Raw genomic sequence first — 72,089 nt, forward strand, 5'->3', positions numbered from 1 at the left:
TTTTCCACTAATAGTTCGTGGCTTCTCACAAGAAGGAAATGTCGCGAATTGATTCGTGACAAAGGGGTTGAAAAAGACAGTAGTAGTAGTAGTAGCTGCTCCCTAGGCAGTCTGGCAGAACAGCCCAGGACCCTAAGGAAGGCCATGGCCGTGGATGTGATTGTGGTGTGGAGATGGACAGGATTGAAGAGCCGGGGAATATAGCTAAGAACAGAAAACTTATGGCGTGTAGCTGGACGAGCGTGGAGCATAGGTAGAGCGTTAGGTGAGGGAGTTACGAGCACAAGCAGTTAGAGGAAAAACAGATGCTTAGCCCATGCAGCACCATGACTAATGTTGGTGGATTCGCACGTGTTTCATCAGTTATGGAAAATCCTTTCAAACCAAAGGGGCTACGGAAAGTTATGCGACTATGTAACCTCGCCAGCTCGAAATCTCTTCTCAGTTGAATAAACTTATCTTTAGGTATTCGTTGCAAAGGGATTAATAGATGGATGATGTGAGTGGGGTGAGAGGTATGAGAGAGACAACGAAAAGACTATGAGTGAGGGGGAGTGGTGGGGATGAGGGTTTTGGGGAAATGACGGATACAGTCAAGATGATTGTGGATAAACAGAGGTGTAAAAGATGCTTCAGCAAGGATTTGGGAGATGAGGGGGGGGGGGGCGAGGGTGAGTGGGGGTTGGATGGGCTGAGGGAAGCAGCCAGGAACACCAAGATTGTAGCATGGGGTTAGGTGGAAAGGGTAAAAACTGTGGGCTGAGATGTGATGGACAGGGAGATGAGATAGCATGGGACGGGGCTATTCAACTGGCTGCCTGCGGAATAAATCTGGCCAATGAGCCTTTATTAATTAGCCCTTTGACAGACTCAGAAGAATGAAATTAAACGAATGAACAAACTTCATGTTGTTCCAATATTCTGTTCACAAGAAATATCTGGCGACTGAAGCAGTGTTGCAGTTTAGCATCTTCCCTTAAATCTAGAAAATTTAAAGCCAATCTAGAGGAAAAAGCTTTAGATTAATATTCGATGTCTGGCGTTTTTAAAGTCATGCCTGGCGGGTCTTTTGCCTAATTTCCATTAGTCTGTTTAGCGGATAAACAATGGAGGTAAAATAAATGTATGGCCCTTCTAATAACTTGAGTTTCATAATGTAGTCCTACCCCTAAAATAAAAAAATAGCCCGGGCCTAGGGCACTATAGAATGTGGGTGGGGGGTTTGAAATGAATTACATGGAGGGACTGATAGGTTAGGAGGTTGAGGGAGACGGTGAGGATCATAAAGGTTGTGACATTGGGTTGGGTGGGTTAGATGGGTTAGGTATGGAGAGGCAGGGGTTCAGGGAGAAAACTTGTGGATGGATGTTGAGAGAGATTACGGTGTTCTGGAGGGAGATAGACAGATTGGGGAGCTTGTGTAAAGTTGGGGTGCTGAGGGCTTGATTGTGTCGGCTGAGGGAGACGGAGTGAAGTATTAAGGTTGTGGGGGCCGGAGGGGAAGGAATGGGTGGATGGTAAGATGAATCAATACGTGGAGCCTGTGAGAACATGCTGACCCATTGAAGCTACCAGGAGTGGAGACAATAAGGAATACCGCACGCTGCCCCAATCACCACACCGTAAAGAAAAACAAACTTACCTTGAAATCGCTTGGCGGCAGCGAGATTATAATTCCAATTGAACCCGTAGCTTGATTAGACCTTTACATATTATGGAGCTTAGACCGCTAAAAAAAAAAAAAAGTATGACGTTAACGGGAATAACATCGCAATGGCGTCCATAGTTTGATTAGGCGTGTGCAACCTGGACGCTAAAATGCAAACATATACGCCATGGAATATATATAGATTTAGATCAGAACACTTTGTAGTAGCCTTCAGCCCGATGACGCATTTTTTATTTTGTCCCAGCTGGTGCCAGACAGATCCATTATTCTTGGGAGGGAAATTTTGACCTATGCTGTTTTTATTTTAATCTGGTATAAAATTGTCATCTTTTCAAATCGAATGCTGAGTCGCAACAAAAGCCTAACAGTAGAATATGATGCTTGTCACGTAAAAGTGCAATGGAAAGGATGAAGAGTCTTACTGTTGTATTATGCTGCCATTGCGCTACGTGGATATAAATCGGAAAAAGGACGAAAATCTGGGCAAAGTTAAAGTGAAAAGGTTACACTGAGACTTGAGTCAGTCTTCAACCAATATCGTGCCCTTAGTTTTCTCATCTTCGTTTTTCTAAAGTGAATGATGAGAACGCGGATTTATTGGCCATTTCACTGGACACAGACGATAGTTCTCCAAAGCTGTTTTTTATCCTTTGCCTGCTACTGTAAACAATCCACCCTATTTTGAAGTGGAAAACGGAATAAGAATGACAACAGTGTTTGATTCTTTCCCGGACACCCAACAACAGAGCATTTGCATACACACATCCCAGGCTCAGCAGTTCAAGAGCGACGCAGCGTACAAATCCGTACGGGGGAGGGGAGATGGCGGAGTGGGGGGACACGTGTGAAGTAACAGAGGGTGGGGGTTGAGGATGGAGTAAGAGTGGGGGTTCGAGTGTGGAGTGGCAGGAGTGGAAGGTATGCGTAGAGTGGTCGGGGAGTGGGATAGGTGGGAGGCAGGTGTGGAGTGGCGGGGAAAGGGGCAGGTGTGGAGTGGAGGGGGATGGGGCAGGTGTGGAATGGCAGGGGAGAGGGTCAGTGTGGAGTGTCAGGACAAGAGGCGGGTGTGAAGTGGCAGGGGGTGGGGGACAGGTGTGGAATGGCATGGGATGGGAGTCAAGGGTGAATTCTCGGGGGTTGGGGCGGGTGTGGAATGCCAGGGGTTGGGGCGGATGTAGAGTGGCAGGAAGTAGGGATGGGTGTGGAGTGGCAGAGGGTGGGGGGCGAGTGTGGAGTTGCAGGGGATGAGGGGCGAGTGTGGAGTGGTAGGGAGAGGTGACCAATGCCTACTGGTAACTTTAATGGCTTCATTTCCGTCCGTTGTGTTTGTGTGGCCCAATAATTAAATTGTAATGACTTGCTGTGGTGCAGTGTGTGAAACAATGCCTTCCCCACGGCACACACTTTGTCAGCCTTACGGAGTTATTATCGCCGTGCCTCATACGTTTGTGTGGCAGTAGTTACAGCCCCAGGATCAGCTGAATGTGAACCCAGTAGACTGCAGGCCCAAGTTGCTCCTCTCCTGCAGTCCACCATATTCATTTCCAGCACAGGGAAGTAAATGAAAGATGTTTGTGCAACAAGATAGTCGATGCCCTGGTTATATGAGTGCCACCACATGAAGGCGTCCCTCTCAGCATCCAGACGTCTGTGTATTGCTGATTACTAGGTGGTGCTAGATACGGACGCCTTCACATGATGGCATTGGTATGATTGAGTGGCCCGAACGCCTGATTGTGCAGTCGTCCCTGAATTCTCTCCCTCTTCCCTCAAAAGGTGGACAGTGGAGTGAAGGAGAAGGGTAACTTCAGCGTGCAGTCCACTGTATATACATTCAGACATTGCAACCCTAGACGTAGTTTACGAGTTAAAAGCCTAATATTTATCCCACAAATATTTGAACTTGTTTACGGTTATATTCTTAATACCTTCTGAACTGTCTGCTTGCATCCCTCCTCCATTATGGCTGGCTCGTGGCACCCGTCTGGCAGCGAACTCTCATCTCTTTTCTGTCCAACTCTAATGCAGGGGCTAACCGACAGTCTCAGTCCTTCATGTATGTCACAAATATTACCTCCAGTCCTTTAAAGCCAATGTGTGCAGGCATCTGGAAATGAACGGATCTTGAATTTGACTCTCGTTTGTTTTTTCTTGGAGGGAACAGAATTGCGGGCTTCCGGCCTTTGATTCCTTCTCTGCATTATACATATACCACTTTAGAGAAGAACTCTTTTAATAAAAGGGTTTCTATCTCCGAAACTCCCTGTATCTCGTCTGCTTTTAAACATTAATTTTACCAGTTAAGACGATTTCATTCTCACAGTAAAGGATAAGAGCATTTACATCAGACGTATTAAATATGGATTTTTTTTTTCATTCTCTACTAACTAATTATTCAGACATTTAAGAGAGAACTGTCAAGGAAAAGGGCGAATACAAATCACTCCTCCAAGGGATCCGAGCCCTTTATCTCCATAACTTGTACCGCTTGGGAAGTGACCCAAGGAAATTGTATTTGTGATCACGACGGCCAGAACAGTTTGGTAACTGAACACCGTGCGCTGTTTTTGCTTCCCAGGAGGATTGCCTTATGGCACCGGTAACCTTAACCCAACCCCAAATCACCAACTTGATCTGACCCGATCCAACCTAACCAAAACTGGTCTAACCCCTAAAGACTGTCCTGACCTAGCCGTGCCCTAACAAAGTCATTATTATCATCATCATCATCATCATCATCATCATCATCATCACTGCAATCATCAACGACAGCTAAGCAATCTAGTGCAAGACTCATACCTCTCCCATTATTGTTCACTCTCACTTTTGGCTAATAGCCTGTTCCATTCAGTCCCAGCACACCGAATTTCATCTCCCTGTCTTCTGGTCATCTCTCCCTCTCACTCGCACACCTGGGATGGCCCTTCAATCCTCTGTTTTAGGTTCTACACAAGAAGTAACCATACCACCTTTGTCTTTTGTCAGTACTGATCATCTTGCAAATAAGCCTGTTTCCTTATCCAGGAGGTTCTCGTTTTATTAGTCAATGAGACATCCAATAGCATCCTTTCAAACCTTCTTAGCTCTTCCAAGTGTTAGTTTTAATACCTTTCTTACACTACAGGATTCCGATCCCTAAGTCAGAAGAGGAAAGGCGCACCGATTATATAACAGTGTCTCTTTCGACAAAGATGCTTAGTCCAGTCTTTAATGTGGTTACCTTGTTAACCCAATTCCTTCAGCAACAATGATATTCTCAGCTTGACTTTGTAGTCATGAACAACAACTCTCTGAATTTCATTCCTCAAGTATACTTATCTAATACATTCTAGTTCTTCATTTACGGCATTAAAACCATTCAGAGGCAGCAGTCCTTCAAGACATACCAGCATGTTTCCTTGTTTGGGGTGACCCACATTACTAGTTGCTAGGTTTGGTTCGTTAGGTTATGTGTTAGGTTAGGTTGGGTTAATTATTTGGGTTTGCTCTACTCGGGCAAAAATGGTAAGCACGCTTAATGTGTATGATTTACCCAATAATTAATAACTTGCTGAATCCCAGACCATATTATTGATGTCGGAGTAACCCATCACAGTCAAAGGGTTAATGAATTGGAGCAGAATGTACCCACTATGCCCACTTTCTGCAACGTACGTAGATTCATGGTAGCATTTTTAATTTTGAGGTTCCTAACGTCTTATGTTCATTTATTATTGATTTTTCCTAATGTAAAATTGTGGTAGATTTAGTAGTAGTAGTAGCAGCAGCAGCAGTAGTAGTAGTAGTAGTAGAAGTAGTAGTGGAGAATTAGTGGTGATGGTGGTGATAGTGATGGTACCTGTAACCCCAGGCTCATTTGAGCATAAACTCGGCGGACTGCAACCTGAAACTGCTCTCCTCCTACAGTTTACTGTCCCTTTAGGGAATACGGAAGGTGATGTACAGTAGAATGTATGTGTAATCGGGCAGCTGAGCCGACCGCTTGAATCGGTGCCACCGCGAGAACACGTTCCTGTCCAGCACCGAAAGAAAAAAAAAAAAGTACAAAGCTGATTCAGTATAACAGCAGAGTGGATCAGGAAGCTTAAGTTAAAAAGTCATAAGTTTTCCAGATATTCAGATCTGATATAGAAATATCAGAAAACAATTCCAACTGACCTTTACACATTACAGATTGAATGGCCATAATATAAAACGTAAATTTATGCTTGAGTTATGTTAATTATTTAACGAGATATGAACAACGACTCAGTCTGCAATAAAAGTTTAGTCTGTGGCAGCTTACTTATTCTGATTGCTTGTTATTGCAGCGATCAAAGAACAGTTAAAAATGTGTTATGAATCTGTTTTACCAGGCATTTTTCTGAACTTCACAACTATTGAAAATTGACTGAAATTCTTGATGTGTATTTTAATTACTGCAGTTACGTGACGAAAAACCCACACGTCAGTTTCCTCTAGCGTGACTAATTATCTCGAGGGAGAAAACCGAGCCACTCTGTAAAAATTAAAGCGGTACACGTAGGACTTACAGGTATAAACGCAACAGATATTTCATCAAGTGTGGGAAGAAGTACTGTAATCGCTGATCTAAAAAAAAAAAAAAATGCATCTGACTGATTACTTGATCACCTGACAGTTACAAATATCACAGCCAATTCATGCTGCGAGTTTAATTTAATAATAATAATAATAATAATAATAATAATAATAATTATTATTATTATTATTATTATTATTATTAATGTATTCTTTGCCTGACGCCTTCCTCCGTAAGGGGTGGTCACAAACAAATCTCCTCCATGTCGCCCTTTCCCCTCCATTTCGCTGCTCTCCCCCCGGCCCACACCCCCTTTCTCATATACCTCTCCACTTCATCCCTACTCCTCATCCTTGGCCTCCCCATTCTCCTTCTACCTCACTCATATACACTCTCCTTGTTAGTCGCAAGCTCTCCATCCTCTCCACATGGCCAAACCACCTCAGTGTATTTCTCCTAACTCCTCCTATCACATACACATCCACACCACAACGCTTCTTCACTTATATTAATAATAATAATAATATTATTATTATTAATAATAATAATGGTAATAATAATAATAATAATAATAATAATAATAATAATGATAATAGTAGTAGTAGTAGTAGTAGTAGTAGTAGTAGAAGTGGTAGTAGTAGTAGTAATAATAATAATAATAATAATAATAATGATAATAATAATAATAATAATAATAATTATTATTATTATTATTATTATTATTATTATTATTATAAAAATGATAATCTATATTTTAATGATCCGATTTTTGTATATGTGTTACCGTAACACAGCAAAAACGGCGCAACGTAGCCCAATTTCTGTTAGGGCAAGGTATCGTTAAAATAATCTAACTTGGATAAAACAATTTCCAGTTCAATCGGGCCACGGGATCCCGAATTATTACTCATTTCTGACTAAAGATAGGAAGTGACGACATCGAGCGAACGCCGCTGAAGGCGGCCTTTAAGCGAATATTATTATGGTCAATGTATAGTATCGGTCCCACGACGATTTTTTTATCCAACCAGGGTGTTTCCAATGGTTTTTGGTGTGATTCGTTGGAATTTGACCTTCATTTCTATCGGCAATCAATAGTTTATGAGATGTGACCCATTTTTTGTCATCATAGAAACTACCGGTTTTTGACAAATTTAAATCAAAATTATCAATAATCACACCAAAAACCATTGGAAACACCCATGTTGGATGTCGTTTCAATACTGAAGCCCTGGAAAGACGGCAAGGTTTGCAGTAGGTAAAATAATCCTAACCTAACCTAAACAACCTTACCTAACCTAACCTAAACAACCTAACCTAACCTAACCTAATCTAACCTAACCTAACCACCCAAACCTAACCTCACCAACCTAACCTAACCAGAACCCCCCACAACAAGGTCTAACCTACCTTACTGTGGAGATGGTGGCCCTGGTAGGTCAGACTCCTCCCTCTCCTCATACACTGGGCAAATCCTCCTCCGGTCTGACTGCTGAGGGTAGAGACAAGACGAGCAGCCTCGATGACGAAACGATGGAAGCGTTCTTTTCTGAAGTTCTTGATAAAGAGGTAACGGGCAATGTACTGTTTGAAATATTCCCCCTTAATACCAGAGCACATCCAATGCACGGGAGAGACATGGCTGGAATGACTTTTGAATCAGGCGGGGTGCGGGAAACTTCACTCATTGGCGGAAAGAAATTAAATGTGACTCGTTGATGGTGAGTGAGGGATAGCTGTGATAGTGATTGGCTTTCATAAGTCACGTGATTCTAACTCTGTCAAGTTGGTGTAAAACATCATAAAATACATATATAACGGTTTAAAATGTATATAAAAAACTGACAACAATGTAAGAGGGACTGCTGCCTGTGCTGTTGGTAAACATGGCTGCAAGGCGGCACCGTTCAGGCTCTTGCTGTACTGAAGGAAAAAATCAGTAATCTCGTAAACAGTTCATTTCCGAGAGCAACGACACATCCTGGTGGGTACAGCACAATGAGGTGAATATGCTGATAGGTGGAATAAGTTCGAGTTTTCTGTGGGACCGATACTATAGCTTGACCATTATTATTATTATTATTATTGTTGTTGTTGTTATTATTATTATAGCAGCAGCAGCAGCAACAACAAGTGGAGGGACTGTAAGAAAATGTTCTGGAGAGAAATGAAAAGAGTAAGACAGGGTGGAAGTGAAGTTAGCAGGGGAGTGAAAGATAAAAATGGTAGATTACTAGTGGAGAAGGGAGAAAAAGTGAACAGATGGAGAGAACACTTTAAGGAATTGTTGAACGTAGAGGATGGAAGTAATGCGAGTATAAGTGGCTGGGGAATGGCTGGGAGAAGGAGGGAGGTGAGAAGACAGGAAGAAATCAGTAGGATAGAAGTTGTGGAAGCAATGAAGAAAGTTAAATCGGGGAAAGCCCCAGGAATTGATGGAGTGTGTGGTGAAATGCTGAAGCATGGGGGAGAGATAGTAGTAGAATGGATGTGGAAGATGTGCAGATTGGCCTGGGAGGAAGGTAGAGTCCCGGAGGATTGGAAGTCAGGTATAATTATTCCCTTGTACAAAGGAAAAGGGGAAAAAGAAGTGTGTGGTAATCATAGGGGCATTTGACTTCTTAGTATAATAGGAAAAGTGTATGGTAGGATACTTATAGACAGAGTTAGAGAAAGAACAGAGAAATTAGTTGGAGAAGAACAGGGAGGCTTTAGGAAGGGAAGAGGTTGTGCAGATCAGATATTCATTCTTAGATCTTTAGTGGAAAAGTTTCTAGAGAAGGGAAAGAAGTTGTATGCGGCTTTCATGGATTTGGAGAAAGCATATGACAGGGTGGATAGACAAGGATTGTGGAAAGTGTTAAAAATATATGGAGTAGATGGGAAGTTGTTGAATGCTGTGAAGAGTATGTACGATGGTGCGAAGGCTGCAGTGCGTGTGGATGGTGAACTAAGTGAATTTTTCTCTTTGAAAGTTGGTTTGAAACAGGGATGTGTCATGTCTCCATGGATGTTCAATCTGTACATGGATGGGGTAATAAAAGAGGTACAAGGTAGGGTAGTGGATGTTGGATGGCCCTGGTGAGAGAGGATAGTGTTTGGAAACTCCCTGTACTGTTGTTTGCAGATGATACTGTATTGTTGAGTGAAGACGAAGGGGAGCTGCAAGGCTTGGTGGATGAGTTTGAGAGAGTGTGTAAGAAACGGAATCTAAAGGTGAATGTAGGGAAAAGTAAAGTGATGGTCTTTGAGAGAGGTGAAGTTAGTGAATGTACAGCGAGGTTAGATGGTGAGGAATTGGAAAATGTGAGTACGTTTAAGTACTTGGGTAGTGTGATGAGTAAGAATGGAGGTTTGGAGGGTGAAGTGCTTGAAAGGGTACAGCAGGGAAGAAAGGTTGCTGGTTCTTTGAAAGCAGTGATAAGAAACAGGGAAGTGAGCATGGAAGTGAAAAAGTTACTTCATGACAGTATTGTGATACCAACTCTAACGTACGGAAGTGAAACTTGGACATTGTTGGAAGGACACAAGTCAGGAGTGAGAGGAGTGGAAATGAGTTATTTAAGAGGAGCCTGTGGAGTCACGTGGAGAGACAGGCTGACGAATGAGGATATAAAGGAGCGTTGTGGTGTGGATGAGGATGTGATAGGAAGCGTTATGAGGAACACACTGAGGTGGTTTGGCCATGTGGAGAGGATGGAGGGTGAAAGACTGACGAAGAGAGTGTATGTGAGTGAGGTGGAGGGGGGAAGAGGGAGGGGGAGGCCGAGGATGAGATGGAGGGATGGGGTGGAGAGGTATATGAGAGAGAGGGGTGTGAGTTGGGAGCAGGGCAGTGAAATGGCGGGGGACAGGGCGACTTGGAGGCGATTTGTTTGTGGCCACCCCAAACGGGATTGAGGCGTCTGGCATTAGATAGATAATAATAATAATAATAATAATAATAATAATAATAATGCGTTTCAGTATATTCAAAAAACATTTTACAGTTCGAAATGCATTTTCTCGTTGTTTTCTGTTAATTGGCACACTAATTACAGAGTTTGGTCGTTACATGGACAACCACTGTTTTACGCCGATGTGTAGCGTTCCGAAACATCACTGGATTGTTCTGATGTGATATTTTAAAATACGGTTGCATGTCTAGGAGCATCTCTGCCCGCCTGTCGCTCACTAACGTTTTTCGGAAACGTGGAGGGTTACCCTCATAGACAGCGACTGTAGTGCGAAGCGAAACCACAACACAACAACACAGTACCATGCCACGCCACTCCACACCACACCACATCGCAACACAAACACAACAAATGTCCAAAGGGCCCTGAAGTTGCTGCATCAAGCATGTACCGTATGTGCTTGTTCATAATTTCGAGCTGATGCGTAGGAAGAAAAAATATGCACACAGGAACGACATACCAAACGTATTTCGAAAAACGGCAAACAAACACGACACCTTACAGCCTTAACGGACACACATTTCACTTGACATCGATAGTGTTCCCCGCCAGAGAACAACTCCAGTGGTGGATGAAAATACGTTCATTTTTTATTTAAACTTCACACACAGAATCCTCAGTGAGTCAAACCTCCTACAATATACCAAGAAAAAAATAAATCCATAATTTATATACGTTGAGTTTGATTTTTTTTTTTTCCAAAGTAACATTAAGTTGAAGTAACAGATTAATTGTTGAAAGCCTCAATATAACTCTTGATAACTCTTGATGCTGAATACCTCTACATGAATGACATGGTAGCAAGGCATGAAGCTGATTTAGTGAGGTTACTAGTTGCTGTGTGCCATATGCATCTCCTTATCGTAAACTGCCTACTTAATGGCAAATACTGGGTGTCTTGTGTATGTTCTAAGCAAATCTAAATAAATAATATAATAAATACTGTTCAAACTTATGTCAGTTCCATCTGCAAGTGTCAATTCCTACAATAACTGTTCAGCCACCGTGATAGCAAGGCCCAGTTTTGTTCTGTGGGTCTTGTGTGATAGACCATCAGATCTAGCCACCGCGTGTCACAACAAATTTCACTTCATCTGCCTCAACTGCTGGAGTGACAGTTCTTAAATTTAGAGTTTGTCTGTGCTGAGTCCACATAGTTATCCAAGTGAATATTGTCAGTATCTGAACGGAGAGCTAAGAGAAAAGTTAAATTTTGTGCTAATACTTATTTGTCAAGGGGTACGTAACGTTAGACCAGGGTAGGAAAGGTCACAGTTTGGTGTGATTTAATTTGGTTTGGCAAGTTGAAGCTTGATTAGATTAGGTTAGAGAAGGTGAAGCTTAATTAGGATTTATTAGCTTTGGTTTAGCTTGGAGTGTTAGCTTCTTGGTTGATTAGAATGGTCGTGTAGACATATTTTAGCCTCTGAGCCAAAAATGTACATGTAAGTGACTGATATATTTACGGATTAAAAAAACTATTTGTCAGATTGAAGGACACACACACACACACACACACACACACACACACACACACACACACACACACGGATGATTATGCAACACTTAGCTAAGGAAAGCTCCGCGTCTTTTTGTTCGGCAAAAATTTCCAAGGCTAAAATTCATATGAGTTGCGTGCATTTAAGTCCAGGGGTCGGTGTACGGCACGAAGAGAGTGGCGACAAGGTGCCTGCACTGGGGCAATCTCAGGGATGTTCTGCAGTGATTCGTTGCTTCTGATAATATGTACAGTCTTTGGTGGAAGCAGTTTTTATAGAGTGGAGAGTTTTCATTCATATGCTTTATTTTATTATTTTAGTATATTTATGTATGTACTGTACGTAGCGACGACTATCAGGCAATTTTCTCAGTAATTTATTTATGATCCCATACAGGAGTATTTTAATATTTTAGCTAAGTCTTCTCATAAAAAGCATGCAGAGCTATCTAAAGCTCATTTTACACTGTTGAAACCATTTCGAGGTGCGTGTTGGCCGAGGATGAGAGGGATGGAGTGGAGAGGTATCACGGCAATTTTCATCACTCATCATCATTCATCACTCAGTATCAATCATTACTCAGCATCATTCATCACTCAGCATCATTCATCACTCACCATCATTCATCACCCAGCATCAATCATCACTCAGCATCATTCATCACTCAGCATCATTCATCACTCAGCATCATTCATCACTCAGCATCACTGATCAGCAGGTTTTGGTTCAGAGGTGCATTTCAGGCTGTTGCTTTCATCCGTACAACAAAGCAGTCTCTCTCTCTCTCTCTCTCTCTCTCTCTCTCTCTCTCTCTCTCTCTCACACACACACACACACACACACACACACACACACACACACACACACACACACGACTGAAATTGCGTGAGTTAAAATACATTTCACATATACGACTCCTTTCATGACCACTTTTCACCAACACATTCCATCCAGCATCGTATCGTTAACACGTCAATACCTTCTTGTCACGAGCTATTCCCAACGAATACATTCCTCGTGACGGTGAGCAACACATACATTTATCGAGCTTACATTTTTCATGTTAATAATTTAGTACGTACACTGTCATCATTATTGTCTTAACTTTTTCCCCAGTTACGAAAAGGGTAAAACAGGATCCAGAAAACAAGCTTGAACACAATACCAGTCTTGAAGATCTATAAACAGCATGGCTGCCACGACAGTCCTGTTTACCCCTTCAGACCCAAGACATTTTACTCATTTTATTATTACCACCACACAATGATTTTATTCAGTTTACATTCTTTTTAATAGCAGTTCTTGGGTGTAGCACTTAATCTCGCCACTCCCAAGGAGCTTTCATAGGCCGAAGAAATAATTGTTTGATATTAGTTAGAACAGAGTGAAAATAACATCCACGGTAAGGAGCTAACATTTTTTATGTCCATATATATATATATATATATATATATATATATATATATATATATATATATATATATATATAATATTATGCAAAACTGTGTGTGTGTCTGTCTGTACGTTTCTTTTCTATCACGAGAACATAATAGATATCGACCTAATTCTTTTAGCATTAGGTCGGGGTAAGTCCATGGAGTCAAGAAGATACCAAACAAAAATTTTGGTAATCGCGCGCTACGAGACGGAGCGAAATTGTCGGAGATCGTGACGCGAAAATTTACACGAAGAAAACTTTTTTCAACATTTTGGTCAGGATATGTCACTGTGAGTTCAATAATGGTATGGAAGCAAAGATAATGGTATCTGCAAACATTTTGTGATGAATATGCTATTTGGAAGTGTATATATATCTACCTATCTATCTGTCTATCTATCTATCTATATACAAAATTCACTGGATATATATATATATATATATATATATATATATATATATATATATTAGTCACTGCAAGTCCGATTAATGATGTGTTGGGGTGTGCTGAAGTGATCACGGTAAGTGCACTTACTGGCTTACTCCACCTGTGCTTGACGAGAATTATGATTTTCATCGCTGAGATCGCGGTGTGTGTGTGTGTGTGTGTGTGTGTGTGTGTGTGTGTGTGTGTGTGTGTGTGTGTGTGTGTGTGTTACTAGTGAGAAGGGGGGAAGGGAGACTAATAGATGAGTGTGAAATAATCAAGTTTTTTTAGAAGCCAGGTAATAACCTAACCATGGGTGTGTGTGAGGTACCGTCAATCCTAACATTAACTCCTTCACTATCATCACGCCTTGGTCTTGTATTATGGTTACCTCTCCACCATAAACTAGTGGAATGTAAACTTTCCCTCTCACTGTGGCGTTAACCCCTGTCATTATTTTTGGAACGTGCCCGATTAACACCAGATGTTTTTATTTATTTCAAGATGAGCGTCGCAAGATTACCAGCCTATTTGTATTGCGATTCGTTTGCCCTAGGTTTACTATGCGACCCCAGTATGTGGTGGGCGTTATGAGTGTGAGTGTTGGTAGCATGCCTTCTCTTATGTTTGCATATGTTTGTACCTTTCACGTCTACTGATGTCATATAGTCTCTAACACAAAAAAATAACCATTAAAACACTACCAGGTACGAATATTACTTACCTCACTTTGCTTCAGGCACTTTCTTTGCATTCTACTTCGCTAGCATGGGGAAGAGTTGTGATGTCATTCTGAAAATCCGATCCTGCAATGAACATTATATGGGCTACTACAGAAAGAGATACTGATACTTTACCCTGCTTTGAGCTATAGTGAAATACTCGTACGTCATCGGATTGAAGTGGGAAATTTTATCGTCAGCTGGAGACTCCACATTTACTGCAAAAGACACTACTTCAAACTACATCTGTTCTCCATTCCGACCTAAATTAGGTTTTGCATTGGGGCAGGAGGAATTTGTGTGGCTTTAGAACTCGTTATTTGTGAAGCCTTTTCACAAACTTTTTCACCAGCTGCGGAGTCGGGTAAATCGCCGGGGAGTTGGGTGCGTCGTTGTCCTCGTCGTCGCTAGCATCAGCGGTGTCACTATCATCATGCTCATTATAACCATCATCGTTGTTATTGTCACTATTATCATTTCCATCATCATCATCATCATTCTCACCTTCATATCCATCTCCCTCATCATGATCATGATGATCATCATCATCATAATCCTGTTTCTGCATTCATACTTATTATAGAATACCTGTCAACTAGAGGACGTTATTGAAATTTTGTTCTTCCCACCATCCATCGATTTCTTTCTCCTTAAGCCAAACCTTCTCCCGTACTGAGGGACTTAATGGAGGTTGGTTATAAGCCATGCAGTCAGGGAGGACCTTCATGACGCAACGTTATCTGGAAGTATTCGGAACAAACTATAAATCAGCAGCGTCCTTGACTTGAAAGAACTAAGGATATCCGGAAGAAGACCTTTTTTTTTTTTTTTCAAACGTAAAGCACTGGAATGTGTTTCTTAACTTTTTATATGACCAGAATCCCGTCCTAAGCCGAAGGAAAGAGTCTGTCGGCAGCAAGAACACAGTCGTTAAGGTTTCATATGTCCTGAAAGTGTTAAGGGAAACAAGACGCCCTTGATACAAGTTGCGCGTCTCACATCAAGGGGGGGCTGGTGCTCCTAGTAACAATACTATCGTTGATTTGTTTTTACCTGACGGAACTGGCACATTCTCACCACTCGATACTAAATTGTGGTTTCATCAAATTCGACGAATTGTAGTCTTGATATAGGGGTCTCAGTGGTTTTTAGTCAAATCGACCTTCCAGTCTTATATACACTTACCCATCACCCAACTTCTGAACCACCAAATGGAGGAAATTATATATATATATATATATATATATATATATATATATATATATATATATATATATATATATATATATATATATATAAATATATATAAATATATATATATATATATATATATATATATATATATATATATATATATATATATATATTATAGATAGATAGATGTAGATATAGATATGATATCGCACCCAGACCAATTGTAACTTTGTTAAAGTTTATTGGCTTCCTGTAATTGACTGATTCAGCGCCAGAGAAACCCCTGGGACTGAATGGGTTACAACCTGTCACGATAAATGCCATTAGTCTGGTCAAAAAAGCTGTTTACTTAAGCTTCAACAAAACTGTTTTGCTCAGTTAATGTAGAGTAACCTATGGCTGTCAGTGGGTTACAGATAAGGAGATCCAGTAAGGTTCTTTGTTTATAACTGTCAGCTTATGACTCACAACGGTTGTCACTGTTTTACTGCAGCCACCATCAGACGATATTATCCCAGTAACTTAAATATCACTCCACTGTTCTAACAATACTTCATTCCCCCTCTGCCATTCCCATTAATTCCATTTGTCCGTCACTAATGTCTTATTAACCCCCATTCCACCCGCTGCCATTCTCATAAAAACCATTTCCCCCTCTGCCATTCCCACCAATTCTTATTCCCCCTTCTGCCATTCCCACAAACACCAGTTCCCACTCTCCCACTCCCACAAACACCATTTCCTTCTCTCAACCTACTAAGCCCACTTTCCCGTCCGTTCTGTCTGAATTTATTTCTCCCCCTCTGCTGTGCACACTGAATCCTTTTCCTCCTGTGTTCTTCCCATCAAATTCATTTCTCCCTCTGCTATGCCCAATTACTCCAGACCCCCTTTTGCCCATGTCACTAACTCCAATTTCGCTTTTGGCATTACCTGTAACTTCCTTTCCATCATGACCAATCAGTATAACTCCTTGTCTCCCTCAGCTGCCTCTCTAGTTCCAAATGCTCTAATAGTTAACTGCGTTCCCTCCTTTCAAACTCTGTCTCTCCATTTCCTTCTCTCCAGTTCCCATTACACCAGTTAACACTCCCCCTTTCCCCTTATTCCACATGCCCCAAATCCCCTGCTCTTCCACCAACAGTACTTCTCCCTCTGTAATTTTTCCCCGAACCCCATTTCCCTCTTTGACCATCCCACAACCATTATATTCCACTCTGCATTGCCCATTAGCCCCATCTTTCCCTCTAACGTCCACATCAACTCCAGTCCCCCTCTTCCATTCCCAGTAAATCCATTTCTCATTCCGTAGTTCCAACTAAATCTTTTTCCACCTCTGCTGTTCCCACCAGTTCTATTTCCCCATCAGTTATTTCCAGCAACTCCCATTCTTTCTATGTCATTCACGCTAATTCATTTTTCCCCTTCGGCTATTTCCGCTGGCTCTGATTACCGCTTTGCTATTCCCACTAGCTCCATTCTCCCCAGTGCCATTCTCAGCAACAGCATTTCCTCCTTTGCTTTTCCCACTGACTCCATTTCCCCCTCTTCTATTCCTAGTAACTCCTCCTCTATTCTCAGTAACTCCATTTCCCACTCTGCTATGCTCACTCCCTCCATTTCCTACTCTGCTCCTCCACTAAGTCCATTGCCCATCTCTTCTTCCACTGATTCCCTCTCAGCCCATTCCCACTCTGCCAGCTCCCCTATCACCATTTTCGCCACTCTCTTCATTTTCTTTTTTGTATATATATCATTAACTATTATTTCCTGTGTGATATTTAACAAACTTCATTTCCTCCTGTGATATTCCTACTTCATTTTCCCCTCCCATTAAATCCTTTACTGTCAGGAAGAAGCTGATGATCATTGATATTGCATAGCTATATACCCCTGTGGCGGGGGGGACACAACCTGGCCGCACTATGGGGTGGTACTACTACTCTGCGGCCAGGTTGTGTTAGGAAGAATACTGCCACCGTATTCCCTGCGTGTCGTAAAAGGCGACTAAAAGGGGCGGGGTGAGGGGACTAGGGACCCCCTCCTCTGTTTTGTAGTTCCTAAAAAGAGACAGGCCAGAGAAAGGGATGGGGGATGGAGTTATCCTCGTACCCTGAAGATTGGGTCTATGAATGTGCGTGGATGTAGTACGATTGAGGCTAAAGAGGAGGAGAATGTTTGTGAGAAGAAAGTTGGATGTGTTAGCTTTGAGTGAAACGAAGATGAAAGGGAAGGGGGAATCTATGTTTGGAAGTGTGAATGGAAGATTGTCAGGTGTTGATAGAGGAAGGGCAAGAGAAGGTGTGGCCTTGTTAGTGAGTCCGGAAGTTCAGCAATGTGTGATTGAATGGAAGGAGGTGTCATCGAGACTGATGTGGGTGAAAGCGAAATTTGAACGTGAGTTGTGGGTGTTTGTGAGTGCATATGGGCCTGGTAGTGAAAGGGATGAACAAGAGAGGGAGTCTTTCTGGAATGATGTTGATGAGTGTCTGCAGAGTTTTGAAGCGAATGTGAATGTGGTAATGATGGGAGATCTGAATGCTAGAGTGGGAAATGTAGCAGTTGAAGGTGTAGTTGGTATGCATGGTGTGCCTGGAAGAAATGAAAATGGGGAACGAATGATAGCGATGTGTGTTGAGCGAGAGATGGTGATTGGGAATACGCTGTTTGAGAAGAAAGATATTTATAAGTATACATGGGTGAGACAGGAGGGTGGAAGGGTTGTTGATAGAGCCTTGATGGACTATGTGGTTGTGTCTAGGAATGTAATAGGAAGATTGTTGGATGTGAGAGTTCTGAGAGGGGAGGGTGGAGGTATGTCTGACCACTACCTGGTGGAGGGAAAGTTAAGAGTAGGTAAGAGATGGATGAGAGCTAGGAGGGTTAGGTGTGGCAGGGAGGTTTTGAAAGTGAGTGAGTTGGATAAAAGAGAGAAAAAGATAGAGTATCAGGAGAAATTGAAAGATGAGTGGAACGCAGTGAAAGATCAGGAAAATGGCAGCGTGGAGGAGGAATGGCAGTTGTTTAAGAGTGCTGTGGTGGGGCATGCAGAAGAGGTGTGTGGTGTGAGACGTGTGGGTGGTGGTGTAAGAAAAGGAAGTGAATGGTGGTGCGAGGAAGTAAGTATGGCTGTGGCTGAGAAGAGACGTGCATATGAAGTGTGGCTGCAGAGGAAGGATGAGATGTCATATGAAAGGTATAAGGAGAAGAGGAATAGAGCGAGAAGGGCTGTGCGTGATGCTAAAGTGGCAGCAGATGAGAGGTGGGGTAGGCGGCTGACAGAGAATTTTCAGCAGAATAAGAAAATGTTTTGGAAGGAGGTGAAAAGGGTGCGAAAGGGAGAGTCTGGGAAGGAAGAACGAGTAAAATCAGAGGATGGAAGGATGTTAATTGAGATGGATGCAGTATGGAAGAGATGGGCAGAGTATTTTGAAAGATTGTTAAATGTAGAGGAGGAAAGGGTGGCTGAGATTGTGGCGGATGGAAGGGTGCAAGGAATAAATGTGTTGGGAGAGTTGAATGATTCTTTGATCACGAAGGAGGAAGTGGAGAAGGCAGTAAAGGAGATGAAAACAGGGAAAGCTGCAGGTATGGATGGGTGTGCTGTGGAATGCCTGAAGGGTGGTGGAGTGACTATTGTTGACTGGTTAGTAAGATTGTTGAATGTGTGTTTTGAGAAAGGTATGGTGCCAATTGACTGGGCAAGTGCTTGTGTGGTCCCGTTGTATAAAGGCAAGGGTGATAAGTATGAATGTACTAGCTTTAGGGGTATAAGTCTGTTGAGTGTTGTAGGTAAGGTGTATGGTAGAGTGTTAATTATGAGAGTTAGAGAGGGTACAGAGGGAGTGATTAGTGATGAGCAGTGTGGCTTTAGGAGAGGGAGGGGATGCGTTGATCAGGTGTTTGCTGTGAGACAAGTGTGTGAAAAGTATTTAGCGAAAGGCAAGGATGTGTTTTGGGCATTTATGGATTTAGAGAAAGCGTATGATAGAATTGATAGGGAGGCTTTGTGGACTGTTTTAAGATTGTATGGACTTGATGGTAGGTTACTAAAAGGGGTGAAAAGTTTTTATGTAAATAGTAGAGCGTGTGTAAGAGTGGGAAATGCTGTGAGTGATTGGTTTCCCGTGAGAGTGGGGCTGCGACAGGGATGTGTGATGTCGCCTTGGTTGTTTAATATTTACATGGATGGTGTTGTAAGGGAGGTGAATGCAAGAGTTTTAGGTGGTCTGAGTCTGGTAAATGTTGATGGAGGAGAGTGGAATCTGAAGCAGCTGCTGTTTGCAGATGATACTGCACTGGTGACTGATTCAGAGGAGAGATTGAGACAGTTGGTAGAGGAGTTTGGAAGGGTGTGTGAAAGGAGGAAATTGAAAGTAAATGAGAATAAGAGTAAAGTGATGAAGTGTACGAGGTTGATAGATGGTAGGGGGATGAATATAGTTTTGAATGGTGAGTTGCTTGAGGAGGTATTGCTTTAAATATCTAGGGTCACATGTTGCTGTGGATGGAAGAATAGATGCAGAAGTGAAGTTTAGAATAAATGAAGTAGGAAAGGTGCTGGGAGGAATGAAAAAAGTGTTTAAATGTCGTTCGCTTAGAATGGATGTAAAGAGAAGGCTGTATGAGGGTGTTGTGGTACCGACTGCATTATATGGGGCTGAAACATGGAATATGGGTGTAGCAGAGAGGAAAAGTTTGAATGTAATGGAGATGAGATGTCTGAGGAGTATGTGTGGAGTGACGCGTATGGATCGGGTGCGAAATGATGAAGTGCGAAGGAGAACTGGAGTTGTTCGGGAGATGGCTGGCAGAGTTGAGCAGAGGGTGTTGCAATGTTTTGGGCATATGGAGAGAATGGATAATGAGCGATTGGTGAAAAAGATAACTAGATCTGATGTGAGAGGTGTAAGGCTGAGAGGATGACCACGAATAGGATGGATGGACAGTGTGAAGAGAGCGCTGGATGCGAGAGGGATGTCTGTTGAGCAAGGAAGAGTGGCTGTGCGTGACAGAAATAAATGGAGAGAAATTGTGAATGAATAAGTGATGACGCAGCCCTGAGGGGATATTCTCCCGCATTTGGTCTGATCAGCTGATCAGGTCAGGTGCGGGTAAGGGGATGGGTCTGTTATGATGTGGCAGGGGTAAACCAGTTCTGCTGTCGGGCCCTGCTGCGGATGTCACTGATTGCATTGCCCAGTTGACCCTTGTGCGGTGTGGTGCGGTGAGGATCTGTCCGTTCTCCCTTTTGGGGCTAAGATGCGAATGAATGTGTTTGAATGGATGAGTAAATGGAGAGTGAGTCGTCCTGTCTCGGCTACCTCCCTTTCCTTGGGGGAAGCAGCCTAGGTATATAGATAGATAGATAGACAAATCCCATTTCTCCATTTACCATCAGACTGACTACATTTCCCGTTTCTCTATGTCTGTTACGCCTATTTCCTCCTCTGCAAGTCCCACAACCTACATTTCCTCGTACGACTACTAAGAAACCATTTCCTCTTGCCTTTCATACTTATTGCATTTCCTTCTCTGCTAGTCACCAACTCCCTTTCCCCAATTGCTAGTCTCATTAACTCCATTTCCCCCTCTTCCAGTCGCATTAACTCCCCCTCTGCCGGGCTCATTAATTCCGTTTCCCCCGTTGTCAGTCTCATTAACTCCATTTCCCACTGTGCCAGACTCATTAACTCAATTTCTCCCTCTGCCAGACTCATTAACTCCATTTCCCTTTGCTGTGCTTCCACTAACTCTGGAAAGAAACAGGTCAGTGAGGTTTGGCGGAGGGGGAAATGGAATTGATATGAGTATTACTCTATTGTAATTTCGGAAATGGAGTTCGTGGGAATGGCAGCGGGGGAAATGGAGTTAGTGGGAATGGCAGCGGGGAAAATGGTGTTAGTGGAAATGGCAGCGGGGGAAATGGAGCTGGTGGAAGCTACAGAGTGTATACAAGGTTCCATGAAGTAAATTACATACAACTGTAGTATGTACCAGTTATTTTGTTTTTAGGAGACAGGATGTTTGTGGCTTGAGTGATATGTAAAAGATAAGAGTTTCCAATCCACTGTGCAGTATAGTACATGCTTTTGACAGGCCCACTGTTTGTGCAAATATACTTTCTTTGCCTGTCGATCCTAAGACTGGAAATGCTGATGAGAATGATGATGATGATGATGATGATGATTTATAATTCGGGAGGTGGATGTACCTACACACACACACACACTCGCGCACACACTACTGCTGATCGTATTCTCGGGTAGCATTGTGGGATTAGTAGTAAATCTTAATGACTTGTGCAGAGGATGGATATTAATCAAAGCCCTCTCTCTCCCTCCTCCTTCTCCTCCTCATCCTCCTCATCCTCATCATCATCATTATTATTATTATTATTATTATTATTATTATTATTGCTATTTTTATTGATGATATGATGATGATGATGATGATTATTATTATTATTACCATTATTATTAGGCAAACTGAATGATGGAAAGCTATATTTGTGGTATTTTATGTATTTTATTATTTATTTATTTATTTACTATTGATTGAAGAGCTCTAGGACAACGGTAGTAGTAGTTCCAACCCTAAGTTCATCTGAAACTTGAACACAGGAAAGTAGACTGCAATCTTAAATCGACCTGCAATCTGCCATCCTCATTTCAGGGGATAGGGAAGTAGGTGAGGGACATTTTTAGACAATCACGAAGTTCAGCCGCCTAGTTATAACGGTGCCACCCCGTGAAGGCGTCCCTCTTTCCAAAAATACTCTCCTTTTTAATATCTAGGCCACAAGACGTCCTTTATGCCTCTGGATACACCTTAGCGCAATGGTGGAAGCAGAAAGGTGAGGTAGTTTTCGTGGAAGAGCTTTTTGATATTTACCTGCAATCTAGGCAGTCAAAATGAGCCTTGTAATTAAAACGTAAGGAAAAAAAAGAAGTCTGCTGCTTTCTTGGACGCACCTGAGCTGAAGGGTGGCAGGATATATATGTGGTAATTTTCGTGGAAGAGCCTTTTGATATTTACATGCACTCGAGGTTAAGACTAAGTAATCCTTGTAATTATAACGTAAGCAGCACAAACTATCTTCTCAGTTATTTTTTGCTTGATATTTGTAATGGCCACGAGGAGAATTGTGCGCTGCTGAACTACATGGTGTGTGTGTGTGTGTGTGTGTGTGTGTGTGTGTGTGTGTGTGTGTGTGTGTGTGTGTGTGTGTGTGTGTGTGTGTGTGTGTGAAGAACGCTTTTATGTACACAGTCGATGCTAACACTGCACAATCCTTTCAGTTATACCCTAAGCAGAACAAAGCCTCTCAGTCCACGTCATATATTAGCCAGGAAGAATAATCCATCACGGTGCTCTCTTTCACCCCCGCCATCTCATTAGCTCAGGTGAGAAAAACGCCAGGTGTCTGAGGCCAGGAAATGACACGATATTTTCCTCCGCATAATGAGTTGGGAAATCGAGTGAGCAGCGCCTTACTACATCACGGAGGCTGGGAAAATAGACAAGACAAGAGGCAGAGTGGCATGTACTCTTGTCGGATATGGAAGCTCCCTAATGCCTTACTAAGCGATTTATTTTGCTGATGTCACCTTATTGCTCTTCTCCGTTAAATAAATCTTTCAAACGTCGTCATCTTCGGCATTAATACCGTGCAAGAGGATATTAACCAGCCACATCCAAAAATAAATCACTCAGAAAGATGTGCTGGGTAGCCTTCCGACCCAACGAGAATACGGGCCAGTGTTTTGCTGGCATTTACGTAGAGATTAATTTACTCTTAATGGTAAGGACGAGTTCAATATTTATTATCTCTCGAATCTGGTGACGTATTTTTTTTTATTGTAGATATTTGCTGCTTTATTCAACACTGCAAAGGCTTATCGCATTACAGGAGTTAATGAAGGCTATACTTAATTCCAAAAATATATACTACGATTTTTTATGCAAGAAAGAAGGAACCAAAGGCCAGGAGCCCGCAAGACTGCTCCCTCCAAGAAAAAATAAAAACAAAACAACAGAGAGCCAGATTCAAGATCGGTTAAGTTTGAGATGCCTAGACACACTGCGTTTAAAAGACTGGGGATCATTGGCGGTAGGAAATACAGACAGAGGAAGACAGTTCCAAGGTTGACCAATTGCATACATGAAGGACTGGGAGTAACGGTTAACCCTTGCATTAGAGAGGTGGACAGAAAAAGGATGAGAGTTTGTTATATAAATAACGTCGTCCAGTAAAACAGAGAATTAGATGAATATGACACCACTGTATGAAACCGATTTAAAATAACTTCATTTGTACCTTAATCGTTTCAGCTGGTTTCTTGTGTAGAATATGGAAGTGTGCATTGCTTTCCATTATTTTTAGAGCATAAACCTGCATTCATTATAAGTGTTAAGTCTTTATAAAATATTGTATAGTTTTACCTTACCTTGGTCCAGGTTTTTGTCATTTCGTAGCTCATTTCACGTACCGCTAGCTCAGTGGCAGAAAAAGACAATGTCATGGCTCTACATTCATTTGATAGCACTGTCATAAAAAGACTTTGTAGTTACTTGTAGAGAAGTTATATATATTAGACTTGTGGACGAGCGGTTGTTATACTTGAGTAGCTTTGTAAGTAGATAATCTTCTTTTCCATTTGTCATGCAATGACAGGAGAGATAAAGAAGAGTATGGGACTATTTTTATTTGTCTTGGAAATATTAACAAGTCTCTCGCACACGAGTGAGTATAAGTAGAGTCCCTGTCTCCCTGTCTCTCTCTCTCTCTCTCTCTCTCTCTCTTCCAAGTTGCTAAGCCTTTCTCCCCACTACCTGCCGATTCTATGGCCTCTCTTCTTCTGAGCTCTCTTTCCTAAATTCTGGTGAAACAGGAGTCGTGTCACGTGTGTTCACTGTGGTTGGAAAGTTCTAGAAGCCTATGTGTGAGTATGTGTGTATGTGTGTGTATGGTCACGAGGCGCTGTCGTGTGCCTATAAAGCATTCCTTGAGTTAAGAGTGTGTAAGCATGTTTAGCATTGCTCGATTCTCGCAGACACAGTACCTTCTCATCATCTGACTTCCTGCTTCTATCTGTCTCTCTATCTATCTATTTATCTATCTATCTATTATGATTTGTAATTATAATATGGAGTCCTAACATATGCTCGGCACACGCCACTGGAGGTCCTCCGACAGCAATCATCATTGACATATGCTAATCTATTAGTATATAATATTGATTATAATATTGTATACATATAACATTCATAGTAAATAGCAATTATCCAGTAATATTACATTTTAAACAAGTTGTATACATATTTGAATAAATGCAATGGTTGTTGTATAACATTTTGAAAGATTTATATGTATAACAGACATACGCATATAATTGTGCAATGGTAATACTGCTAGGTTATACATTACATATTGAGTTATCCCTTTAGTAATGTCTAATATTTCACCTAACTTGTATGATGATACTGGTATTACAGAATTGTGGTATAGTTGTATGACTTATAACATTGTAGTAGCATTGTGGTAATACATAATTGTAACATTTTATGAATTGTTGCAAAATATTGTGGTAATGCATAATTGTGTTGGCCTTATAATTGTAGTTACATTTTGTTAATGCAACTGTTACATAAGTGTCTTGGCCTTATAACTGTAGTTAAAGTTACAAAAGTTACATCTTGTTAATGCAACTGTTACATAATTGTTACATATTGTTTGTAGTTACATAATTGTAGTTAAAGTTACATAAAAGTTACATCTTGTTAATGCAACTGTTACATAATTGGCAAAGTGTAACATAATGCAATCGTTTGTCGTTACATAATTGTTACATATCGTTTGTAGTTACATAATTGTAGTTAAAGTTACATAAAAGTTACATCTTGTTAATGCAACTGTTACATAAATGGTACATATTGTTTGTAGTTACATAATTGTAGCATGTGTAACATAATGCAATCGTTTGTCGTTACATAATTGTTACATATCGTTTGTAGTTACATAATTGTAATAATTGCAGTCCTGACATATGCTGCGGTCGATAATATGATGTGCCATGCCACTAGCTTGTGGAGACAACCGATTGCTTTTTTGTTTGTAGTTTGTGGTATTTTGGCATATGTAGTAACACTTACACTTATTTTCATTTGTTTGTTATGTGATCTTACTCTATTTCTCTCTTTTTTCTTTCTTACTTTTTTTTTTGTATGTATTGATTTTCTATAGTTTGTCTGTATTCGTTTGTCTACGCTTTTTATGTGTTGTTCATGGTTGCATAATTGCTGGTTAAATCCCTTGGGACTTTTTTTTAAGGTTTAGTTTATATTGTACAGATATTACTGAAAATGATATTATATAGTCCCATATTTTGTTATTTTATATAAAAAAAATATATATACACTATATACAGTATTAACTATATACACTGACTTGTTGTTCACTTGTACCTATCGTGGGTAATATGTGTGTCAGCACTGTGTGGAAATCATTGTCTTCACGATTGTGTTGAAGATGTTCACTCTTGCTAACGTCATTTGTGTTGGCCATTTTTTTTTTCCTCTAGTTTACCTTGTAACTTAATTTATATGTTTCCACTAGGTAGCTTTAATTAATAAATGTTTAATACAGTTCTTTTAATCGCTCACTGAGTAACTGTGATGGTATATTTTCTTTATCACTTTGTAGATATAATAATGTATAGCTGTATATATGAAACACGTATTTTATGTAGGTATAAATGATAACACTCGTTGGTAGTAAATAAATGTTATAATAAATGAATGAATATATACAGTGTAGATTATTTATTGTTGGTGATTATTTAGTGTTTGAGTTATGCAGATAACTGAAGTAAGTATGTGTATTTAAGCTGTAACTATACAGCACGTTTTATATGTTTGTGCAGAAGCTTATTGTCTATCACTGTGTATTGTATAAATGAAGTAACTATGTAACTCACTAATTTTTACCGTGGTGGGAATGGTGCTAATGATGGTGCAGGTGGTGAGTTGCCTGACGTGGCGTCTTTTCAGCAAGCACGCATGATGACGTCGACTTCCCACACTGGTAGCTGTGGTGAGTGAATGAGTAGCGATGAGTAACTTGAGTGAAGACGAGTGAGTAAGATGAGTTGTGAATATGGACTTGGTATTTGCTTCGTCGTCTTGACCTCTTCACTCCTGCGTCAGCGGTGGAGGTTGGGTGGATGTAGGAGAGAGAGGAGAGTGAGGTCTGATGGTTACGAGTTGTGAGTCGTGTCTCACTCTTCGTTTTTTTTTTTTTCTTTCTTTCTTGATGTATTCTTTTTTCTTGTGATTTACTCGTTGTGGGATGAAGACTGCTGCTACTTGTAGGTGCGTGTAGAAGATTATACAGACGACTCATAGAGTTGTTACTTGTAGTTGATTGTAGATGGTTGTAGTTCGTTGGTTCGTCGTAGAAATTTCAGGATTGTTTGTATCAGTACTTTGTTAAACTACTTGCAAGGCGTCCTGTGACCTCTTCACCTCCACATCAGCGTGATGATCGGGGAGACGGAGGGGGCTGGTTGGAGAGAATACTATCAGGAGCTAGTAGTGAGTTGTATTCTTGTTTTCAATCTTGATATTTTGTAGGAATTCACTGTTGATTCGTAGACGAGGTTCGTATACGTTCGCTGCTACCAAATGTCATATAAAGACTTTGTAGTTACTTGTAGAGAAGTTATATACATTAGACTTGTGGACGAGCGGTTGTTATACTTGAGTAGCTTTGTAAGTAGATAATCTTCTTTCCCATTTGTCATGCAATGACAGGAGAGATAAAGAAGAGTATGGGACTATCTTTATTTGTCTTGGAAATATTAACAAGTCTCTCGCACACGAGTGAGTATAAGTAGAGCCCCTGTCTCCCTGTCTCGCTCTCTCTCTCTCTCTCTCTCTCTCTCTTCCAAGTTGCTAAGCCTTTCTCCCCACTACCTGCCGATTCTATGGCCTCTCTCCTGCTTCTGCTTCCTATATTCTGGTGTAGCAGGGGTCGTGTCACGTGTGTTACACTGTGGTTGGAAAGTTCTAGAAGCCTGTGTGTGAGTATGTGTGTATGTGTGTGTATGGGCACGAGGCGCTGTCGTGTGCCTATAAAGCATTCCTTGAGTTAAGAGTGTGTAAGCATGTTTAGCATTGCTCGATTCTCGCAGACACAGTACCTTTTCATCATCTGACTTCCTGCTTCTATCTGTCTCTCTATCTATCTATTTATCTATCTATCTATTATGATTTGTAATTATAATATGGAGTCCTAACAGCACTTCCTGTAGACTCTCATAATATTTATGTGCTAATCTGTTACTACAACTCAGCATTCAGGATGGAGAGATGGGTGTTTTAGATCAATTTAGTGTAAAATCAGTCTAAGCATACTTCAGAACACTGTTGGCACACCATCAACATGAGCATCAGTAAAACTCCAATTGTTGGCAGCCAGGAACCACTCTTCTCTGTCACACCTTCCATGATATTATAAGATTGTCATTACTCTGCAGCTTCACTCCCATGATCGATATGCCAATGTGTTCTATTTCCACACGGGTTTATTTAAGTCTACAGGGTACTTCAGGCTGCCAAAGCTCTCTAACACCTCTTCCTTACAGATGTATTTTTTAGACACGGCTGGCTGGTATCGTTTTGTGCAGTGGGTGGTGATATTAGAATGGTTTAAGTAAGACAGAAGAGGGCGGCAAAGATGTAATAAGAAAAATAAATCGCTTAGGAAGATATGTTAGGGAGCTTCCTTCACCGACGCGTAGTAAGCAATACGTTTGTAGGTGTCAGCCCGTGATAGTAAATGGACCAGACCCGCAAGTACTGATGATCAATTCTCTGTCATATTTGTAACTGGATTTCCCAGGAAGGACAAGACCGAGGGGGTGGAAAGTCATCTCATGATTCGTTCCTCTTAATAAACAAATATATGGCTACGAGAGGAATATTATCATATGCTCGTTGGCTGTTTTCTACGGGAAGAACAGGGAAAGGATGGTGCATGATTTGCCATGCATCTAGTGTCTCGTGCACAAACAATAAGTCAGTATTTAAGTTTGATAGCCCCACTTCCAATCTGCAGGTCCAGCACTACCTCTACGGCAATAGTTCGTCAACTTCGTCCCTTCTGCTGCTGGGTTATCACTCCAAGCAACAGAATCGTGTGGTATTCGCGTAAATAAACTCTGACATATCAATAGCAGAGGAAACTTAATTCTTGAGGGCTTTTTCCAAGCTTCTGACAGCTTGGCTCCCTCGCAGATGAAGGAAATCTTATGGTGTTTGTCTGGACAGAATACATAACTTCACAAGTCGCTCTCCATCCAAGAAAATCGTGTGGTGTTCACCTAAACTTCTGGTGTAACAGCAGCAGAGAAAAGTGAATTCCAGACGGGTTTTCCAACTTCTGACTGCTGGGACTCCTCGCAGTTGAAGGAAATCTTATGGTGTTGGTCCGAACAGAATGGGTAAGTTCACAAGCCGCAGGGAAAGGAGTAATTTGATGGAGATATTTGTCCTAATGCAGCTTACGTCCCTAAGCTTAATGGCTGAATAAGATAATAACCACGGCTCTGCATCTTTTCCACAGCATATTTTATTAAATATACCCTTTTGACACTTACTTGGCCTAGATTTTTGCCCGGTTGTAGCTTATTTGACGTAGCTCAGTGGCAAAAAAAGACAATGAGTCAACATCCTTCTCCTGACACTTCTTCGTGACTGGTACCGTATTTTATCGTTAATCTATTGTTATGACCCAGCTTTCAAAACGGAGAGAGGGGAAAAAATTAGGCCAAGATAGTGTAAAAGGAGTATAGTTGCATATTCTAGCGTTAACCTCTTCGTTTTAGAAATCTAGAAAAACAGAGGAAAGTCTCAGCCAAGTTAAAATGGACAAAGTATTATACTGTTGATTAAAATGCTGAGCCAATTATGCAAAGCTTGATATTGACTTTCGCCCATCCTTCATGCTACAAGGTGGTCCAAAAGTCTCCATACAGAAGGGAAATGATAACTTTTTTTTTTTTTTAACTGTCACTCTATTCACAGCACATGCTCTACGCTTTTTTTTTTTTTTTTCTGATGCAAGGAAGAAGGAACCAAAGGCCAGGAGTCCGCAAATTGTTCCCTCCAAGAAATAATAAAAACAAGATAAAAGAGAGACATGTTACGCTGAAAACACATTCTGATGTATCTCTCTCTCCCTAACACACCTGGCTTTCTCGTAGGGTACCTGAATTGAGAAACAACTATTCCTGTGTGTGGAGACTTTTGCACCACCCTGTACCATCTGAAATCAGTCTCTTTACATTTTTGACCAGCCTGTACTATATGAAATGAATCTTAAATCTCTGACCATCCTGTACTGTCTTAAATATATCATCTTTTATTTTTGACCAGCCTGTACTGTCTGGAATGAATCTTCTTATATTTTTTGGGTCAGTGGAGTAGGTGTGGCGTCATGAATTTCCATTGCATCTGGAAATGAGTATGGAAAGATGCTGCCAATACAGTGATACATATATATAGTGACGTTTTTTTGCAGACTGGCAAATGAGGAAGTAAAGGAGCGTTGTGGTGTGGATGTGGATGAGATAGAAAGCGTTAGCAGAAATACACTGAGGTGGTTTGGCCATGTGGAGAGGATGGAGAACGAGAGACAAACGAGGAGAGTGTATGTGGAATTACGTGGAGAGACAGACTGACAAATGAGGAAGTAAAGGAGCGTTGTGGTGTGAATGTGGACGTGATAGAAAGCGTTAGGAGAAATACACCAAGGTGGTTTGGCCATGTGGAGAGGATGCAGAGCGAAAGGCTAACGAGGATGTATTTGAATGAGATGGAGTGGGGGGGAGAGGGAGGGGAAGGCCGAGGATGAGATGAAGGATTGAGTGGAGAGGTATATACAGTATATGAGAAAGGGAGATGTGAGCTGAGAGCAGGGCAATGAAATAGCGGAGGACCGGGCGACATGGAGGCGATTCGTTTGTGGCCACCCCTTACGGGATTAAGGCGTCTGGCAATAGATAGATAGATAGATAGACAGACAGATCGATATTTTGCAGTTTGTCATCCACCACCACGTAAACCAGTATGAATTCTTGTTCCGCCTCTGAAGCTCTATTCTCGTTGGGTAAGGAAACTCCCTAGCATCTCTTCCTTAGCGATGTATTTTTTGGATATGGCTAGTTAATATCCCCTTTGCACGTTATCTGTGCATAGCATGGCAATATTAGAATGATTTAGGAAACACGTGTGATCATCATCATCATCATCATCATCATCATCATCCAAAAGAAACAGCAGCCGGCTCTCGGTTACAGGGAAATATTAACCATACAGATAATTAGTTTCTCATTTTCTCTCATTTTTCAATACATCATCATCATTATCTCAAATAATTCTAGTTCTAGTAGCTGTAATAGAAGTAATAGTAGTAGTTGTAGTAGCAGCAGCAGTAGTAGTAACGGTAGCAGTAGTAGTAGTAGTAGTAGTAGTAGTAGTAGCTTTAACTCCAGGCTCATCTGAACTTGAACCCGGTGGACTGCAGGCCAAAGCTACCCATTTTCCGTAGTCCACCATCCTCCTTGCGGGGAATAGGGAGGGAACTGAGAGACGTTTGTATAACCAGGCACCCCAAACACCCAGTCATATCGGTGCCACCACGTGAAGGCGTTCCTCTCCAACACCGGTAAATATGATGTAGCGGGTGAATCAAACGCCATTTCATAAAATACATATATATTTTGTGATGATACCTGGTGTACAAAATATCAAGAACACACACACACACACACACACACACACACACACACACACACAGCTTCGGCAAATATAAGGAGATGGGAAACAGTAGTCAGGTATAGGTGGTTCTGTTGAATTGTCCACAGTATTGTATGACAAGGGGTCCAACTATGGTATTGATGGGGCACGAGATATGTATGGTGGTCTATAAATTACACTCCCCTTTGCCACTAGGGGTAGAATTCTTGTGTGTTGCGGGTACAGCTCAGTCAGCGTTGTCAGTGTCTCCCCTGCATTATTTTCTACTTTCCATGGCCATTTTTCCTGTTTTATGATGTTTTGTTTCCTTGTTTGTTTGGTCGTTTATGTCCATTGATTAGATGACTGATTAATCTAGTAAACTCATCAAAATGTCTGCGCTCACACGAGGAGACTGAGCCGTCCCCGCAGCACACAAGAAAATGGGGTACTATATAGAAAACCACCCTGCAAAGTCAACTTTTCCTTCACTCTTTCGGCTTTCATCACATCGCCTCGTTATTCTCAACTTCATTTCCTCCCTCTGCTCACATTTAGACTTTTCGTGTACCGGTAATTAAGAGTCTGATTTTCATTTTCAGATGTGGATTTTAACGCGCTGTACATTGTGCTTATCATCATTACCTCAGTGGTGCGACGGTACACCTATACTCACACTCTGAACCCCGACACTTGTTCCTTCATCTAAAACTCACTTCCTTACCAACCAGTCCCTCCCCTGTCGTTCTTCCTTCCGCCTTGATGGTAAGCTCATAAAATTTTTAGGTTTGTCAGTCATACGGCTGTCTGCATCAACCTGAAATCGCTAAGTTGAAGACATACCCCAAATTGATGATGATTTTCGACTTGGGTGATGATGGAACGTATTTGGCTTCCCTTTATGGCTGCTGATTGCATTCTGTACAGTGGGATGCAGGCTGATCCTACCTAATAACCACAGGTGTTCCGTACATGACCTTCATTAATTAGGGGTTTGCATTCCACTTAGCGATATCATGTTCAAGCCTACAACCCATACTTTCACTCCTTGGCCACCAAGGTGTACACTGAGGCGACACAGTACTTTGGCCGCAGCACTGTCAGTTTTGGTTGGGGTTGGGTTTAATACCTTCACAATGATGACGTGTTTTACATTCTTTTTTTTTTTTTGCTGCTTCCAGGCTATTTTGTTTAAGTTGGGAGGGACACCTTGTATTGAAGGGGGTTAATGGTAATTACAATTATTCCCTCTAAATCGAATAAGCTCTCTTAAGCAGAAAACAGACGTCTGGTTGCTGCAAGACTAACATATAAGAGTACGTCATGTGATTATAGGAGTTAGGATGAAGTGTAATGTTCTGGTGATGGTGAAGCATTTGGCAAGGTGAACAGCACTTCACTCAGTGGGCTGTTTGTGAAGGTGCTGATCCTGCCACTTTCCTCAACAGTGACAGCACACATACGCACATTTTATCATTGACGACTGCCGTAGAAGAGATATCCTGAGTCAGCTTTACATCAGGTGGAAGTAGGGAAGTGTGTTTGGTGTGCAGCATCAGGAAGGGAATTACATCAGGTGGAAGTAGGGAAGTGTATTTGGTGTGCAGCATCAGGAGGGGAATTACATCAGGTGGAAGTAGGGAAGTGTGTTTGGTGTGCAGCATCAGGAGGGGAATTACATCAGGTGGAAGTAGGGAAGTATGTTTGGTGTGCAGCATCAGGAGGGGAACTGGTGACCTCAGACACTTGTCATTTTCCCTTAGTATAGGAATGATATTTGTAGCAATATATATATATATATATATATATATGTGTGTGTGTGTGTGTGTGTGTGTGTATGCATATATATATATATATATATATATATATATATATATATATATATATATATATATATATATATAATCATCATCATCCGGACCTCCTTTCCCACCTTAGGACAGGGTGAGGAGTTGCAATGTCCAGAGAGCCCAAATTTGCCCAACCCAATGGGTCACGCTTCCATTCACTCACCATTCATCCCCCCGGAATCCTGGCTCTATCTGATACACCAAAAACATTCACCACGTTCTGCAGCTTCACATAACGTACGGTATCCGACTGAGTCATTCCGGACGCTGTCACGTTAAAATGGGGTGTCAAATCCCTGATCATCAGCTTCTTCTCATAATATTCATCCAGCAAGCTCGATCTCTTGTCACTCCCCTAGCCTTACCGACTTCCAAACCTCTCTTCCTCACATACTCATCCACCATATCATTCCACCTTCTCCTTGGTCTACCTCGCCTCCCCCCTCCTTCAAATTCGCTCAGATATACCTTTTCATCACTCTCTTGTTGTCCATTCTCTCCACGTGACCATTCCATCTCAATACACTCTCTTCTATTCTGGTGTCCACAGACTTCCTCACATCTTTCACGAATCACATTATTTCATATGCTATCCACTCTCTGTACTCCAAATACATTCCTCAGCAGTCCCATCTCCATTGCTCTGGCTCTTGACTTTTCATTTTCATGCCTCACCATAGTCTCACATCCATATGTTAAAGTTGGCACTAACACTCCTTCATGCAAACCTCGAGCAGCTGCAACACTCAAGCCTCTGTTTCATATTAAGGCCTTCATTGCACCAGCTATTTTCCTTCCTTGTGTCACTCTACTCTCCACTTCTTTTGCGTATTTTCCTCTTTTTTCTATCACCGTACCCAGGTATTTCAACTCTCACCAATTCCAGTCTCTCTCCATTCACTGTAACATCACACTGGGAGTCACCTTCTCTCTCAATAACTATCACTTTACTCTTTTCTACATTTATTCTCAAGGCACGACGCTCACAGACATCACCAAAATTCTGCACTATTCTACCAGGTTCTTGTCCGGTATTTGCAAGTACCATTGCATCATCAGCATACAACAAATTTATATTCCAACCATCACCATTCATAACCAACGCCATCCCCCTCTCCATAACTCGTGTTTTCACTTCTCTCATCACCCTATCCATATATATACAGTATTGAACAACCATGGGGACATCACACAACCTTGTCGCACTACCACACCGATTGTGAACCATTCACTTAGATGCCAATTAACCCTTACACATGCTTCACTACCATAAAAAAAAAAATATACGGTACATATATACATATGCTGTATATATATATATATATATATATATATATATATATATATATATATATATATATATATATATATATATATATATATATATATATATATATATATATATATATATATATATATATATATATATATATCTATATCTATATATATATATATTAAATATATATATATATATATATATATATATATATATATATATATAGATAGATAGATAGATAGATAGATAGATAGATAGATATATATGTATATATATATATATATATATATATATATATATATATATATATATATATATATATATATATATAAAGATAACGTGAAAATGTATACGCTAATAATTTTTCCAATATTTCAAGCTTAAATTAACATTCAATGACTGTACGGTATATATTATAAGAGCAATTATCAGACTTTTTATCTTCCCTTGAAACAGGATACAGTATTTCCATACATTTCTTTGGAATGTTTTAACTAAACACCTCTGACACTGTTTTATACCAAGCCACCATTTTGCCAAAATCTGATCCTCATGAATGATCCAGTTTTACCTGTAGACATGGATGCAGGTGTAGGAGTGAGTGAGTGTAATCGTCGAATTACCGTGTATACTTCCTGCTGTTGATTACTGTACCTTGAATCACCTGTCATCACGCAGGAATTTGAGAGTGTGTGTGTTTAGTTGTGAGTGGGAATGCGTGAGTGTGAGTGCGTGAGCGTGAGTGTGAATGAGAGTGTGTGTGATAAGTGTCAGTGAGATCACGAGCAGGAGCAGGAGGGTATGAGCAGTTCCAGGCATCCCACCCACACTGCAACCGCCAGACCCCAGCCGCTGGATGGCCGCTGTCTTGTCGCCTGCAACACAAATAGATAGACGGATAGTTATTCTCAGATACGTAGATAGATGGATTGATAGATATTCGTCAATAGATACATAGATAGACTGATTGAATGATACATACATACATACACATTAACATACATAATATATAAGCTACATATTAAACACTACAAGATATGACCAATGAGAAATAGCCAAAGGCCACGAAGATGCAATTATTATATTTAAGAACAATAAACTTCCAGCAACTGTAGATAGATTCGTCAAAATAATCTGTTGAGAGAGAGAGAGAGAGAGAGAGAGAGAGAGAGAGAGAGAGAGAGAGAGAGAAAATCCAACCTTTCGTAACAAACACGAATACTGATGCAGGTTTGGTATTGGCGGCGGTGCAGGTGTAGTTGCCGATGTGTCTGCTGGTGAGGGAGGTGATGGTGAGGCGGGAGGTGTTGGCATCGTCGCGGTCCATGGTGACTGTAGTACCCCCGCGGTTGTGGTCGTAATTCACCATCTCATCGTTGTGGTACCAGAGGATGAACTGAGGGGCCACCACACTCTGCAAGGAAAACTTTTGATATATACTTTAACTTGACCTAAAATTGCCATCTCCTTTTGAATGCAGAGTTGTAATGCATTAACACTAGCCCTCCCACACCACATCACACTTGCTCATCATATGCACCATACTATCCCTCCACCACCACCACAACACATTCACACATTCACCACATGCACCATACTATCACAACACTGACAGTCTTTCAACATAACCCTAAAATTACCTTGGCCTAAACTTACCATCTCATCTTGAATTCTGAGTTCTAGCAATACATTCACACTGCCTCCCACCACCACAACACATTCACCACATGCACCACACTCACAGCATTGACAGCCCTTCAACATAACCCGACAAAAGACCTCTGGGAGCGACCAGGCTAAGTGACCTAGTTCCTACAATCCTCTTGGTTCACAACGAGATAAACCAAGAACTGCGACAATTACAAAAACAACAGCAGCAGCATCAATAGAGTATGTTACTGGTTACGAAAAAATGCTATGGAAAGGATAAGACGCCGTAACATTGCTTAATTCTGCCACTGGCTATGTGAAATAAACTGCAAAAGGACGAAAATCTGATGCAAGTTAGGTGTAGGAAGTATAGTTATGTTGTAGTAGAAGTATTTATAGTAGCTGTCTGAGTCAAGAGGAAAAATATATATCACAGACTTCGCCGAAAAGGTAATAATAATAATAATAATAATACTCACCCCGCGAATAACACATTGGAGTGAGATAGTGGATCCTGCCTCTACGTGTCTTTCTGGTGACCCTGAGATGACCGCCTCGGGTACCACCACTGCCAGGTTGACCAGGTACCCGTAACGACCAGACACAGTGGATACCTGTACCAACACAGTAGTAGTAGTAGTAGTAGTTGTTGTTGTTGTTGTTGTTGTTGTTGTTGTTGTTGAAGTATTATCATCTTTATCATAGACACTTAACACCATCATCCTCATAACAGTAATCATCATAATCATCATCATTGACACGACTACATACACACATCATGAACATCTTCATTTGACAGTACACGGTATATATATCATCATCATCATTATCATCATCATTATCATCATCTCATCATCATCATCATGCAGATACTTGTTGTGCTTGTGTACCAGCAGTAGTAAGAACGACTTAGTCAGAGTCAACTATCCTACCAGCACGTATGGGTCCGATTCCTAGTTAGTGACTGGGAGTTTTTCGATCACTTGATGCCACTAGTGGAAGTAGCTGGTCATCTACCCTTAAATATATTGGTCCGAAATAGCACTCCACTATATTCCACCTGGCGGTATCTCATGTGTTGTGGGGACGGCTCAGTCTGCTGGTATGGGCGTGTGTGTGGCAGTAGCAGTAGGAAATGAATAAATACTCTAGGGTAGATATTGATAACCCTGACTGAACCTTCCCTGACAAACGAGAAATCACCCAATGGTGTGGAGAAGGAGCGCTATACATGGACCACCTTACGTATTAGGATCCAGTAACCTAACAAGGACCCCTGCACCTTGAGGGTATGACAAGGATAGATGACTCTCTCTCTCTCTCTCTCTCTCTCTGCTGTATGACATTTATGGAGGAGGGTGATAAGAGAGTAGAATCAGATTTAATTATTGACATCTGAAATCATCATCATCATCATCATCATCACTGACACCCGACACAAAACACCACCACAGCCGCCACCACCACCACCACCACCATCATAATAATCATCATCATCTCTGACATCATTTCACTCATCATCACCATCTTCACTATCACTGACGTTTGACACAACACATCATCATCATCATCATCACATATGCCATTCCGCGATCTCAGAAGGCACCGGTATATAAATAATGGGGTTTCATAATGTATGTGTTAAGATTATTTCGCCAGGCCGTTAAATGTCAAACGTTATTCTCTGCATGTAATCTGATGTTAGACGTTGAGAATTACAGTATTACAGCAGAAAGATGTATTACAGTTTGTGTATTGAGGGGAGCTTAAATATTACTGTGATAAACGGCTCTTTCTTCGTTGTATGTCATTTCTGGAGAAGGGATATAAGAGAATAACACCAACTTTAATGAATGAACTCGTGTGTCATTGTGCGAATACGTGAAAAAAAAAGTATGGGGTAAACATATTCAGAGCTGAAGGCCAAACACAACAATTTCAAGCTGACCCTCTCATTTCTACTCCCAGGAAGAAGGTTAAAGCGTTTTCTTCCCACTGCTCTTTCTTCACAGCTGAAGTCCACGTATATATGAGTGGTATGTACTTCTCTTTCGGTAGTGGTGTTGTTCTTTTTCTTAGAGCACATTATTTTTTAACTTTCATTCTCTCTGTACTCCTGCGAAATTGTAATCACAGGATGAACAGTGATAGGCAAGATTTCGCAGACTAAAAATCCTCTGCAGGACAAAGCATTGGAAGGTGTTGCATGAGCTGTTGTGATAGTAGTATAAATCACGCACACACACACACACACACACACACACGAGCGTGCGAGAGGGAAATATATTTTTTGGGGGTGTGGTAGGGAAATGATCAATGTGGAAGGCAATAAATATAATGCTGATAGAGGACTGTCGTCGAAATTATGCTCATGTTTCTGCGTCCCCCACCTTCATGCCCCACCACCCAGCATCCCAGTCCTTGGCTGGTACTCCCCTCGGGTAAGGAAGCTCCCTAATGCCTCTTCCTAAGCCGTTTACCTTGCTTATTATACGTAACCATCCTCTGTTGAATTTTTTAAATCATTCTGATATTACCATACTCTCCATATGTATGGCACAATATTATATCAACCCGTCGGATCCAGAAAATAAATCTACAGCACTTCTTCGTAACTAGCGCCATATACTAGGATCAGTCTAATTATATATCTGCTACAGCACTTCTTCGTGACTTGCACCATAATCTAGTGTTAGTCTGTTATTGCAACTCAAGATTCTAGTTGCAGAGATGGCAATTTTAGGCCAAGTTAGCGTAAAAAGGGTATAGTTTGTCTCCACACTCACTCGCAAAAACTGAACCCCATCACACTACAAATACCACAGCATGTATGTGTGTGTGATTGTACGTATGTATGTATGTGTATATATGAATGTATATATGTATGTTGTGTGAATGTATGTGTGTATGTATGTATTATTTCATTCTTGCTTTCACCTCAGGGTTTAATACAATGTAGGACAGACCACTGTAACACGTTCGTATATATATATGTGTATGAATGTTTGTGTATGTAATGTATGTGTATATATGTATATATATGTGTATATAAATGTATGTATATGAATATCTGTGTACGAATGAATGTATGTATGTATGTGTATATGTATAAATGTGTATGGATGTATGTGTATGAATACATGCATGTATATACTGTATGTATGTATATATGTGTATGAATGAACGAATGCATGCATGTATGATGTATGTGCAAATGTATGTCCCGGGATGTGTATGAATGTATGTTTATTAATGTGTATGTATGTATGTATATATGTATGTCTATGAATATATTATGTACAGTAGATGTATGAATGTATGTAATTACTTATATATGTACTGTATGTATGTGTATAGTCACGAATGCTGTCCTGTAGGAGAGAGGACCCAGACCTACACCTCCAAAGGACAACATTGTGAACAGACACTGACGCTAGGTAGATCTGCTGGGTCCAGGTTCTCTGAGACTACAAAGCGTGGGGTGGGATTCCCGACATGACTCCGGTGATTACACCAAGGCCAAGCAGATGCAAGATATTTCAGATTCTATTGCAGCACCAGCAACAACCCTACCAATCCACCTTCATTCCCCTCCCCCCACTAAGTTGCAATCCCCTGTGGTAAGTTATGCCCGACAAATACAGTACTCGGTTCTGCAGCCAGCTGACACTGGATGTATTACTGACCCCAGCTGCTGGAAATAACCTACAGCCAGCTTGATCGGATCAGTAGAACACAAGGTTGACAGGGCGTAGGGACTATTAGCAGGACAACCACCCTATAAAGTATGCCTCTACCCGAGGCCACCACCCCTCCTGCTTATAGTGTAGCACCCCGTCATGCAGTAAAATACAGCTGAGCAATGTAATTATTGTGGTCACAACTCTGGAGCTAAATTGGATCACACCAGCCGAGCTAATTTCGACCGAAGGACCAACGAAAGATACACTCTAATTGAAATCACACAGTCTCATACCCCTTCACTACACTCACAGTAATTCACTGCCCACTGATCCAGTGTAAATGATAATGTAAATGATAGGATAATGCAATCGATGTAAATAATGCAAATCCATTCAATCCTTAAGCACAGGACCATAAAACAAGGTGGATGTAGGAAGGTAGGCCAAATAAATAAACCAAAATAGCCACATTAGGAAAGTTTTGAATCATGAAGGCCAAATAAACAAATATATAAATCAATAATAATAAATCTTGAAAATGAACCTTAGTTAGCAAATGTACCCAGTACAACCAACCCCTGTTACAAGCATACTACAGTATATAATATGATAATAAACGATATTACAGTATTATATAGTATAATATAACCTCCACTCTCCAAGCTAGCTTAGCGAGAAATCAAGACCTTCTATCTCTCGGGCCAGCAGGAGACTGACCCCCCCTATCGCCAGCCACTGGTCGCTTTCATCCACGGAGGAGAAAAGATACGGAGTAACGATTCAACGTTCAAACTGCGAGGCCATTACCTTCACGCCATCTAGTGCACAAGCTATATAAGGGAGAACGAGATATAAGAGAACGGTTACGGGGTAGACTATGTTTAGATTATGAATCGGGAATATATAAGCCTTCCACGTGAAACTAAGTTAATCTTAAATAATTATATTGTGCATGCGTATCCTTCACCATTGGTAACATTAGGGTGATGAATAGTGTCCCATATAATGCATTTTGAGACAAAGATTCATTCCAGTGATAAAAGTCTTCGCCTTGGACTATAATGGATGATTTAATAATACAGACAAGAATATTATAGTGTATTTATTGAGTATATAGATGTACATGTTAAGTTACAGTATTATCCCGAAAACATTCGCACGGGGAACAGAAACCCATAGCCGTTTGTTGTGTTAGCTCTGTTAATCATAAGTACCATGTTGATTTAACTGGAAAAAATGCCTTTCCATTGTTTTCAGGCGCACTTCTACCACATTCCTGTGGATATCTATATACCAGCGAATATCTATATATCTATATCGGCATCTGTCAATCTATCTGTCCATCTATCTATCTATTTGCGAGTAAATCACTAAATAACACGCGATTCATAAATATGCTAATACTCACAGGGAAAAAGGAAACACGAAATATCCCATGTGCTTCGGCTATTTCTTGTTTCCTTTTCCCTGTGGATATCTGCTCTCTCTCTCTCTCTCTCTCTCTCTCTCTCTCTCTCTCTCTCTCTCTCTCTCTCTCTCTCTCATATAGATATATAGATATATATATTACATGGCTGTTACCTACATATGTCATAAAAGACTTTGTGGTTCCTTTGTGATTGAGTTATATATATTAGACTTGTGGACGAGCGGTTTTTATATCTTGGAGTAGCTTGTAGTAGATAATCTTCTTTCCCATTTGTCATGTAGTGACAGGAGAGGTAAAGAATAGTATGGGACTATTTTTATTTGTCTTGGAAATATTAACAAGTCTCTCACACAGAGCGGAGTATAGAGTCCAGTCCCGCTAGCTATCTCTCTGTCTCGCTCTCTCTGTCTCTCTCTCTCTGTCTCTCTCTCAAGTTGCCAAGCCCTTCTCCCTGCGACCTGCCTCTTGTATGGCTTGTCTCCTGCTCCTGCCTGTTCTGTGGCTAACCTCCCTCTGAGCTCTCTTTCCTAAATTCTGGTGAAACAGAAGATGTATCACGTGTGTTCCCTGTGATGGAAAGTTCTAGAAGCCTGTGTGTGAGTATGTGTGTATGTGTGTTTATGGTCACTAGGCGCTGTCGTGTGCCTATCAAGCATTCCTTGAGTTAAGAGTGTGTAAGCATGTTTAGCATTGCTCGATTCTCGCAGACACAATACCTTCTCATCATCTGACTCCCTGCTTCCATCTGTCTCTCTATCTATCTATTTATCTATCTATCTATTATGATTTGTAATTATAATATGGAGTCCTAATACATATATAATGGTAATTTCCCTTTATCGGTATACGAGTAATATCCTTTAATAAGAGATGGTGCATATCTTCACTGTCATTTTCACAAGATCAATAATACGGCAACGTATATGAATATTATCAATAAATATTGACTGTGTGAGGGCCGGTAAATAGTATCCTGCATTGCGAGTGTGGCGGTATTACCCCAGCAAGTTCACATGTCCCTTATCAATGCTCAACGTATCCTTTTTCATATGTACGTAATGAAACATAGTAATTTCTACAGATTTCTATATTAGGCGTACGTGCCGAGGCCCAGTTTCAGCTGTTGACGTCTTAATCTGCACCAACATTTATGACCGTAGTACAACTGTTTATGCATAACAGTTTGTTAAATCTGTTTTACGCACCCCTTTTTGTCCTTTGGGAAGAAACGAAATCGTAGATTTGTTCCAGATCGTCGGTTTTTCCCACAAACAACACAGCGGTGTCCAAGGTTTAGAGCCAAGTTTCTTTGCACCGTCACGCCCCATCGCATCCCACCTGTCAACTTATGTAAACAAACAGACGACACACTGGCGACCACAATGCCATCTGTTGACCAAGCCAGCTCGTTACTTTGGTCTCGTGTTCGCCCGTAAGAGTTAATACTCAGTATCTTTTCTCCGTGCTTTCATCCCTGCGATGGGTGGAGAGAGTCCAGTTATGTTTTTTTATCCACCAGCAAATAATTAATGCTAAACTTATCAACCAACTACTATATTTTAGACCCCCCCCCATTATATAACCAATTGTGAAACAATGTGACAGAATTACATAGTGATATAACTGATTAATAATAATATAGATTAATACTTCTAAATCCTAGCCACCTCAACTGAGCAGACAAGTGCTGAACTAGAGCGCTCACAACCAACAAAACCCCGCTCTGTTCCAGAGTTCGAGACGGCTCAGAGTGGTAATTCAGGGAGTAATACTTCGAGGAAAATAACTAAATTAAAATAAATCACAGGATTAGGCCGAAACAAGGACGAATCATGTGACATTATGAATATATGTGTGTGTATGTATGTATGTATGTATTGGTGGTGTTCGGTATAGCCTTCATTAACCCTTTCACTAAAATAGCCAATCTGTTTTCATCTGAGGCAGGAAAGAGTCTCCTTAGTTATTATTCAAACTGACACCTGACCTGATTACACCTGGGCCTGTATTCTCGTCAGTGCTCCCAAACACCTCTTCCTAAGCGATTTATTTGGCTTATTACACCTTCATGTCCTCTTGCATGTTATATAAACCCTTCCAATACCACCATACTCTACAGAAATAAAGTGGTTGGTTGGTTGATTGATTGATTGATTAATTAGTTGGTTGACTGACTGATTGATTGGTTGGTCGGTTGATTGATTGATTGACATACTGACTGGATGGCTGGTTAATTGATTGATTAGTCGATTGATTGATTTATACTGACTGAATGGTTGGTTGATTGATTAGTTGATTGATTTATTGACTGATTGCACTAAATGATCGTGGCAGCGTCACAAGAAATCATTAACGTCGTACAACTGTAGGTAAAACAGAAAATGGATTGCCCAAATATATATCCAGACACAGAACAGCAATGAGACACCTAAAATAAGCCCTTTTGTATTCTAAATTGGCCTAAAATCCCCTATACTTATGTGGAGAGAATGGAGAGTGACAGACTAACAAGGAGAGTGCATGTGAGTGAGGTGGAGGGAGAAAATTGAGAGGGGGAGGCTGAGGATGATATGCAGGGACGAAGTGGAGAGGTATATGACAGAGGGGTGTATGAGCTGGGGGGAGGGCAGTGAAATGAAGGGGGATAGGGCGACACTGAGGCGATTTGTTTGTGGCCGCCCCTTACGGGATTAAGGTGTCTGGCAATAGATAGATAGACATCTGTAGACTATGGCAATATTGTCATGATACGCAAGAGGACAGTAAGGTGTATTAAACAAAATAAATAACTTAGGAAAAGGTGTTAGGGAGCTTCCATACACAACGAGAATAGGGTCCTTAGATAACAGTAAGAGCAAATATCGGAACAGCCTTCAGTGTTTTTCATGTGCAAAAGCACAACTATACTCCTTTTGTTTTAACTCGGCCCAAAATTGCCATCTCCCCATCTAGAATGCCGTGATGCAACATTACATTAATACAAAAATATGGTGCCAGTCGCGAAGAAGTGCCATTAATGACGTAGAACCATAGTATTGTTTTATTCCGACACTGAGCTACGTAAAACAAATTGCAAAAGGACGAAAATCTGGGCTAACCTAAGGAAAAGCGACTATAGTACAGTATGTGAGAGAGGGTGGCGTTTCGTGGGAATATGGGTTCTTACTGAGTAGGGACGGATATTTGATATTCCTTTGTTGAAACCACCACATGTAATATACGGTGTCAGGAAACAGAGATAGAGAGGTAGATAAACAGAAATGAGAGAGAGAGAGAGAGAGAGAGAGAGAGAGAGAGAGAGAGAGAGAGAGAGAGAGAGAGATGCGATAGTTACTGATGGCGTGTGGGGACACAAGTTTTCCCTCCATTATAACTTGTAAGCGTCGGTTTTCTGTGGCGCCCTCAGAACACTGAGGGAAATCGGCGGTTGTCGTCACAAGTTATAATGGAGGAATACATCGTGGAAGGCATGGCAAAGCAGACACACTGTGGCAGGGACTGACATGTGGGTGTACAGACAAGTGGTGTACACACGGATACACTGTTTCTGAGTAACCCCGGTAGCCGAACAGACCCATCAACCGAAGGCAAGCAATTGTCCCCGCGTGGGCGTCCCGTACAGTGAACCAAAGTTCCCATGCGGCAGACAACGTCTTGCCGCACCGATGCGCGATAAAAAAATGTGGAGGTTTGGTTCTTGGATGGAAGCTGCATTTGCGTCTCCCCACCCAGATAAAATTGGCACCTTAGTAGGCTCCACATCACCCCATTCTTTGGTAATATGGTTACCTACATGCGCTTTAAATGGTTTCCTAGGTTACACGAAACCATTGGGCTTGTCACTCAGTATAGAGTCACCTGAAGTGGAAAGAATAGTAATAAAAAGTGACAGGAAGGATAGCAGAAACAAGAAGAGAGAAGGGCTTTAAAAAAGGTAAAGTGGAAAAAGAAATACGCAGCATACAAGATGGGAAGAGGGTAATTTTAGGCCAAGTTAGAGCAAAGGGAATATAGTAGATGAGCTAGTGAAGACTGCATTAACTCCTACATTTTAAACAGCTAATGAAAACGTGTGATCAGCGCCAGAAAGAATTAAAAACATACATTATTATACTGAGAGAGAGAGAGAGAGAGAGAGAGAGAGAGAGAGAGAGAGAGAGAGAAGCCTGTAAAATAACAAAACTAACAACAGGCAAAACTGTGAATGCGGCCAGTATTTGTCTTAATTGTTTTCAGTGCTTGTGGGGACGTGCCCATTTTAATATATTCATTGCACAAATCCGATTAGCGATTTTGGACGTAATTGCTCAATGGGTACACACACACACACACACACACACACACACACACACACACACACACACACACACACACACACACACACAAAATCAACCCATCCACATTTCGTTCTTTCGTTTCATTGATTCTCTGTCCTAATAACGATAATAAATTCAGCTGCTGACATAAGCGCACAGAGAAATAAGCGTAATTTTCCACCAGGCCTTACCCACATATTCACGTACATTTACACGGAAATATCAGAGGTTAATTGGGGCTCTGATGTTTTGTTACTGGGCATTATTACCGACTATATTTTTGTACGTAGGAAAGATGACTGCATTCTCCCTTCACCTTTCACTCTACCCTTTTAGTGGTAGGCCGTGGCGACAATAATCCCCTCACTTGATGTAGGGCTGCCTGCATCATCCTAATGTGACTTTCCACTGAGTGACAAGTCTAATCGTTTCCTGTAACCTAGGAAACAGTTCGCAGCGATGGGAGGTAACCATATAAACAAATAACGGGGCAAATGTGAAGCCTACTATCGTGCCCCTGTTTAGTGGGAGGAGACGTGGAAATGCAGCATCCATCCAGGAACCAAGCTTGCACACTTCCCCTTGCAGCGCTGTGGCAAAGTGCTGTCCACCACAGGGAGGCATCGACTCACTCTAAGGGCTTCAGTTGGTGGGTCTGCTCGGCTTGATTGACCGGGGATGCTCAACAACAAAAACAACAACAACAACGACTACGATGAAGACGGCGATTTCTGCTCTTCCTTTGTTCAATTTACTGCAAGTGATGTTTTCTTTTTTTACCTCTGGGTGCGATAAGCTTTGATCAGATTCCCAGAAGCGAAGCCATGTTCATTTGTTAGTGGCGGTAACTCTGAATCCTTGGTCCGTGTGTCATATAATTTCACACCACAAAGACCAGTCATATTTAGAGCCTTTACCTCAGTTAATTTTCTTCTCCATTACCGCCGTCCCACAAATTTACTGCTCTGTTATTCTGTCCTAACACAACCATTCTTCTCACATCCGTGTCCATGTTTTCCTCTTTTCCTTACAGTTCGTTCCGTTCCTGCTTTTCCCATGTCCATTTCGCGTCGTCAGTTCGTAATTTATTCTTCATTCCCTTCGTAGAAAAATAATAGCAATAATAATAATAATAATAATAATAATAAGAAGAAGAAGAAGAAGAAGAAGAAGAAATAGTTTACCTATATACTTAGGCTGCTTCCACCAAGGAAAGGGAGGTAGCAGAGACAGGACAACACACTCCCAATTTACTCATCCACTCAAACATATTCATTCACATCTTTATAATAATAATAATAATTAATATTATTATTTTAATAATTATAATAATATCATCATAGATATCATTATCGTCATCATCATCATCATCATCATCATCATCATCATCATCATCGTCATCGTCATCATCATCATCATCATCATCATAATCCTGTACCATGCCTTCCTGGCACAACCATTACTTTTCCAACCTCATCACCATTCCCCACCGCTGCACCTTTGCCTGTTCTCCCTTGGTCTATTTCCTCTCGGTATCTTGTCCTCCTCGCTGCTGCTTAGCCTAGCCATGTTCCAGACGTGTCCCGCCAGTCATCAGGTGCCAGGCCGTGTCAGCGTTAATACTGGCCGTGTAGCTCACTGGCCCAGGGGACACACAACACACAACACTTGCATTTACTTTCCTCCTGGGAATGTACTAGACTTTTTTTCCCTCCACACGCAGTTCACGAAACACGAGAGGCTGGAGGAGGAGGAGGAAGTGGTTCTCAGAGAACGTTTTCTCTGGCAACCAGGAGCCTCCAGGAGCACCTAGTAGGGCAAAATTATTCACAATGGCAGATCTCCATCACGACCTAGTTTTAGGAAGGACCCCAGTGGAGATGACCCCCGGAAGTCTCCTGGTGAGGATTGATGGCTCTGCTTGTTGTTACTTCATGATGTATATGAAGCCACCAGTTCATCCAAGGTGACCGAGAACGCGGCGAATCTGACCAGTAGGGACAACTCCGAACGGTGTGAATCTTTTTTTTTTTAATGTATATAATTATAAAAATTTTCTAATCTACCTATCTATATACCTAGGCTGCTTCCCCCAAGGAAAGGGAGGTAGCTGAGACAGGACGACACACTCCCAATTTACTCATCCACTCAAACACATTCATTTGCATCTTGGCCCCAAAGGGGAGAAGGGACAGATCCTCACCGCACGAGGGTCAACTGCACAGTGCAATCAGTGACATTCGCAGCAGGTCTCGACAGCAGAGCTGGTTTGCCCCTGCCACATCATAATGGACCCATCCCCTTACGCGCACCTGACCTGATCAGCTGATCAGACAAAATGCGGGAGAATATCCCCTCAGGGCTCATTTATCCATTCACAATTTCTCTCCATTCATTTCTGTCATGCACAGCCATTCTTCCTTGCTCAGCAGACATCTCTTTCGCATCCAACGCTCTCTTCACACTATCCATCCATCCTATTCATGGTCTTCCTCTCAGCGTTACATCTAATTTCTAATATTCATTTTTTTTTTTTTTTGTATTGTTCATAGTGTAATCTATATAGTCATTTTTTTTTTTTTTAAACCGATGGGAATTGCCCCCAGAGGTTGGATTTACCCCATTCTAAGGCAGCAAGATTATGTCACACAACCACAAGCCTCTTCTTGGGCACAGGAACAATACAATTCCATTTGGCTTTCCTCGGGCCATTCCAACAATGACCACTTTTCTCGTATATCGTTGTTACAGCCACACGATACAAACTGGCCTGGGAGACCTCTGCTGGCGAAGGCTTTAATTATAATCGTGTTGTACCCTGTCCTCACCACCAACAAGAGAGGCTTTTCCTTTCGTAGTTAGACACTGCCAGAATGTTTTTATTATTATAATTATTATTATTATTATTATTATTATTATTATTATTATTATTATTATCATTATCATTATCATTATCATTATTATTATTATTATTATTATTATTGTTGTTGTTGTTGTTGGTGGTGGTGGTGGTGGTTTTTCTTTTTATCATTATTATTATTATTATTATTATTATTATTATTATTATTATCATCATCATCATCATCATCATCATCACTATTGCTTACTTAACTTTTACTGTACTTAGTAACAGGAAGGAGGTAGTTTTTGCATTATCGGTCATGTTGCTGTTATTTCAACATTTACCTTTACCCTAATTAATAAAATGATGCTAAAATTGACCTTACTGACACCTTACGATTTAACACAAAAGGGAGGGACATGATGAACGAAGTGTGAGCCAAAGGAGTGACGTGATGAGCGAGTTGTGCTTTGTCTTGCAGTGGGATGATGATGATGATGATGATGATAATGGTGATGATGAAGGTGATGATGATGATAATGATGATGATGATGATGATGATGATGATGATGATGATGAAGGTGATGATGATGATAATGATGATGATGATGATGATGATGGTGATGATGAAGGTGATGATGATGATAATGATGATGATGATGATGATGATGATGATACTTTCCTCCGTGGATTTAACATGATGATGGTGCTGCTGCTGCTGATGATGATGATAATGATGGCGATCATGATGTTGATGATGATGATGATGATGATGATAATTTCTGCTGAGGATAATACATGATGATGATGATGATGTGAATGATGATTTCCTTCGTGGACTGAATATTATTACCGTAACGGCATCTAGGGCTAGGCTACTCATGCTGACGTTTAAGGCGAGGGTGACCAGCCTTCCTTTCCCCTGAGCGGCTTTACGTGAGTAATAAATCCCAACACCCACCGAAGTAAGCCTGTATAGGCTCAGCCCGGTTGGAGAGCCCTAACCCACTAAACCACCAGGCGTTATTTAGTTATGGTTACCACCCGGCATAGTGAATGGCTTCTTGGTATACAAGAAACCATAGATCCTGTCACTCAGTGTAGAGTCCTAAGATGAATAAAGTCGTTTAGAGTGACAGATATTGCCCTTCAGCTTAGTCGATATATTCGTTCGTTATTCGTATTTTCCGCGAGGCAGCGCAGTACTACAGTTCCTTCATCCCGCTGCTCTACTGTGCAAACTTGATCTACAGCTCCCAGTCATCATCATATCTATCTTTCTATCTACCTGTTTATCTATCTATCTATCCATCTGTCTATCCATCTACTCACCTGACACTCATAAGCTCCTTCATCCCGCTGCTGCACAAACTTGATCTGCAGCGCCCAGTCGTCATCATCATCACCATCATCGTGCACCACACCGAACCGCTCATCTTTACTGTACGTTTGTAGCCCCGAGGAGAGCAGGTGGTAGTCCCTCCGCCTCACCCACGACACCTGAGCATAAGGAGACGGCTGAGAATTGGACCCAGGACACAGCTGGTAATTTCCGTCTCACCCACGAAACCTGAGCATAGATATACAGATGAGAATTGGACCCAGGACACAACTGATAATTTCCGTCTCACAATACCTGAGCATAGAGATACGGACGAGAACTGGACCAATTTTGACATTTGGTAGTTTCTCCTCCTTACCCATGACACCAGGACGCAGAAACGGTACAGAAATTTATGCAGAGAATCGAGTGAGCATTTTATACATAGAACTGACACTGCATTTTGACCCTTATTGATCCATTCCGTACTTTCTGAAAAAGAGGACGAAGAGTTTTGAAAATAGTGTCATTTATATTCTCTTTCAGCTCCCGTAAATTAATTTTTGTGAATAATTAGACTTAGAATTAAATCAAACCCATCCCAGTCTCTAACAGCTCAGAATTACCGGAAGCTCAAAATTATCACAAGCTCAGAATCACCACAAGCTAAGAATTACCAGTAGCTCAGAATTACCACAAGCTCAGAATTACCAGTGGCTCAGAATTACCACAAGCTCAGAATTACCAATAGCTCACAATTATAAGGTGAAGTAGGCCTACGAATTAGGTCCAGTATCAGTAAACTTAGGGACTGGGGTTGAGATGCTGTACTTGTTTGGTTAACTATGTACAGGATGCATATTTTGAGCTATCAGTCACTGCAGATAGATAGATAGATAGATAGATAGATAGAGAGATATAGAGACAGATTGCATTGACAGAGATAGATATGTGGATGGATACAGATCGATATAGATAATGACAGATATACAGCAGATAGATATAGATGGGTATAGATATAGGTTGATATGATTGGAAACAGATAAATTGAGAGATATGGAGAGAGATATAAACAGAGAGATGTAGATACATACAGGCAAATAGAGGCCTATGGATAGGTAGATAGACAGATAGATAAGTATGATCCAATAGATACTGTAAATAAAGATTTATAAAATGTAAATCTTTACAAGAACTGAAAGCGTTGCGTTGTTGTTGTTGTTGTTGTTGTTGCTTAACCCCAGTCTGTCTGGTCTAGCAGACCCGCAGACCAGGTAAACAATTATTTCTATGGGTCCGTCCTACAGGTACAGTACAGCACAGTACATACACCATGTAGGGATCTGCCTCACTGCTCCTCACCAGGGCAAGACCATGGTCCTTCCCCACGGCGAGATGCAGGAAATATGATGAGGTTTGGCTGCCAGGTAGGCGACATAGGTGCTCCGTCCAGGGTACACAGCGCCACCATGTGAAGGCTCCTCGTCAGCCCCACCAAGTGTTGTGTAAATTAAGAAAGCTTTAATAGTTCTTTTACAGTCTGAAGTAGCACAAATAGGCAATCAATAGTACCATAAAGCTGCACCAAGCCAATGGCTGTACCAGCTGTGTGCAGTATGCGATTAGTACGGTCAAGACAACTGCACTTTGTACCCAGGGACAAACCCTTTGGCCGAGTCTTAGTCAAGATGGCACAGGAGGCTTCGTAGCATCTCTTCCTTAGCGATTTACTTTTCCCTATTACTCTAGAACATTATCTTGTGTGATGCTTATGTGGTTCTATATAGTATATACATTCTTTGTATCAGTAACATACAATAGGATAATAGAGGTATAATGTGCTGAATAATTCGCTAGGGCAAAGACGTTACAGTATCTCCAAACCAGCTAGGATACTACGTCAATCCTCGCCGTGGAAGGATTGAACTAAAGTATTAGTAGTTGTAACCCCAGGCTTAGTTAAAACGTGAACCCGGTGGATTGCAGGCTTAAACTGCCCTTCACTCGCAGTCAACCATCCTTCTTTCTGGGTACAGGGGGAAAGTTGAAGGGCGTGAGCATAACCAGGCAGTTAAGCCAGCTGGTTATATCGGCGCCACCGCTTGAAGGCGTTCCTCTCCAGTACCTTGATATTAAAACATATGATATATGGCAGTGATGGGGTCCGGTGTACAGTGGAATATGCAAAATAAATCGCCAGGGAACACGCACAGCGAAGCCCTCTATACACCCTTACCGTCTTGTATCTGGCAGTGTAAGCGTAGCAGCGAAGGAAAGTGATGTATGGTGTGATATGTAAAATTATTCGCTAAATATGAGGTGTAACGAAGCCTTCTATGCCACTCAGAATTACGACCATATAATCCTAAACTTACCCTGCTGTACCGAACGTTTAAGGGTAATATGAAGGTTAAGTGGCTAAGGAAATGTGCTGCCAGGCCTCCTGTGTCTACTGCCCCTCTTGTGCCTGGCAGTGTAAATGTGGAGGTGTTGGAAGGCGGTGGTGATAATAATAATAATAATAATAATAATAATAATGAGTAATAAGAGTAATAGTAATAATAATAATAATAATAATAATAATAATAATAATAATAATCTATCTGTCTATCTAGATAATAATGATGATGATGATAATAATAATAATAATAATAATAAGAGTAATAATAATAATAATAATAATAATAATAATAATAATAATAATAATAATACCTCTACTAATACCACCACTAGTACTACTGCAACTGCTGCTACTACTGCCACAACCACCACCACCATCACCAACCACCATCACTACCACCACCACAACCACCGCTACTACTACTACTACTACTACAACTATTACTACAGTACTTACCCTCTTATGCCTGGCATTATATACGTGGCAGTGAAGGAAGGCGGTGGTGCCAAGCTGTGCCGTCTGGTTGGTCACTGTTACGTTGTCTAGGGTCAGGTCCGGAGCCACCTGACCCAGCACTGACCCCTCACCTGGCTCCCACATCCGCTGAGGCAACGTACTCTTATCTGAAGCAGGGACAAACAGGCAAATGAATCTCTTATATGTAATCACAACTACCACCACCACCACAACCACAACGGTCGCCACCGTACACATAAATGCCACTACCTTAGCCACAACCATCCCCATTACAATCACACCACCATTCCCACCACCACCACAATCACAACAGTCGCCGCCATACCCATAACTGCCACTACCATAGCCACAACCATCACAATCACACCACAAACACCATCACCACCACCACAATGACGACTACCAACATTTCCTTTTTAATTACTTAATTTGGCCTAAAATTACCATCTCACCGTCTTGAATGCTAAGCTAGATTAAAATTGGTTATACACTTGACCTAAAATTAGTGCTGCTTGTCTTTAGTGAATGCTTCATCGTAACAACAGTACATGAGCTTCAGATGGAGCATAAAGCTTCAGTAAATGAGCTTCAGATATAAAGCTTCAGTAAATGAGCTTCGGATGCAATATAAAGTTTCAATAAATAAGCTTCAGATGGAATATAAAGTTTCAATAAATAAGCTTCAGATGCAATATAAAGATTCGTAAATGAACTTCAGATATAGAGTTTCAGTAAATGAGCTTCGGATACAATACAAAGTTTCGGAAAATGAGCTTTAGATGCAATATAGAGCTTCAATAAATAAGCTTATGATGTAACATTAAACTTCACTAAATGAGTTTCAAATGCAATATAAAGCTTCAGTAAATGAGCTTCGGATGCAATATAAAGCTTCAGTAAATGAGCTTCAGATGCAATATAAAGCTTCAGTAAATGAGCTTCGGATGCAATATAGACTTTCAGTAAATGAGTTACAGAGTTTTATGCAATATTCATTGAAGCAGTGTGTAGGGGCAGAGAAATCGAGTGTCCAGAGAGAGAGAGAGACCCTATGATATTAGATAAAGAGAGATATAAGATACAAATAAAGAAAAATAAAGGCAAACATAGAAGTGACGGAGTAAAATATCATACCTTGAGTGAGATTCGCTGTTGAGAGACTGAGTAGGAGAGCTAGCGCAAGCAGTGACGTCACCACCCTTGCCTTCACCTCCACCAGCATCACCATCACCATCGACAGCCTGAAATGCATGTATGTGTATTATGAGTTACACACACACACACATCTAATCTTTCCTTTTTCCTCCATTCCATTATGTCTTCCCTTTCCCCGTCTCCCATTTGTGTTGAAAAAATTAACAAATTAACGTACCTACCACCACCACCACCACCACCACCACCACCACCAGCATTATCATCACTATTATAACCATTGTCATCATTATCCTTATCATCATTATCATATCAACAATCAATCAATCGTCAATCAAACATCATTCACCACCACAACCATCCTTATCATCATCATCATCATCATCATCATCATCATCATCATCACCATCACTACCTTTATCGTCATTATCATAATCATCATCAATCAGACCTTTTCTCCCAGTTAAGGATTTTGAGGAGTAGGGTCCAAAGATTTAAAAAAAAAAAAAAAAAAAAAAAAACTAACCATAAATCTGACCATTTACCTGGGCCTCACCCTCAATTACTCACCATTCAAGTCCTCGGAATCCAGACATCTTTCCTGAGCTTTAATAAAACGTCTAGGTAACCAAAATAATGCAAGATAGTTTTCTGGTTTAGTTATTCAGTGGATTTTTTTCTGACATTTCATAATTTTTGTGTAAGGGTCACCTCTTGTGCTAATAGCAGTAGTAGTAGAAGTAGTAGTAGTAGCAGTAGTAGTAGTAGTAGTTGTTGTTGTTGTTATTGTTGTTGTTTAGGTTATTGTTGTTTAGATGGAGATAGAGTGACTGACGAGGAGAGTGTGTGTGAGTGAGGTGGAGGGGGTGAGGGAGGGGGAGGCCAAGGATGAGATGGAGGGATGGAGTAGAGAGTTATATGAGAGAGGAGGGTGTGTGAGCTGGGAGTTGGGGCAAAGAAATGGCCGGGAACAGGGCGACGTGGAGGCGATTTGTTTGTGGCCACCCCTTAAGCGACTGAGGCGTCTGGCAATAGATAGAGCGATCGATAGATAGATGGTTTAGGTTTATCTGGACATGAACCCGGTGGACTACAGTCTTAAGATGCCTTCAGGGCGTCAACCAGCTTTTTTTTTTTGTGCCACCACGTGAAGGCGTCCCACTTAGTCACCATGTCGACATTAAAACGGTATAGTCAGCATGCATGAGAAGGTTCATGTGTAAGATGCAAACTAAATCGCAAAGGAGGAGACACTACGAAACTTCCATTCCCACTTGTAATATAGACCGCTGACTGTTGTAATTGGTGTTGGAAAGGGGCGCCTTCACGTGGTAGCACGATATAACCGAGCGGCTCCTCTGCCCTATATACAAACGTCCCTCAACTCCCTTACCACCGAAAGGAGGATGGCAGGAACCCAGAGAAGGGAAGCTTCAGTCTGCGGTCCACTGGGTACACGATTCAGATGAACTTGGAACTACTACTACTACTACTACAGCTCTACTACCACCACTACTACCACTGTGGTAGGTCTCCATATTATAATTGCAAATCATAATAGATAGATAGATAAATAGATAGATAGAGAGACAGATAGAAGCAGGAAGTCAAATGATGAGAAGGTGTTGTGTCTGCGAGAATCGAGCAATGCTAAACATGCTTACACTGAGGAAAGCTGACGACAGCGACCAGTAAGGAGATGATGCAGTTAGCTGTCAGCAGTCCTCTCGTGAACAAAGACCATGAAGAACCCCTGCTACACCAGATTTTAGGAAAGAGAGTTTAGAAGGAGACAAGCGACCCTAGAGAGAGGTCGAGACTGAGATTAGCCTTAGAACAGAAAGAGAGAGAGATAGCGAGACAGGGAGGTAGCTACCCGGGACTTATACTTTATACCTGTTTAATATTTCCAAGACAAATAAAAATAGTCCCATACTATTCTTTACCTCTCCCGTCACTACATGACATCTGGTGGAGAAACTACTGCAAGATATAAAAGCCGCTCGACCACAAGTCTAAAATATACGCCTTTACAAGCAAATACAAAGTCGCTGCTTTATGATACAAAGTCTTTATGACATTTGGTAGCAGCGAACGTATACGAACCTCGTCTACGAATCAACATTAAATTCCTACAAAATATCAAGATTGAAAAGAACCAACAATATCTGCTCTTGACAGTATTCTCTCCATCATGCCCCCTCCGTCTCCCAGATCATTACGCTGATGCAGAGGTCAAGAGATCACTCGACGCCTTGCAAGTAGCTTAACGACAAACCAGCAAATCTGCGGACATCGTCTCCGAATTAAAAGCAAATTTCTACAAAAGCAACCGAGACTACAAGGTTAGCTTCAGTTCTACAAAGTCTACAGCCATCTACAATCAACTACAGCCATCTACAATCAACTACAATTAACAACTCTACGTCGTCTGTATAATCTTCTACACGCACCTACAAGAAGCGGCAGTCTTCATCCCACAACGAGTAAATCACAAGAAAAAAGGACCAAGAATACATCAAGAAAGAAAGAAAACATACAAACAAACAAACAAACAAACGAAGAGTGAGAGACGACTCACAACTCATAACCACCAGACCTCACTCTCCTCTCTCTGCTACATCCACCCAACCCCCAACGCTTACGCAGGTGTGAAGAGGTCAGGACGACGAAGCAAACACCAAGTCCATATTCACAACTCATCTTACTCACTCGTCTTCACTCAAGTTACTCATCGCTACTCATTCACTCACCACAGCTACCAGTGTGGGAAGTTGAGGTCATCATGCGTGCTTGCTGAACAGACGCCACGTCAGTCAACACACCACCTGCACCACCACTCACACCATTCCCACCACGGTAAAATTAGTGAGTTACATAGTTACTTCATTTATACAATACACAGTGATAGACAATAAGCTTCTGCACAAACATATAAAACGTGTTGTATAGTTACAGTTTAAATAAACATACTTACTTCAATTATCTGCATAACTCAAACATTAAATAATCACCAACAATAAATATTCTACACTGTATATATTCATTCATTTATTATAACATTTATTTACTACCAACGAGTGTTACCATTTATACCTACGTAAAATACGTGTTTCATACATACAACTATACATTAATTATATCTACAAAGTAATAAAGAAAATATACCATCACAATTACTCAGTGAGCAATTAAAAGAACTGTATTAAACATTTATTAATTAAAGCTACCTAGTGGAAACATATAAATTAACTTACGAAAAAAAAAAAAAAAAAAAAATGGCCAACACAAATGCCGTTAGCAAGAGTGAACATCTTCAACACAATCGTGAAGACAATGATTTCCACACAGTGCTGACACACATATTACCCACGATAGGTACAGGTGAACAACGAATCAGTGTGTATAGTTAATACTGTATATAGTGTATATATTTTTTATATAAAATAACAAAATATGGGACTATATAATATCATTTTATAATATCTGTGCAATATAAACTAAACTTTAAAAAAGTATCTCAAGGAAATTAGTCAGCAATTATGCAACCATGAACAACATGGAACAAAGCGTACACAAGCAAAGAGAAACAAACTATGGAAAATCAATACATACAAAAAAAAAAAAAAAAAAGGAAAGGAAAGAAAGAAAGAAAAGTAAGAAGAAAAAAAGAGAAATAGAGTAAGATCACATAACAAACAAATGAAAATAAGTGTAAATGTTACTACATAAGTCAAAATACCACGTAAACTACAAACAAAAAAGCAAATTGTTGTCTCCACATACAAGTGGCACGACACATCATCACTATCATCGACCGCAGCATATGTTAGGACTGCAGTTATTACAATTATGTTACTCCATATTATAATTATGTAACTACAAACAATATGTACCAATTTATGTGACAGTTGCATTAACAAGATGTAACTTTTATGTAACTTTAACAACAATTATGTACCTACAAACGATATGTAACAATTATGTAACGACAAAACAGTTGCATTAACAAGATGTAACTTTTATGTAACTACAATTATAAGGCCAACACAATTATGCATTAACACAATATTTGGTAACAATTCATAAAATGTTACAATTATGTAGTACCACAATGTTAGTACAATATTATAAGTCATACAATTATAGCACAATTCTATATTACCAGTATCATCATACAAGTTAGGTGAAATATTAGACATTACTAAAGTGATAACTCAAATATGTAATGTATAACCTAGCAGTATTACCATTGCACAATTATATGCGTACGTCTGTTGTACATGCACGTCTTACAAAAGTGTTATACAACAATCATTGCATTTATTCCAATATGTATTCAACTTATTTAAAATGTAATATTACTGAATAATCACTATTTACTATGAATAATATATGTATACAATATTCATACAATTATGTTACTTTACAATATTATGTATTTCACTTAATTAGCTTATAAGTTCATTATAATGTGTATGTAGTATGTATTAATATATTATGACTATTAAATGTCGATGGTACGCCATTTTCGCGCGGCCGAGCAATGTGGTAGGTCTCCATATTATAATTGCAAATCATAATAGATAGATAGATAAATAGATAGATAGAGAGACAGATAGAAGCAGGAAGTCAAATGATGAGAAGGTGTTGTGTCTGCGAGAATCGAGCAATGCTAAACATGCTTACACTGAGGAAAGCTGACGACAGCGGCCAGTAAGGAGATGATGCAGTTAGCTGTCAGCAGTCCTCTCGTGAACAAAGACCATGAGGAACCCCTGCTACACCAGATTTTAGGAAAGAGAGTTTAGAAGGAGACAAGCGACCCTAGAGAGAGGTCGAGACGGAGATTAGCCTTAGAACAGAAAGAGAGAGAGATAGCGAGACAGGGAGGTAGCTACCCGGGACTTATACTTTATACCTGTTTAATATTTCCAAGACAAATAAAAATAGTCCCATACTATTCTTTACCTCTCCCGTCACTACATGACATCTGGTGGGGAAACTACTACAAGATATAAAAGCCGCTCGACCACAAGTCTAAAATATACGCCTCTACAAGCAAATACAAAGTCGCTGCTTTATGATACAAAGTCTTTATGACACCACTACTCTAGCACTACTTCTGCTCTAACAGAATTATGACCATCACATGCAGGGTACATAAGGCCTGTGACGAAGTGTAATAAATCGACAAAGTTAAGTGGGTGTGGGGCACTTTCCTCGAGTGGTTGTGGCAGACAGACGTGGACGACAACGGCACTGTGGCACGCAGGGCTGTGTTTATTTCATAATATTAAATTGGGGTGCTAGGGAGGGACGCCTTCACGTGGTGGCACTAATATGACTGGGTGATGGAGCTACACGGTTATACAAACGTCCCGCCAGTCCCTTCACCAAAATCACGTTTCATTTTGTATTTATCCAGAAGATTTTATTTATCACAGAAAAACCCTTCGGCGCCAGTAGGTTTATTAAATGATGTATCTAACCTATCTGTTATGCATTAATTCTACCAGTATCCCTTTTACTGTGAAGAGGGGCGCCTTCATGTGGTGGCACCGATATAACTGGGCGGTGTAGCTACCCAGCTATACAGTAGAAGCGCCTCTCTTCTCCCTGCCTATCCCCCGAAGGGTGTTTGATGGACAGCAGGAAGAGGGCATCTTTAGCCTCCAGCGCACTAGGTTCAGTTTCAGATTAGCCAGGGATTGCAACTACTACTACTACTACTACCACTACTACTACTACTACTACTACTGCTGCTGCTGCTGCTGCTGCTGTTGCTACTACTACTACCATAATGTTACTACAAAACTACTACTACTATAGCCCCTTCTCTTCCTCCTCCTCTAACTTAGCGTATAATAGCCATACCTCCGTCTTGGCTACTGAGTTATGGTAATTGATTAACAACAAAATATGATGTTAGTCACAAGGAAGTGCTACGGAAAGGATGTTCAACCACTGCATTGCCTTTTTCTGCCACTGAACTACGTGACCTGAACAGTAAAAGAAAGAAAACCTTGGCCAGGCTGAGGTGAAAGAACTATAGGCGGAGATCTTCCTTCTTTTGTAGCTTATTTCCCTTGGCTTAGTGGCAGATAAAGGTATTACTACGGCATTACATCCTTTACACAGCACTTCTTCGTGATTGACGCTATATTCTATTGTTAATCTCTTGTCACGGCACAGCATTCAAGATGGAGAGAGGACAATATTACTCCTACTTAAAGTGAACAGAGCATTGGTTTGAAGAGCCATTTGGTAGTTAATTCCTATATCCTTTATTTTATATTTTGTGTGCATGCGTTGGACCTTGGGCAAAATCTTAATAACCCGTTCCCTGAAGCCCAGCAGTCCTCCCACGTACTTCATCTCCACATGTCATCTCTTCGGCGCTATCACCCACGTCCATATTGAATACATGCTAGGGCTGTCTCATACAGGACTGGTGTATTGGTATGAGCTGGGATAATTTAACGACATGTCGGCGGGTCTTATGGCAGATCTACTTAAAACAAAATTCAAATTCTTGGTGTTCCCTGACCCAGCCGGGATTCGAACCCGCATTCACTGGGACTTCAAACCGCCTCTCTACAGACTTGGCCATCTAACACATTAATAAAAAGAAAAAAATGAAGAAAACTCAGATAATAAAAAAAAAAAGAGGTTTGGATAGAGAAGGAATATATTAGTAAAGTATATTCCACTTCAACTTGGCTTAAAACTGCCATCTCTCCGTCCTGAATCCTGAGTTGTAGCAAGAGACTGACACTAAACTATGATCCTAGTCACGAAGAAGTGCTGTGGAAAAGATAAAAAGCCACAGTATTGTCTTGCCAATGAGCTACGTGAAAATAACTTCAAAAGGACGAAAACCTTGGTCAAGTAGGAAAATTGTAGACTGTATGATGCTAGTCGCGAAGAAGTGGTGTGAGAAGGATAAAAAGCCAAATAATGCTAGTCAAGAGGAAGTGTTGAGGGAATGACGAAAAGCTGATTGATGCTAGTCACGAAGAAGTGCTAAGAAGAACGTATGTAATGCTCAATAGCTTTAGTCACGAAAAAGTGCAATGGGCAGGATGTAATAATTATTTTAGTCACGAAGAGGTGCTATGGGCAGGATATAATACTCAATGATTTTAGTCACGAAGGAGTGCTATAGAAAGGATGTAGAGCAGTAGAGGTGTCTTATTCTGCCTCTGAGCTTACGTGAAATAAGCTGATAAAGGACACAACTCTAGGCCAAGCCAAGATAAACCAACAGCAGCTTGTATGTGAAGAATTAAATCAGGCTTCAATTGGTTTGTGGTTGGTAGACGATATTTTTTTTTTAATAGTTTCTTAATGGGGAGTTTTAAGACGCCAGGAAGTTCCACAGTGACAGTAACAGGGACCGATATCCTTGAACACACACACACACACACACACACACACACACACACACACACACACACACACACACACACACACACACACACACAGAACAAATATAGAGAATGATCTGACCACATTAATCAATTAGAAAGCATTCAAGGAGCGCATACCTCCGTCAATGCCATAGTAGCACCCAGATCCGGATCCTTCCCCCCAGATTTAATCAATTTTGTTTTGGCCCATGGCCCCCCCTTCTACAAAATTTCATTGAAATTCATTGAGAACTTTTGGAGATATCGTGTGAACAAGCAAAAAATCCCTGGATCCCGATGATGATCTGGATCACAATCAAAATCTAATGGATTTTTTCTTGGTCTATACCATACCCCTCACAAAAGTTTCAGCAAAATCCCTTCATAACTTTTTCAGTAATCCTGCTAACAGACAAACAAACCAATACGGGTAAAAACATAACCTCCTTGGCGGAGGTAATAAATATATATATAAACTTGGAATAATATTTGAAGTTATATGAAAATAAACATTTAGCAGGTAAACTCAATATAACACTACCTGTCCACCCTCCATCCACCCCCACATGTCCATTACTCGTGAAGTGACCCCATTATCAGTTAACGACACCATTCCCCCTGTGCACGATACCTAGTGCTTGGGGACACTGATATTCACCAGTGTGTGTGTGTGTGTGTGTGTGTGTGTGTGTGTGTGTGTGTGTGTGTGTGTGTGTGTGTGTGTGTGTGTGTGTGTGTGTGTGTGTGTGTGTGTGTGTGAGAGAGAGAGAGAGAGAGAGAGAGAAAGACAGACAGACAGACAGAGATCCTGAAGTCCACCATACCGCTGTCGGGAGATAGGGAGAATACTGAGTAACGTTTGTATAACAGGGCGGGGAATTGCTTTATTGGTGCCACCGCGAGAAGGGGCGCCCCTCTCCAGCACTGTACAGTCTCTCTCAAAAGAATAGGCCTCTTTCCTGAACACTTCAGTATGACACATTAGACGAAGCCTCTGAACGTAATCATGTACTCCTGCATTATTTCCACAGACCTTTCCTCTTAAAAGCCTAGTCTGTCCACTTTAATTAGGCGTAAAAATGCCATCTCCTTTCGCAAGCGCTGGGTTTGTAGGAAAATTTTGGTGCTTTTATCTGGTGCTAGTCCCGAAAACTTCTATAGAAAGCATGTTGAACCCTGCTACTGTCTTAGTCTGCCACTGAGCTACGGGAAATTAGCTGCCATTGGACGAAAATCTCGGCCTAGTTAAAAGGAACGAATGGGACAGTTGCCACTACTGAGTTAGACACATCCTTGAATGACTTTAAGACACATTGTTCCATCATCAGTAGAGTCCTGTAATAAGTCAAGGATAATAAAATAGTCTTGGGCCTGTTTCGTCATGGGTGATAATACTACCTTTGGTATTTTTGCGAAGTATTGAGAGTGACTGTGAATATCAGCCAAGTCTCCTCTGTATTCCTTCACGTGGAAATAATATTGCTATGAAGTAAATCAGTTTTGTAATTTGATATAACAAAGTACACCATTAAACACCTGCAGACGAAAGGAATATTGGGCCATATTAATTATATGGCGTAAGAAACGTCTCAACAGTCGGGGCAGTCCAAGCTGACGGTGTAAATTATAATGCTTCTTGGCAAACTAGCTGTTGCAAAGGACGTTATCCGGGGTGCATAAATTAGTCGGGTTGCAAACAAATGAAGTGGCTTTCCATATAGTATAATGAAATCACCTTTTTTACCGTCTGTGGTTGTTGCTTAACCCCGATCTTCCTGGCCAAGCAGATCCGTCGACCACAGGTAAGCAACTACTTTTGCGGTACAAAGAAGTTCATACACAGTGAGTTACCGGTGCCCTATTGTGAACAGCATCTCTCTAGGGTCAGGCCAGGGTCCTTCTTTAGGCCGAGATGCAGGGAAATATGAGGTTTGGCTTCCGGCTGGACGCCGCAGTTGCTTCGCTTCACCCAGGGTACACAGCACCACCTTGATGTAGATTCCTCAACAGCGCTTATAGTCCTATTACCTTAACCTGGCCCAGAATTTTGTCTTTTTGAAACCTACTTCACGGAGCTCACTGGCCGACAAACAGTAATACATCTAAACAGCCTTCTCATTACACTTCTTCGTGACTAGATTCATATTTTAATGTTAATCTATTGCCACAACTCTGCCTTCATGATGGAGAGATGACAGTTTTAGGCCAAGTCAGAGTAAACAGAGTAAAGTTTATCTTAATGCGTGACAGTGGTATGCTGCAGAGACTGGGATAATGGTGCAGGAGAGGGGCGCCTTCGTGTGGTGACACCTATACACCCAGGTCGTTCAACTGCCTGGTTATACAAACGTCCCTTAACTACTCCACAATCCCCTGAATGAAGTATAGTGAACTGCAGAAGAACAAACTAATTCTGCAGTCCAGTGGGTTTATGTTTCAGATGAACTTGGGGATGCTGCTGCTGCTGCTGCTAATACTGCTGCAACTACTGCTCCTACTACTGCTGCTGCTACTGCTGCTACAACTGCTACTTCTACTTAAACTACTACTACTACTACTACTACTATTACTATTACTACTACTACTTCTACTACTACTATCAAGTGCACGAAAACAAATGCACAAACCATTTCGCAATGCTAAAACCTGAATGATGTTGACTGGGGATAGCAAGCTTGAAATTACACACACACACACACACACACACACACACACACACACACACACTGAGAGGTATATAATGCAATGTTTTTAGGGGGCGTGAGAAATACACGAGTAAAAGAGAGTTAAGAGGTGACGCTTATGTATTCCTGAATAAAACACGAAGAAACTCTGTGTAAAAATAGCATTAAACTATTTCACTTCTTTTGCTAGGGATTGAGAGAGAGAGAGAGAGAGAGAGAGAGAGAGAGAGAGAGAGAAATATGTATCGGTGGTGTCAAAAGTTGTCTGAGAGTTTCTGTGGACGAGGTACAGTTGGAATCAAAAGTTGTGTCAGAGTCAGTAATGGTAGAAGTTACGTACTGCCACTATTGTTAACTGTTATGACTGACACAGTTTTTGGCTCCGACTGTACCTTAATCCATCACAGCTTTTGACTTCGACTGTACCTCCGACAACTTTTGAGTCCGACTGTACTTCCATCTGCCACAACCTTTGGCTGTGACTATACCTCTGACACAACTTTTAGCTCCGACTGTACCTCCATATGAAAACTTTTGAATCCGACTGTACCGCCATCTGACACAAGTTTTGGCCCCGACTGCGCCCGCATCTGACACGACTTTTGAGCCCGACTGTACTAATATGTGTTTGATATAAAGAGCTTCCAGATAATTAGCCTTGAGCCCCATGCTGTCTTTATTATTGTTATAATAATAATAATAATAATAATAATATTATTATTATTATTATTATTATTATTATTATTATTATTAATGATTGGATGACGATGATGATGATGATGATGATGATGATGATGATGTTGGTTATTATTATTATTATTATTATTATTATTATTATTATTATTATTATTATTATCATTATCATTGTTATTATTATTATTACTATTATTATTATTATTATTATTATTATTATTATTATTATTATTATTATCCTTATTCTTATTATCCGAAGGGTCGGAGGATCGAATCCACGCAAGGGTCATTGGTAGACATCAGGAAGGGCATCCGGTCATAAAATGCTACACGCTCCAATCCAAAAGTCCTCTACTCAGGAGCAACGCCTTAGCCCTTCGGGGATACTTACCCCTGGGGGTAGGGGGGTTTCAAGAATACTCCCCCAGTATCCCTGCTTGTCGTACGAGGCGACTAAAAGGGTTGGTGGTGGGTTAGTGCCCCACCCCGTAAAAAGAACTAACTAAAAAAGCAAATAAAGCGCCTCGGACCCAGACGGACCATACGTTGACGACTAAGGAACGGACAAAGGACATTCTGAGAGTAGGAACATGGAATGTGAGAGGAGTGAATGATGAAGTGAAAGAGAGAGAGATTGTCCAGGTGCTTGAGGATGCAAAAGTGGATATATGTGGATTGACTGAAACTAAATGGAAAGGTGAAAGGATGAGAGAATGGGAATACGGTGTAGGTATATGTGCGGGAGTCAGTGAGAATGAGAGGGCAAGAGAGGGAGTATGTCTGATGATAAGCAAGAAGTGGAAGGAGAATATAAGAGAGTATGGAACAGTGGGTGCAAGGATTGTATGGGTGAGGATGAAAGTAGGTATACAAGCATGGGCGATTGTATGTGTGTATGCTCCAACAGAGGATCGAGTGGCAAGAGTGAAAGATGAGTTTTGGGCGAAAGTAGAAGCATGTATGGACAAGTTTGAGAGGAGCGAGAGAGTGCTGTTGATTGGAGACATGAATGGCAAAGTCGGGAATGTACGAGTGGATGGAGTGGTTGGTCAGTGGGTGTGCCAGCGGAAGTAGATGGGAATGGTAGTGCTTTGGTGGACATCTGTGCTGGTAAGGGGTTGGCAATAGCCAACACCTACTTTCGTCATAAGATGATCCACCGGTATACATGGAGAGTAATAAGGAGGATGGATGGTGAACTTGTTGAACGAAAGGCAATGATAGACTACGTGTGTGTGGATGAGCGAATGAGAAGACAAGTGTTGGATGCAAGGGTGTGGAGAGGGTGGGGGAATGGAGTCTCGGACCATCACTTAGTGATGGCCAAGATAGAGCTGCAAAGAAAGTGGTTGAGGAGGCGAAGGGGAAGACAGGAGGAAGCAGCTCCTGTGAGAAGAGTGGAGAAATTGCAAAATAGGGAGAAGAGGACAGAGTATAAGAGCATAGTGGAAGAAAGATTGGGAAGGTATGAGCTAGAGCAGATGGAAGGGGTGGAAGACGTATGTAAGATATTCACGGAAGAGATAAGCGCAGCGTGTGAGGTGGTTTGTGGAGTGAGGAGGAGATGCAAGGGGTGTGCAAGGGACAGCATGGTGGAATGATGTGGTGAAACGAGCTGTGGAACAAAAGAAGAAGGAATATGGTGAATGGTTGGCGAGTAGAGGTAGGGGAGAAGATATGAGAGAGAAGAGAGAGGTATATGTGAGCAGGAGAAGGGAGGTTAAGAGACTGGTGAAGGAGAGTAAGAAGAAAGTGGATGAAGAGTTTGGGAGGAATCTGAGTGTGAAATGGAGGGAGAGTAAGAAATTGTTTTGGAAGGAGGTAAAGAAAGTAAGGCAGTGTGAAAGGGGAAATAGTAGGGGAGTGAAAGATAGGAATAATAGATTGTTGGTGGAGAAGAGAGAGAAATTGAGGAGATGGAAGGAGCACTTTGAGGATTTGTTGAAGGTAGAGAGTGAGAGCAGTGTGAGTATAAGTGGTTGGGGAATGGCTGGGAGAAGAAGAGATGAGAGGAGGGAGGAAGAGATCAGTAGGTCGGAAGTAGTGGAAGCGATGAAGAAGATTAAGCTGGGAAAGGCCCCAGGAATTGATGGAGTGTGTGGTGAAATGCTTAGGTATGGGGGTGAGATTGTTGTGGAGTGGATATGGAAGTTGTGTAGATTGGCTTGGGAAGAGGGAAGGGTTCCAGAGGACTGGAAATCAGGTATAATTGTTCCTCTGTACAAAGGAAAAAGGGAGAGAGAAGTATGTGGTAACCATAGGGGTATTTGCCTTCTTAGTGTGACTGGTAAAATATATGGTAGAATACTCATTGACAGGGTGAGGCATATGACAGAGGAGCTAGTTGGAGAAGAACAAGGGGGATTTAGGAAGGGAAAAGGGTGTGTAGATCAGATATTTGTTCTAAGATGTTTAGTGGAGAAGTATCTAGAGAAGGGAAGGAAAGTGTACGCTGCCTTCATGGACTTGGAGAAAGCTTATGACAGAATAGATAGGAAAGGTATGTGGAAGGTATTAAGAATATATGGAGTGGAGGGGAAATTGTTGAGTGCTGTGAAGAGTATGTACGAGGGAGCTAGGGCTATGGTGCGAGGATGGATGAGAGCTGAGTGAGTTCTTTGATCTCAGTGTGGGACTGAAACAGGGGTGTGTAATGTCTCCATGGCTGTTTAATATATATATGGATGGGGTCGTAAAGGAGGTACAAGGTAGGGCAGTGGATGTCAGGGTGGCCCTAATGAATGAGGGTGAGATTTGGAAGCTTCCGGTGTTGCTGTTTGCTGATGATACAGTATTGTTGAGTGAAGATGAATGGGAGTTGCAAGGTTTGGTGAATGAATTTGGGACAGTGTGTAGGAGGAGGAAGCTGAAAGTTAATGTAAACAAAAGTAAAGTTATGGTGTTTGAGAGGAATGAAGTCACAGAGTGTGCAGTGAGGTTGGATGGTGAGGATATGGAGAATGTGAGTGCATTCAAGTACTTGGGTAGTGTGATGAGTAAGGATGGAACTTTGGGGGATGAAGTACGTGAAAGGGTACAGCAGGGAAGGAAGGTTGTTGGCACACTGAAAGCAGTGATGAGAAATAGGGAGGTGAGTATGGAAGTTAAGAAGTCACTGCATGATGGTATTGTGATCCCTACCCTGACGTATGGAAGCGAGGCGTGGACCTTGCAAGAGGGGAACAAGTCAAGAGTGAGAGCAGTGGAAATGAGTTACTTGAGAGGAGCATGTGGAGTGACATGGAGGGACAGGTTGACGAATGAAGAAGTGAAGGAACGTTGTGGGGTAGATGTGGATGTGGTTGAAAAGATTAGGAGAAATACACTGAGGTGGTTTGGACATGTGGAGAGGATGGAGAATGAAAGACTGACTAAGAGGGTGTATTTAGGTGAGGTGGAGGGAGGGAGAGGGAGGGGTAGACCGAGGATGAGGTGGAGGGATGGAGTTGAGAGGTATATGAGGGAGGGGGGGGTGAGTTGGGGGGAGGGGAGTCAAATGGTGGGTGACAGAGTGACTTGGAGGCGTTTTGTCTGCGGCCACCCTTTGCGGGATTAGGGCGTCGGGCTATAGATAGATAGATAGATTATTATTATTACCAAAAGACTGTTATTTAGTTAGGGAAGGATCACTCTTATGGTGGAATGGTTTCCATGTGAAGGAACTGGGTCTTTGGCACAACATAAATACAGTACTGTCTCGTGGTGACGTGAATTTCAACGAGCTTTAATTTGGCGGCGGTAATGAGTTGCTTTGATTAATAGTGTTCTTGTACCTTATGGCTTCGCCACACACAAATACGTATCATCCAGTCTTCCCACACAGGGCTGCCCTCCCTCCAGCTTACACCCCTCCTCTCTCTTTTACCCCTCCATCTCATCCCTCAGTCTCCTCCTCGGTCTCCTCCTCCTCCTCCACCTTCTCCACAGTACAAAAATATCAGTCAAAATATTCAGTATTTTTCGTTCGTTCCCTAACTTCTGTGTGTGTGTGTGTGTGTGTGTGTGTGTGTGTGTGTGTGTTGGAGGATGTTAGTTATTTGTTCTACCAGTCTGTCTATCTGTCCCATATTCTTGTCAAGCTCCCTAACACCTCTTCCTTGGCAACTTATTTTTGATATGGCTGGTTGATATCCTTTTGTACGCTTTTTATGCCGAGTATGGTTAAGTTAGAAGGATTTATATAGCACAGAAGAGACATTACGGTGTAATAAGAAAATAAATCACTTAAGGTGTTAAAATAGATTTTTAAAAAATGGGAAAAAATATATACCTCATATCTTCATCTATCTCCTGTCACTCCATCCCACCCCTACCTTCAGCCTTTGGTTCCTTCTTCCTTGCATTAAATGAAACTAATAATAATAATGATAATAATAATAATAATAATAATTTCTCCACACACATCCTCTCACTTCTGTTACTTCAAGCTACTCCTTCCTCACCATCCCTGTCCCACTTCATATTTTCCTGGGAAGAGTCTCTCTCTCTCTCTCTCTCTCTCTCTCTCTCTCTCTCTCTCTCTCTCTCTCTCTCTCTCTCTCTCTCTCTCTCTCAGTCTATCTGTCTGTATAATTTTCTCTTTTTTGCTTTCTTTCCTTCTCTCTCCCTCCACGGCCACTTCATCCTTTCCTAGCGTCACCAACGTCTACCTTACACCCTAACTTACTCCTTGCCCTACACCCCACCCTACATTCTGCCCTGCACCCTGCGTTACATCCTGCCATAAACACTATCCTCCACCCTGCCCTACACACTGCACTACACCCTATCCTGCACCCTACCCTGCACTGCACCATACACCCTGCTCTTCACCCTGCCCTACACCCACACACCCCTGCTTAGCTTTTGCAGCATCCATCATATTACCCTTCCTTATTTTTCTTCTTCCTTCTGTCTTCTTTCTCTCTTCTTTCCTTTCTCGTTTCTTCTCCTTCCTTTTGTCTTCCCTGTTTCTCCTTCCAATTCCCTTTTCTGTTTCTTCTTTCCGATTTTTTCATCCCTTCTTCCCTTTTCTCTTTTTTTCCATCCATCTTCTTCCTTCCTTCCTCTTCCCCTATTCCTTCTTCGTCTCAGTTACTCCTCCCTCCTTCCTTTCCTTCTTCTTCGTTCTTTAGTCTTGTTCCTCCCTCCTTCCCTTTCCCTTTTATTCATCCTTCCGTCTTCTTCGTCTCTTCTTCTCCCCTTTTATTATTTCTCCTTCAGCTTTCATCCTCCTTCCTTCTGTCTCATCTTCCTCTTCTGCCTTTGGTCTTGTTCCTTCGATCTTCCCTTCCTCTTCTTCTTCATCCTTTCACTATCTTCCTCTCTCATCCCTTCCCACTTTTGCTTCGTCCTTCTGCTTTCTTCCTCAATTATTCCACGTTCCTCTTCATATTTCCTTATTACCATCCCCTGCCCACCTTTCTTCCTGCCTCTTCTTGCTCTGTCCTTCCTAATGTCCGGAGTCATGTCACTGTCCTGGGGAATGATGACTCTCCCTAACACCTTTCCCCCTCTCTCCCCAACCCATCCAACTTCTTCCCTCTCCCCAGCTTTTTAGACCTCTTCATCTCTCTCCCAGAGAGAGAGAGAGAGAGAGAGAGAGAGAGAATAAAGGGTTGGCTCATGCTGGAGCGGTGTAATCATACACATGGCAGAAAAGATAAATCCTGCACATGATTTCCACCAGGAACTTTTATTATTATTTGCAGTGCTACAGCTGTAGTCTGGAAAAAAAAACATTATGTTCTATCATATATATATATATATATATATATATATATATATATATATATATATATATAGAGAGATAGATAGATAGATAGATAGATATAGATAGATAGATAGATAGATAGATATAGATATTTACACATAGTAAAGAGAGAGAGAGAGAGAGAGAGAGAGAGAGAGAGAGAGAGAGAAAGAGAGAGAGAGTCGCTGAGATGTAACAAATACTATAAAGTCTAGTGTCTGCACCTGGTTGATGTAACTAGATACATACAGACACATGTGTGACTCCGCAGTAACAAACTCCAAGTCTGAAACCAATGTATACCAGAATATGAGACCCGGTGGTGTACCAACACTGGGCACAACTGCTGCATCACCACTTGTGACGCACCAGTGCACACACACACACACACACACACACACACACACACACACACACACACACACACACACACAGGTCCATGGAATGATAAATAGCTAGAGATACATAGACACGTGTACCTAGATATACCTATAGATAGGGACAGATACAGGTAAAGAGATATATAGAAAAATATAATTTCGAAAAATCTCTTCTAGGCAATAAAACAGTTTACAGACCACAAGATTATAATCCTATTAAAGCGTATTAAAAGGTGCCTCTAGCCTGGTTTAATAATGATAATAATAATAATGATATTAATAATAGTAATAATAATAATGTGAAAAATAACAAATGTCACTGAATGCTACATACAGCTTCTTCCATTTAAAAAAATCCAAAAGAAATAAAATCGGTCGAAGAACACTCTCCCAAAAGTGTCCCCCATTAAGTAAAAAAAAAAAAAAAAAAATCCCTCAAACTCAAAAAATATCCCTCAGAATAAAAAATAAGTCCCTCATAAACTCAAAAAATATCCCTGAAACCCCCCCAAAATATCCATCATACTCTCAAAAAGAAATTCCTCGTAAATTCAAAAAATATCCCTCATAAGCTCATAAAGAAATTCCTCAAATTCAAAAAATATCCCTCATAAACTTAAAAATATCCTTCATAAACTCAAAAAGAAGTTCCTCATAAGCTCAAAAAAAAAAAAAAATGCATCATAAACTAAAAAAAACAAAAAAAAAAATCCCTCAAAAACTCAAAACATACCCCTCAAACTCAAAAATAATCCCTCATAAACAAAAATATACCCCCATAAACTCAAAAAAATATCCCTCATAAACACATAAAATATCCATCATAAACTTTAAAAATCTCTCATAAACTCACAAAAATATTCCTCAAACCGAAAAAATATCCCTCATAAACTAAAGAAAATCCCTCATATACTTACAAAAATATCCCTCAAACTGAAAAGAAAATCCCTCATAAACTCAAAAAAATATCCCTCATAAACTAAAAAAAAAAAATCCCTGAAAATATAAAATCCCTCATAAAATATAAAATCCCTCATAAACTCAAAAAAAAATATACATATATATATCCCTGAAACTTAAAAAAAAATCCTCATAAACAAAAAATAATCCCTCAAACTCAAAAATAATTCTTTCATAACCTCAAAAAATATCCCTCATAAACTGAAAAAGTAAGAAACTAAAAAAAAAAAAAAATAGACAGGAAGAGAAAAATGGGATAAACATAAGTGATAGCTGTACCGTATATAAAAAATCAGGTTAATATAATAATCTTGAGAGAGAGAGAGAGAGAGAGAGAGTCTGCAGACATGGAGTAAATGGAATAATATCCTCTGTTTTTAAATAAGTCTGGAAAAAGAAATCTAAGGTAAGTTTGCTGTAGAGAGAGAGAGAGAGAGAGAGTCTGGGGACATCGAGTAAATGGAACAATATATTCTGGAAAAAGTCTGGAAAAAGAAATCTAAGGTAAGTATGCTGTGACAATTTCCATAAGGAAGACATAAAGAAAAAGACATGAAAACGAAGAAGACACCAATGAATGACACAT

At 41.0% G+C, this 72,089-nt stretch overlaps 1 protein-coding gene across 1 annotated transcript; it reads right to left on the reverse strand.

Moving 5' to 3' along the window:
• Window positions 1–14,567: 14,567 nt before the first annotated feature.
• Window positions 14,568–52,614, reverse strand: LOC145408262 (opioid-binding protein/cell adhesion molecule homolog). Its single transcript, XM_080279031.1, has 6 exons — window positions 52,471–52,614; window positions 49,625–49,792; window positions 36,502–36,636; window positions 35,573–35,786; window positions 35,156–35,247; window positions 14,568–14,807 (listed from the first exon to the last, which is right to left on the reverse strand). The coding sequence occupies exons 1-6, from the start codon at window positions 52,612–52,614 to the stop codon at window positions 14,568–14,570; spliced, it is 993 nt and encodes a 330-aa protein (XP_080135157.1).
• Between the last annotated feature and the right edge of the window lie 19,475 nt (window positions 52,615–72,089).

Source organism: Coenobita brevimanus, chromosome 76 (genome assembly GCF_032717465.1).
Source record: "Coenobita brevimanus isolate Jiangsu-jjx chromosome 76, ASM3271746v2, whole genome shotgun sequence".
Lineage (NCBI taxonomy): Eukaryota > Metazoa > Arthropoda > Malacostraca > Decapoda > Coenobitidae > Coenobita > Coenobita brevimanus.

Coding starts and splice junctions, on each gene's coding strand:
- LOC145408262 (XM_080279031.1), bottom strand. CDS start 52,614: ATGTGGGAGCCAGGTGAGGGGTCAGTGCTGGGTCAGGTGGCTCCGGAC. Junction 35,787..36,501: donor TCCAATGTGTTATTCGCGGG/GTGAGTATTATT, acceptor TTTTCCTTGCAG/AGTGTGGTGGCCCCTCAGTT. Junction 35,248..35,572: donor ATTCGTGTTTGTTACGAAAG/GTTGGATTTTCT, acceptor TTTGTGTTGCAG/GCGACAAGACAGCGGCCATC.